At 47.8% G+C, this 72,089-nt stretch overlaps 1 long non-coding RNA gene across 1 annotated transcript; it reads right to left on the bottom strand.

Moving 5' to 3' along the window:
* Positions 1–30,914: 30,914 nt before the first annotated feature.
* Positions 30,915–44,109, bottom strand: LOC132657909 (uncharacterized). The gene is made up of 2 exons (XR_009596709.1): positions 35,280–44,109; positions 30,915–33,685 (listed from the first exon to the last, which is right to left on the bottom strand). It is a non-coding gene; the product is annotated as an uncharacterized LOC132657909 (long non-coding RNA).
* Between the last annotated feature and the right edge of the window lie 27,980 nt (positions 44,110–72,089).

Below are 72,089 nucleotides of genomic sequence, written 5' to 3'. Positions count from 1 at the left end.
AAGAGCTGACTGATTGGAAAAGACCCTGATGCTGGGAAAGATTGAGGGCAAAAGGAGAAGGGGACGACAGAGGATGAGATGGTTAGATAGCATCACCGACTCAATGGACATGATCTTGAGCAAACTCTGGGAGATAGTAGAGGACAGAGGAGCCTGGCATGCTTGCAGTCCATGGGGTCCCAAAGAGTTAGACATGACTTGGCAGCTGAACAGCAGCAAAAACAACGCTCTCCAGAGGAGAGGAGAGGAGAGGAGAGGGGGCCTAAAATTTCCCAAACTTTACGCCACACAGCATACTCTACCCATCATTGGTACTTATCTCACAACATCTTTGTGAGCTGGGGCTATCATCCCATTTCACAGATGAGGAAATGGAGGCTCAGACAGATTGCATCACCCTCCAGGGAACACAGCTAGGATCTGAACCCCGACCTGTCTGACCCCATAGCCTGTACTTTTTCTGTTGTTTTGCCACTGTCTCCCAGTCTAGAACTCTGAGTCTCAGTTCAGGCAGAGGATGGGACAAGTCAGATCATCCTGAGATCCCTGGACCAGGCTGCCCAAATCTCACTCAAATCTTCTAACTGCAGCCACCAAATGAAGGCTTCTCTACTGCAAGGTGACTGAAGCAGACGGCCCAGCTGGTCCTCTCTGTAACTCACTGCCATCCTGTTTACTGGCCATCTGGCCCTCATCTCTGTGATTCTCTGACTGTCCCTCCTCAAGGACCCTCTTAAAGGGACAGAAACTCTCCTTGGTTTCATAAAGAACCTCCATTCCTAAGTGAATATATTTCCAACCTTGACCAGAGCAAGCCTGCCAAAAAAAAAGGCCAAAACACAGGATTTTCTGGGAGCAACACAAGTCTATTTCTAACCTCAGATTACAGCATCCAAAAGGATTACCTGTTCCAAGCAAACACACTCACAACCCGTGACAGGAATGCAATTAGAGCCACCTGACTCCTCAGCAGGCTCCAAATATTCCCCAGCAAAACTTGCTTTATCCTGTTCAAAACTCCTCTGTCTGTCCCAGGAGAGACTGGAAATACACTCTTTCTAGGAGCTGCTGGAAAATTAGCCCTCATTAGGAGAAGCCTAGATGATGCTGAATTGGGGACAGAAAGGTCCATTTGAGAGAGGAAAAAAAAAAGTTCTTTGTAACCAGGACAAGGCTAAACCTCCCTTCTCTCCATTGGTCCAAATCTATGCCAGCCTCCCACTGGCATCCGTGGGTGTGCTGAGAACAAGCTATGGATTTCTATAGAGACTGTCGCCATGGTACTCGGGGCCTTATTCTGCTATTTCAAGAGGAAAATAATCAAAAGGTCAAAGGAAGAAAATCTACCATAGAGCTTTTCAAACTACAAATATTTGTTAATGCTTTAGTGAGTGCCAGCCATAGCAAGATGGGCTGGGAGAGATGACCTGTCTTGCAACCCCCAGGAGTCAAGCACAAGATTGGGCACTGTCCATCTGTGATCCGATGTCTTTTTCACAACAACCTCGAAAGGGCAAAACAGCACAATCCTCAATTTGTCAAGTAGGGGAAAAAGGAATCTAAGGAACTTGCCCATGGGCATCAGAAGTGTCATACTGGATAAGACCAAATCCCAGTAGAGGGTCCATTTAGGGGGTGGGGGAGATGCTGAATATAAAGTCCTGTTGGATTTGTTTACGGAGACATGGGGTGAATTAGGGAGCTGACAGGCAGGGGACGGAGAGGGAGGAATCAAGATGGCAGAGGAGTAGGACGTGGAGCTCAGCTCCTCCTACAAATAAACCAGTAAATATACATGCATTTGGGACCATTCACACAGAACATCTCCTGAACACTGCAGAAGACCGCAGACTTCCGAAAAGGCGAGGAAACCCCCACGTAACCAGGTAGGCCAAGATCATGGCATCTGGTCCCCTCACTTCATGTCAAATAGGGGGAAATTGGAAACAGTGACTAACTTTATTTTCTTGGGCTCCAAAATCACTATGGATGGTGGCTGCAGCCATGAAATTTAAGACACTTGTTCCTTGGAAGAAAAGTTATGACAAGCCTAGAATGTGTATTAAAAAGCAGAGACATTACTTTGCTAACAAAGATCTGTATGGTCGAAGCTATGGCTTTTCCAGTAGTCATGTATGGATGTGAGAGTTGGACCATAAAGAAGGCTAAGTGCTGAAGAATTGGAGCTTTTGAACTGTTGTGCAGGAGAAGACTCTTGAGAGTCCCTTTGACTGCAAGGAGATCAAACCAGTCAATCTTAAAGGAAATCAACCCTAAATATTCATTGGAAGGACTGATGCTGAGGCTTCAATACTTTGGCCACCTGATGCGAAGAGCCAACTCATTGGAAAAGGCCCTTATTCTGGGAAAGATTATAGGCAAAAGGAGAAGGGGGAGGCAGAGGAGAAGATGGTTGGATGGCATCACCAACTCGAGGGACATGAGTCTGAGCAAGCTCCCAGAGATGGTGAAGGACAGGGAAGCCTGGCATGCTGCAGTCCATGGGGTCACAAAGAGTCAGACACGACTGAGTGACTGAACAAAACAAAAACTGGGTAGGACAAAAAAATAAAAAGAGAGAGACAGAGAGTGGGAGGGAGAGATAGGGAGCTGATAGGGGTGTTGAGTCAGCTGGGAGGAGCACAGAGAAAATCTCACATTGTCTGTTGGCCTGAGGGGTGAGGAAAGAAAACCTCGTTATCAGCTGGTGGGGACTGCAGGGGAGAGAGCTCCCCTGGACCTGGAGCAGCAGGAGCTGGGCAGAGAGTGGATGGGAGGGGTGGCAAATGGAGCCTCTCCAGCTCAGGGGCATCTACTGGCCACACTGGGCCCATGCTGGCCCTGCTGGGTGGTGCCAAGCCCCACCCGAACAACTGAGGATGGAAGGGGAATGCTTCCCAGTAGGAGCTGGCAATCACTCTGCTAATTCTGGTTAACAGCCACCAAAGCTAGTGGCTTACATGAACAGGCTTTTTTTTTTTTTTTTCTTGCTCGTGCATCTGAGGACAAATTGTGCCCCTGCTGGGGTCGCCTGGGCTAGGCTCCAGGCTCCAGGTTGAGTTGGGTCTGTGCCACTTGCTCCTCATCCGATTGTGGATTTTCTCATCTCGGATGACAGGTACACAGACCAAACTGCACGAACATGGTGAGACCCTCTGCTCACTTCGTGTCCACCATATCCCATTGGTCAGTACGAGCCTCTTGACCAAGCCCAATAACAGTGCCATGAGGGGATAAAACTCAAGCTACTCGATTGAGAAGCACTGAAAACCCATGAGTTGAATAACATGATGTATAACCCTGTTCTATAGGAATGAAGAATTAGAAGCAACATTTTAATCTACCATCTTCCCCCCAAGGGAAAATAAAAACGTTAATACCAAAAAAAGAATAGAAATAGATTAAAACTACTCATGTCAACCACAGTGGTCTCATGAAATGTTCATTTGGACAACCTGGAGAAGTTTGGGGGGATGAGCATATGTTCGCTGGATTCTTGGGGTCAAGTCTCAAAAATTAGTATGAGGTTGTAGAGGTTGGAGTGGGGAAGGTCTCTAGTGGAGATTTCAGGACTCTGAACTCAGTGGCATCCTATTCGTGACATTTACAAATGACATGATTACATTCCAGAAATTACAAAGTTAGGGATCACAACCCAACTGAAATACTTGGAGCCCTAAAATATGTGAGCAGCAGGCCAGAGAGACTGAATCCAATCACATGATGTTCAAAGGGTAAGTCATTCCCATTGGGACTCAAACCTTGACCACAGGGACACCAGGTTAGGGGCTTTCACTTAGTTCTGGGCTTCTAAGTACAGCCCCTCTCTGCACCTCAGTGTCTCCTCTGGGGCTGATAAGACCTGCCTCGGACAGACAGGGGAGGGTTCTGCGCAGTGCTGTGCGTGAGCTGAGCCTGGAGTCTAGGCGGTGGTCCATGCACATGGGTGCCTGCACGCCTTTGCCTGAGCAGCAGCAGGTCTGCCTGTTACCTAGGGACTCCAGCTGACTCAAAGATGCTGCTGCGGGGTGTGCCCAGCAGACAGGTGGAGCGGGAGCCCGCTACAAGGGAGAAGCAGGCCCACTGCATGTTAGCTGTCATCTGCAGCGACTCGTTCAACCTCAGGTATCTGGCTTGAAAGTGGGACCTTGACAAGAAGGATCAAGGAGGAGTGCCAGGGAAGGGAGGGGAACTCAGCACCTTTTCCAGCCAGAAGACTTTAAGGAATTAGGCATCTTGAGTGAGGACAGCATCATGATGCCAAACAGTCACCAGAGTGAACTTGAAGGGAGTGACTTTGATTTGCAGAATGTGGCACGCAAGGCTGGATCCAGGGTTGGAGGCTGCTGGATGCCAATGACAGGCTGTGGATTTAGGCTCAAAGCAGGGAGGGACTTTGAACCCATCACTGTGGTCTGAGTCTGAAATGCACTGTCTTATCACGGGGCTTCCCTGGTGGCTCAGACGGTAAACTGTCTGCCTGCAATGTGGGAGACCAGGGTTCAATCCCTGGGTTGGGAAGGTCCTCTAGAGAAGGAAGTGGCAACCCACTCTTATCATGGGGCTTGGGTCAGATAGATCTTGTCCAAATCCTGGCTTAGCTTACTTCCTGTGCGACCTTGGGCAAACCCTCCACTGCGCTGGTCTCTGCCTAGGTCAGAGTTCTGCTCACATACAATGCTAAGGAAGTGGTTACAGATTCAAGAATCACCTCTCCCTCCAGAACTAGAGGGGAAGCAGAAGCTCTGGCAGCCCCCTTGGCACCAGGGCAGAGTGAGACAACGAGAAGGGTTTATCGCCCCTCTCTCGGCAGAATGGCAATCTCTCGGGAGACAGGAAGGATGAAGGCACTGTCGGCTTTTTGGGCTGTCTTTCCAGGATCTGGCGCTAGACCTGACATCATGGAGACCTGATCAACACTGAGAAGAAAGAAACAGTGAGGGAGAGAGGAAGAGAAGGCTGAAGAACATTCCATATGCTTAGCGCTCCTCCCTTACAGAATCTGATCTTCCCAAGAACCTGATAAACTAGGAATTATCATCCCTCACTTTTGGAATAAGTGCAAACTGGGCTCAGCAAATTGCCTTTTGTAATGTATGAGACCTGGGAAAGTGACTTCCCTGTGCCTCAGTTTCCTCATCTGAAAAATGGAGGTGGTGATAATATCATCTGGCTCATAGATTTGTTATGAGTATTGTGTCATATATGTATCACATGATAAATCTTGACTAAATCAAGCGTTTGATTGGAAGATTTTTCCTTCCATGCCATGCACCTCTACAAACAAATATTTAAGTGGTTCCATCACTGTAATCAATGCCACATACATAAATTAATTTTCTTTCCAAGGTTGAGGCCTGAGCACAATTTTGATAAACCAGAGCTGTCCACATGTTTCTAAGCTGGACTTGTTTTTGGAGGGCAGTGAAAATGCGGCACACAGCAAAGGAGGAAAAGTCACTCTCATAAAATAGTGCTAAAGCAATAGATGCAGCTCATGGGATTCATGAGGATGACAACCCACCCATATCTGATCAGGTTGGCTTTCGGGAGCATGGTCTGGAATCTGCAGGCAGGCTGTGGTTCAGGCTTGCAAGTGATCCACATGCAGGTATGAAACTAGTTCCTGCACCTGGGCAGCCCTGCCACCTGAAATTTCTGCCTTGCCAACTTGAAGCAGGCAATGTGTCAACCAAAGGGACCAAGGGCCACCCCTCCCCACCCCAGAGTGACCCACATGGCCAGAGGTTCCCCTGGCACTGATCTGAGATGACACTATTAACAAGGGCTGAAAGCCCCTCAGCCTGCTAGGGAAGATCTGGGTTCGCGTGAACCAATCTCCACGTCCCAAGCTGTCCTCCAGCCCCTTTCAGGGACAGGTCTGGGAGCAGCTCAGGTTTCTCACTGCCAGGGCCTGTCTAAACAGATCCCGTTACACCCCAGCAATGCCTCCCTGAGCCAGGGACACTCAGCTGGGGGAGGCCAGCTTTTGGCTTTCTGGACCTTGGGATGAGAGCATGTCGATGGGGCCTGGCAGTGTCCGCCCCTGCATCCAGGCCTATGGCCGCTACTTGAAGCTGCACGTAAGAGGGCATGCCAGGCGTGAATCCTAGATCTGCCACTTGGGGCTTGAGCAAATCCCTTGGCCTGTGAGCCTCAGTTTTCTCATCTCTGAGTGTGAAGATATAAAAGCATCCAGCTCTCACATTTATTAGGAGACACAAGTGATATAACCACACAAAATGTTTCTCATAGTGCTTAGCCCACACTAGTGCTTCATAAGTCTGAGCTACTTTTATCATTTTTTCCATTGTTACTGCGCGGGGTGTGTTCCTAGGAAACAGTTCCACACTGTATTGGCCAAATTCATCTCTGTTAGACCGAAGTGGAATGACAAGATAGTCTAGTGCCCAACCGTTTTTTAGAGATTGAGACTTTGGGGCCTACCTGATAGGCAGCTTCCTCCAGGTCACGCAGGTAGCTGGTGGCAGAACTGAGCCTGAATCCAGGCCTTCTGAGGCTCCTCCTCCTCCTCTTCCTTCTCCTCTCGTCCTCTCCCCATCCCCCACTGCATTGCACTCTCCAGCAGCCAAAGTGTACACGTAGCTGTCCCCACCGCACCAGGTTCCCGTGGCATCAGGGCCATGCAGCCTCGTCCCATTTGCATCTGTCCCTCTCTCCTGCAGTGCATTCTGGGACGCTCCCCTGAGCTCTGGGAATTAGCATCCTTCTGGCAGACTTCTTCAGGTCCAAAGGAAATCAACACCTCTCTAAGATTTCTATTTGCCCACAAATTTCAGCCCCAAGCCTCAGTAATATCTCTGTTCCTCACTCCCTCCATTTCAAAGGAGAGCTTCAGAAACACACCTGCCTCCGGCTTCTTTTTGTGAAAGCTAAGTAAATGTTCAGGGCACAGGGGCTTTTCTTCTCACAAGGAAGAGGGAAGGAAGAGCAGGGTTTGTAAAAATCATGCCCCAGGCACTGAGCCTGCTGCTAAAACATGAAGGTCACTTGTGTTATTATAAATGTTATTTTTTCCATAAACCTGAACTGAACTGTAGTCCAATGTTTGCCTCAAAACAAAACAACACAGGCTTTGAACCTAGACAGATGTGAGTCTGACTCCCAGCTCTGCCATGCACTGACCCCGGGACCTTCACCACTTCATCGCCCATCTCCAGACCTCTGTCTTCTCATCTGAAAAACAGTGACAACACTGTCCACCTCCGTGGCTCTTTGTCAGAGCCTTTGAGCAAAATGAGATGATATATGAAAAGTCCCAGACTTAGGAGACACACAGTCAATAAGAGCTTTCATTAAGTGACTGTCACCACGGGGTCCTCAATCCTCCAGCAGCATATAAAAGCAGAGTTTCAAGATGGTTCTGCTGCTAGGAGGAAGTTTGCTTGCTTGAAAAATCACTGAACCTCTAAACCTCATTTTCCAGATGCATCTGCGCTCCAGAGAGGTAAATTAGAAGGGAAGTAGGGGGAAAAAAAGCTGGAGATAACACAGAAAATCTGTTTCATGGCCAAGGAGCTGCAGAGCAACAGACAAGATGACCAGGAATTTTGAGACTTATTTACAAAGTCACACCCACAACCTCAACCCCAGGGACCTTAGTGCCACAGCCAAGCACCCCATTGAGCCCACCAGAGGATTTGCAGTGGGGTTCAAGGCTGTGGGCAGGCTGACTGGTCAGCAGAATGTGTCCTTAGGTCAGTTCTGTTGCCATGAACTGAGAATAACACCTCCATCCCAGGCTTGTTGTAAAGACAAATACTTAATGGAATAAAAGTGCTGCTAACTCATCTGAGTGGGGGATGGCAGGCATTGTGCCAGGCGCACCCCAAACATTTGGTCCTTTGAGCCAATAAAATTTATGTTAAGAGGAATCTTTCTCTCACAGTAGCAATTGGAAAATAGGTTTCACTCGCTGTAGATAGATGATCATCATAAAAATTTTGTTGTTGTTATTGTCGCTCAGCTGTGCCTGATTCTTTGCTACCCCATGGGCTGCAGCATGCCAGGCTCCCCTTTCCTTCACCATCTCCCAGAGCTTGCTCAAACCCATGTCCGTTGAGTCGGTGATGCCATCCAACCCTCTCATCCTCTGTCGTCTCCTTCTCCTCCTGCCTTCAATCTTTCCCAGCATCAGGGTCTTTTCCAATGAGTCAGCTCTTTGCATCAGGTAGCCAAAGTATTGGAGCTTCAGCTTCAGCATCAGTCTTTCCAATGAATAAAATAAAGTCTGCCAGTGTTTCCACTTTTTCCCCATCTATTTGCCATGGCAAGTTTGGTTGTTGCAAACTTCTTGGTGCCGGAATCCTTTGTGCTTACAACTGTCTGCCTAGGTCTGGCCACAATGTTACTAAACCTCCAACACGGCAAACATTATTCTCTGTTCTGCACATTTTATCACTACATGAATGGGAAAGTGTTATACTTATAAAGGTCAGACCCTTGAGAATGGGGTATCCTGTATTTTTCAGGTTATAGGCAACATTCTCAACTGGTAGCTAAAGCAATGAACACAAAGGTTAAAGGAAAAGAAACAGATCCAATATGGAGTCAGAACTGTTCTTCCCTAGGGCGGTGTGAGATCATCCTCTCTAACACCACTGAGTGGGTGGGCAGGTGGGACAACGGAAGGACAGTCTTCTTGCCTCCCGTCTTAGTCAGCTAGGGCTGCCACACAAAGCACTAATAGGGAGCTTAAACCACAGAAACTTATCTCATTACAATTCTGGAGGCTAGAAGTCCAAGATCAAGGTGTCAGCAGCACTGGTTTCTTCTTGTGGATGCCCAGTGTCTCCATGTGCCTTCGAATGGCCTTCCCTCCATGTCTCTGTCCTGATTTCTTCTCTTTTTAAGGACATCAGTCATATCAGGCTTCATTTTTACCTAGCTACCTCTGTAAAGACCTTATCTCCAAATACAGTCACAGTGTGGTACTAGGGGTTAGGACTTCAATAAATGAATTTCAGCCCTGACCCTTCTCCTGATTGTGAGAGGTCAGGGTGCCCGGCTGGCCTCTCAGCGGCAGGGGTCTCTGAGCCCAGGGCTCCCAATGGGATCCATAGCCATCACACATGGGCAGGGCCTACTCCAACATTTCCTCAGAGGCCTCTTCTACCCATTCTGTCTAAAAAGGAACCCCTTCACTCCCACACACTCTCTGCACAGAGGTTATCATTACTAGAGCTTGCTATGAGTTATTCATTTGTTGGTTTCTTGTTTAAGTCCTCCACTAAAATGTCAGATTCATGAAGACAGAAATTTTAATTGGTCCCAGCTGTATCCCCAGCACTAAAAATGGCACCTGGGTCAGGGGATGGGACGGGGAGGTGGGGGTGAGTAGGTAGAGCACAGGGGATTCTGATAGCAGTGAAACTACTCTGTGAGACTGTACAGTGGATTACTCATGTCGTGGTGCATTTGTTCAAAGCCAGAGAACACACAACACAAAAAGAGAATCCTAGTATAAACTACGGACTTCAGTTAATAATATTGTATAAATAATAATGTGCATGTGTGCTAAGCCGCTTCAGTCGTGTCTGACTCTTTGTGACCCCATGAACCGCAGCCCACCAGGCTCCTCTGTCCATGGAATTCTCCAGGCAAGAATACTGGAGTGGATTGCCATGCCTTCCTGCAGGGGATCTTCCCAACCCAGGGATTGAACCCGCATATCTTATGCCTTGGAGAAGGGAATGGCAACCCACTCCAGTGTTCTTGCCTGGAGAATCCCCTGGTCAGAGGGGCCTGGTGGGCTACAGTCTATGGAGTTGCAAAGAGTCAGACACGACTAGGCAACTAACACACACACACACACACACACACACACACACACATCCAATGTATCAGTTATCATAATGTATCAATTATCAATAATAATGTGTCAGGGGAACGAGTAACAGCTGTAAAACAAGAATCATGATGAGGAATCACTAAGACCCCAAAAGGGAAGGTCTCTTGCCCAAGTTTACGTGCAGCGGGTAGAGGGCCAAGGGGGACCCTGACCTAGGTCTGTATAACACCAATGCCTGTAAGGTCCCACGCGCCCACAAACCCACGCTCTGGTCAGTGAGTGTGGAATCTGCACTCTGCTGCAGGTTCCAGGGCCCCCGGGGAGTTGATACTAGAGGTCAGGTGAGAAGGCCACTGAAGTAATCCCTGACAGTTCCCTGGAGGAGGCGCCCCTAGAGCCTTCACAGGAAAGCACAGATTCTGGAGACAAGCTTGAGTCTGTGGTTGGATTCTGTGGCCCTGGGCAAGCCATTTGACTCTGGGTCTCAGCGGTCTCACTAGAAAATGGGAAGATGGGGCCTGCCTCCCAGGACGGTTATGAAATTAAGAGAGGTCCCAGTACTGTCATGTGCAAGCTTAGAAAAGAGTTTTAATCTCTCCAAACCACAGTTCTTTCATTTGTAAAGTAGAAATAATAACAGTGCTTACCAAAAAGAATTGTCGTGAGAAGTAAATAATGTAGCACACGTGAATCATTTTGCATGGCTCCTGAAATATAGTGAATGCTCATTAAATACTGTGATAACTTTAATCAAGGTATTTGTGGCAGAGGAGTAAATTGGTACCAACCATTTTAGCTAACAGTGTGGCAGATCAAGTGTAAAATGCCCCCACCTCTGATCCAGCAATCCTACTTTCAGGTGTTCATGCCATGGATGTGTCAAGATACACATGTGAGGATGCTGACACGGTAGCAGCAAAATGCTGGGAGCAACTCAAACGCTCATTGTTAGGGGAATTATCAATCTAGTCACACCAATCGCAGCTAGACCCACAAAGAACTAGCATGCAGGTGTTCCAAGGCAAAAACGCAGATTGAATGCACACACCGAACGAGGTCCATGACATATTGTTAAGTGAAAAAGCAAGCTGTGGAAGAGTTGTACATACTAATTCATCTTTGTTAAAAATAAAGGCATACACATGTGCTTAGAAATATTCTAAAAAGATTTACAGGAAGCTATTAACGGTGATTCTTCTAGAGTAGCAGTTCTCAGCAGGGCTAATTTAGCCTCCCAGGGACATCTGACAAAGTCTGGAGACATTTTTGGTTGTCACACGGTGGCAGGGCGGGGGGCAGGGGGAGTGTGCCACTGATGGTAGAAGACAAAGACGCTGCTCAACATCTTGCATGGAACAGGCACAGAACAGCCCCCACAATGAGGTATCTGGCCCTAAATGAGAAACTCCACTTGAGAGAGAGAGATGAAGGCTATTGAATTTGGGGATGAAGACTTATTTTTAATACATTGCTTTTGTAATGCTTGAATGTATTCCATTCAAGGGAACAACAGAATCTGCCCGCTCTAAACTGTGAGATCAGGCATGTAAAATGCCAGCACAGGTGTTTGCTCACATGGTGTTCTTCCCATGAGTTTTAGTTTCCGCATCTGCAGAGTGGGTGTGTGGAAGCCTGCTCTCAAGACTCACAGAAGGCAAAATGTACCGGGTTGAGTGCAACCCACATCTCAGGGCTCCGCGGTCACGCTTCAGGGACAGGCGGAGGCCGCCACAGAGATGCTCCTGGAGTGCTTCAGGGCAGGGCCGACAGCCTAGGCCTGAGCAGGGGCCCGGCAGAACCGGAAGACGGCTGTGCTGGGGGCCTGCAGCTGTCAGAGGCAAAGCGAGCAGGGGCTCCAGGGCAGATTCCCGGAAAAGCAGTCCAGTGCGCAGCCCGTCAGAAGCCACTGTAGGAATGAAGGGCTCATTCAGGATAAAGAGAGTCCCACACAGGGAGGGGGATCCCGCGGACCGCAGAGCCCCCACTGCCAGCTTCAGCAAAGCAAAGCAGGTCCAACAGTTTGGGAAGATGTTTTTATCTTTCCTAAATACCTATAAAAAAATTTAAAAATCTAACAGAGGGGTACTTCCCATTGACTCCTACATATTACATTTTACACATATTTCCCTACTTTATGCTCACACCACCCAAGAACCAAGGAGCCATCATTTTACAGGTGGAGAAACAGGTTCAGAGGGAAGTGAGACCTTCACAATTTCAGGCCAAGCACTCAAGCCCAGGGGGTCTGGCTCTGAGTCACCGACCTGCGGGGGTGTGGCCGCCCCACATCCTTTCTGCTGCTCCTTACTCCAATCAAGTGTCTCCACCCACTTTCCAGACCAGGGGCGCTTCTGAGAGACACACCCTGAGTCTGACTACCCACGTCTTTGTCTGGCAAAGAACTGTCAGGAGCCCCACTGCTAAAATCAGTTTCCCATGGCACTAACCTGACTCTGCTGGGTCCCTGAGAGATAGGGCTGCCAGGTAACATACAGGACACCCTGCTAAATGTCCCCTGTAAACTGTCCTCTTGTTGAAATTGTTTAGTTGCTAAGTCATTTCCGGCTCTTTTGCAACCCCATGGGCTGCAGCCCACCAGGCTCCCCTGTCATGGAATTTCCCAGACAAGAATACTGGAGTGGGTAGCCATTCCCTTCTCCAGGGCATCTTCCCAGCCCAGGGATTGAACCCATGTCTCCTGTACTGGCAGGCAGATTCTTTTCCACTGAGCCACTAGGGGAGCCCAAACTGTCCTATATTATACTAAAAAAAAAAAAATTATTTGTTATCTGAAACTCAAATGGAAGTGGGTAGCCAATCTTTTGATTTGCCAAAGTCAACTACCTGTCAGAGCAAGGAGGAGATTAGCGCTTCCTCGGTCCCAAGAAGCTGGTCACATCCTGGAGAGTTTGCATCTGTTTCATCAGAGGTCTTGCTCACTTACCAAGGGAGCTTAGAGACTGCTGGGAGGCCAAGTGGTCCCTGCCTGTGCCAGTTACTCAAGCTGTTTGGAGGGACTTTTCTGGAGGCTGTTCGGCACAGGAAGAGTACGGATTTAGAGCAGAAAAAAGAAACTAATGGACTTTAAAGTCCATTAGTTCAGAGGCCTTCTCTGGCACAGGTCCTATCTCAGACCTTATTTTATATTCGTAAAGTCTGCTCTCTCTTTCTCTTTTTAAAAGGCCTTTTTTCTTTCTAGAGCAGTTTTAGGTCTACAATAACACTGAGAAAGAGGTGTAGAATTTACCACACACCCCCTGCCTACACACATAAGTAGTCTCCACCTTTGTCAACATCATTCACATGGGTGGTACATTTGTTGTCAAGGATAAAGCTACACGGACACATCATAATCCCCCCAAAGTCCATAGCTTACATTACAGTACAGTCTTGCTTTTGTACGTTGTATGGGTCTGGACAGATGTAGAACAACGTGTATCTGGCATTATAATATCCTACACACTGTTTTCACTGCCCTGAAAATTCTCTGTGCTCCACTTACTCATTACTCCCTTCCTTGCACCCCTGGCAACCACTTTCTACTGTCTTCATAGCTTTGCCTTTTCCAAATGTCATGTACTTGGAATCCTACGGCATGTAGCTTTTTTTGGATTGGCTTCTTTTACTCACTAATATACATTTACGTCTCCTCTGTGTCTTTTCAGTGCTTGATGCCTCCTTCTTTGTAAGGTATGAACAACATTCCATTGTCTGCGTGTTACACAAGTTTATTAGTCCATTCACTTACTGAAGGACACCTTGGTTGCTCTGAAGTTTTGGCAATTACAAACAAGTCTGCTATAAACATCTGTATGCAGATGTTTTGCGGACAAACATTTTTAACTCTTTAGGAGAAATACTAAGGAGTATAATTGCTGGATTTTATGGTAAGAGTATGTTTAGTTTTGTAGGAAATAACCAAACTGACTTCCAAAGTGACTGTCCCATTTTGCGTCCCCACCAGCATCATCTGAGCATTGCTGTTGCTCCACATCCTCTCCAGCATTTGGTGTCTGTGCTTGAATTTTGGCCATTCTGATTGGTCTGTGGTGGTATCTCACTGCTGTTTTCATTTGCATCTTCCTGATGACTTAGGATGTAGGGCATCTTTCCATATGCTTATCTGTCTTCTGGACATCTTTGCTGAGGTATCTGTCAAGGTCTTTGGCCTGTTTTTAAATGGATTATGTGTGTTCTTACCATGGACTTTTAAGAGTTCTTTGTATATTTGAGATACCAGTCTTTTATCACACGTGCATTTTGCAAATATTTTCTCCCAGTCTATGGCTTGTCCTCTAATCATCTTGACACTGTCTTTTGCAGAGCAAAGTTTCTCATCTTAGTGAAGTCCAGGTTATCAGTTCTGCCTTTGATGGCCCTGTCTTTGGTGTTGTACCTAAAGAAGCATCACTATATGAAAGGTCATCGAGGTTTCCCCCTCTAGTATGGTTCAGACATTTTGTTTATTAATTTTTATTTGTTTATGTTTGGTTGAGCTGGGTCTTCACTAATACACACAGGCTTTCTCTAGTTGTGGCAAGCCGGGGCTACTCTTCATTGTGGTGAGTGGGCTCCTCAGTGTAGAAGCGTCTCCTTCTTAGAGCACAGCCTCAGAGTTGTGGCTCATGGGCTCAGAAGTTGTGGCACGTGAGCTTAGTTGCTGCATGGCATGTGGGATCTTCCCAGACCAAAGACCAAACCTGTGTTCCCTGCATTAGCAGGCAGATTCTTAACCACAGGGAAGTCCTTTCAGGAGTTTTATAGCTTTATGTTTTATATTTAGGTCTATGACCCATTTTGAGTTAATTTTTGTGAAGGGTGTAAGGTCTCTGTCTAGATTCATTTTTTTGATATGTGGATGTCCAGCTTCCAGCACCGTTTGTTAAGAACACTATATTTGCTCCATTGTTTGCCTTTGTTCCTTTTTCAAAGATCAGTTGACTGTATTTGTGTGGGTCTATTTCCGGGCTCTCTATTCTGTCCCATTTATCTGTCTATTCTGCTGCTGTTACCACACTGTCTTGATTACTTTGTAGCTTCCCAGTGAGTCTTGAGGTTGGGTAGTGTCAACCTTCTAACCTCACTTTTTGTCCTTCAATATTGTGTTGGTTATTCTGGGTCTTCTTCTCTCTGTATTAATTTCAGAATGAGTTTACCAATATTCACAAACTTACTTGCTGGAATTTTGATAGGAATTGCATTAAATCTATAGATCAAGTTGGGAAGAACTGACATTTTGACAATATTGAGTGTTCCTTTCTACACACAAACATTTATTTAGTATTTTTATTTCATTCCTCAGAGTTTTGTGGCTTTCCACATATAGCTCAGTCAGCTCAGTTGTGTCTGACTTCTTTGTGACCCCATGGACTGCAGCATGCCAGGCTTCCCTGTCCAACACCAACTCCCAGAGCTTGCTCAAACTCATGTCCATTGAGTTGGTGATGCCATCCAACCATCTCATCCTCTGTCATCCCCTTCTCCTCCTGCCCTCAATCATCTTTCCTAGCATCAGGGTCTTTTCTAATGAGTTAGTTCTTCACATCAGGTGGCCAAAGTATTGGAGTTTCAGCCTCAGCATCAGTCCTTCCTGAATGAATATTCAGGACTGATTTCCTTTAGGATTGACTGGTTTGATCTCCTTGAAGTCCAAAAAAGATATCCTTTTTATTTGGACTCCTTGCAGTCCAAAAAAGATGTCCTTTTTATTATAGGGTCCTGGAATGCAAAAGTAGGAAGTCAAGAGATACCTGGAGTAACAGGCAAATTTGGCCTTGGAGTACAAAATGAAGCTGGCAAACAGTTTTGCCAACAGAACACACTGGTCATAGCAAACAGCCTCTTTCAGTGAAACAAGAGAAGACTTTACACGGTGGTCAATACCAAAACCAAATTGATTATATTCTTTGCAGCCAAAGATGGAGAAGCTCTATACAGTCAGCAAAAACAAGACCAGGAGCTGACTGTGGCTCAGATCATGAATTTCTTATTGCAAAAGCCAGACTTAAATTGAAGAAAGTAGCGAAAATCACTAGACCATTCAGGTATGACCTAAATCAAATCCCTTACAATTATACATTGGAAAGGACAAATAGATTTAAGGGACTAGATCTGATAGACAGAGTCCCTGAAGAACTGTGGATGGAGGTTCATGACATTGTACAGAAGGCAGTGATCAAAACCATCCCCAAGAAAAAGAAAATGCAAAAAGGCAAAATGGTTGACTCAGGAGGCCTTACAAATAGCTGAGAAAAGAAGACAAGCTAAAGGCAAAGGAGAAAAGGAAAGATACACCCATCTGAATACAGAGTTCCAAAGAATAGCAAGGAGAGATAAGAAAGCCTTCTTCAGCGATCAGTACAAAGAAATAGAAGAAAACAACAGAATGGGAAAGACTAGAGATCTCTTCAAGAAAATTAGAGATACCGAGGGAACATTTCATGCAAAGATGGGCTCAATAAAGGACAGAAATGTTATGGACCTAACAGAAGCAGAAGATATTAAGAAGAGGTGGCAAGGATACACAGAAGAGCTATACGAAAAAGATGTTCATGACCCAGATAACCACGATGGTGTGATCGCTCACCAAGAGCCAGACATCCTGGAATGAGAAGTCAAGTGGGGCTTAGGAAGCACCACTACAAACAAAGCTAGGGAAGGTGATGGAATTCCAGTTGAGCTATTTCAAATCCTAAAAGATGATGCTGTGAAAGTGCTGCACTCAATATGCCAGCAAATTTGGAAAACTCAGCAGTGGCCACAGGCCTGGAAAAGGTCAGTTTTCATTCCATTCCCAAAGAAAGGCAATGCCAAAGAATGCTCAAACTACCGCACAACTGAACCCATCTCACACACCAGCAAAGTAATGCTCAAAATTCTCCAAACCAGGCTTCAACAGTATGTGAACTGTGAACTTCCAGATATTCAAGCTGGATTTAGAGAACGCAGAGGAGCCAGAGATCAAACTGTCAACATCCACTGGATCATGGAAAAAGCAAGAGAGTTCCAGAAAAACATCTACTTCTGCTTTATTGACTATGCCAAAGCCTTTGACTGTGTGGATCACAACAAAATGTGGAAAATTATTCAAGAGATGGGAATACCAGACCACCTTACCTGCCTCCTGAGAAATCTGTATGCAGGTCAAGAAGCAACAGTTAGTACTAACTGTTGGAACATGAAACAACAGACTGGTTCCAAATAGGGAAATAATTACTTCAAGACTGTATATTGTCACCCTGCTCATTTAACTTCTATGCAGAGTACATCATGTGAAATGCTGGGCTGGATGAACCACAAGCTGGAATCAAGATTGCCAGGAGAAATATCAATAACCTCCGATGACACCACCTTTATGGCAGAAAACAAAGAAGAACTAAAGAGCCTTTTATGAAAGTGAAAGAGGAGAGTGAAAAAGTTGGCTTAAAGCTCAACATTCAGAAAACTAAGATCATGGCATCCGGTCCCATCACTTCATGGCAAATAGATGGTCCATGGAGTCACAAAGAGCTGGACATGGCTGAGTGACTTTCATTTCACTCAACAACAAATAAGTAAAATTCAAAGTTAAAAACACAGTACTATAGTCCATGGACTTCTCCAGGCCAGAATACTGGAGTGGGTAGCTTTTCCCTTCTCCAGGGGATCGTCCCAATCCAGGAATCGAACCCAGGTTTCCCACATTGCAGGCGGATTCTTTACCAACTGAGCTAAATACAGAGGAAAGCAATTAACTTTTATACATTAACATTGTGTTGTGAAACCTGCTGTATTTGCTTATTAATCCCAGAATGGATGCTCTTTCTTAAAGAGGGATCACAAACTGTTCAAATCCTTGCTATGGGGGCAGTGTTCAGGATGCTGCTGCCCCCCAGGACTTGTGGGAAGAACAGTGTCTCCTGCAGGTCCACACACTACAGGAAGGGGTTGACCCCTTAGGGAGGGCTAGGACCCCAGTCAGGGCCAGAGCAGAAGACAGTTCTAGAAGTAGAAATGAAAGTTACAGAATTATGCTCAACAACTGAAAATGTCATCAAGCACCACTCTGGTGCCAGGCCCTGTTGCTAAGAGACTTCATGAGCATAATTTTATTTAACCCTCATAGCAAGCCTGTGGGGCCAGTTTGATTGTGAGCTGTGTTTTGCCCAAAGAGATGCTATGGGTACCCAAGAGCACCACATAGGTAAATAGAACTGGGATTTGAGGTCAGGTCTCCTGAGAGAAAGGAGGAGCCTAGGGAGTCAGGAGAGAGGCAGTGCCGGGTGGCTGTATGGGTAGGTCAGGGCCTGCTGCGTTGGTTTCTGATGAGGCTGTAGCAAATTGCAGCAAACACAGTGGTGGAAACCACGCAAGCGCATATCTTCCAGTGCTAGAGGTCAGCATCCGAACAGTCTCTCTGGGCTGAAGTCAAAGTGGCGGCTCAGTTATATTCTTTCTGGTAGCTTTAAGGGGAGACTATATTCCCTTGTTTGTTTCCCAGTTTATAAAGGTTACCTACATCTCTTGGCTTATGTTCTCTTCCTCCACCTCCAAAGCCAGCAGCACAATATCTTCTCATCTCTCTCACTTTCCACCTCCTTCTTCCATATTTTAAGGACCCTTGTAATTATCTGAATCCACTCCAGGATCACCTCCTCACTTCAAGAGCCTTAATTAACTTCATCATATCTGTGAAGTCCCATTTGCCATATAAGGCAACCTATTCACAAGTTTGGGGGATTAGGGCATGGATATCTTTTCAGTTCAGTTCAGTCACTCAGTCGTTTCCGGCTCTTTGTGACCCTATGAATTGCAGCACACCAGGCCTCCTTGTCCATCGCCAACTCCCAGAGTTCACTCAGACTCATGTCCATCGAGTCGGTAATGCCATCCAGCCATCTCATCCTCTGTCATCCCCTTCTCCTCCTGCCCCTAATCCCTCCCAGCATCAGAGTCTTTTCCAATGAGTCAACTCTTTGCATGAGGTGGCCAAAGTACTGGAGTTTCAGCTTTTGCACAACTCCTTCCAAAGAACACCCAGGGCTGATCTCCTTCAGAATGGACTGGTTGGATTTCCTTGCAGTCCAAGGGACTCTCAAGAGTCTTCTCCAACACCACAGTTCAAAAGCATCAATTCTTTGGCGCTCAGCTTTCTTCACAGTCTAACTCTCACATCCATACATAGCTACTGGAAAAACCATAGCTTTGACTAGACAGACCCTTCTTGGCAAAGTAATGTCTCTGCTTTTGAATATACTATCTAGGTTGGTCATAACTTTTCTTCCAAGGAGTAAGCGTCTTTTAATTTCATGGCTGCAGTCACCATCTGCAGTGATTTTGGAGCCCAAAAAAATAAAGTCTGACACTGTTTCCCCATCTATTTCCCATGAAGTGATGGGACCAGATGCCATGATGCTTTTTAGTTCCTCTTCACTTTCTGCCGGTCTGACTACCACAACTTCCTTGGCCTTCTGTGATCTGTGCCTTTGTTCTGGGACTTGGGGTGAAGTCACTGGGCTGGAGTTGAAGGTAGGGATGTGGCTGGGCTGGCGAATGAAGGGAGGCCATGGAGACAGGTGATCCTGAGGTTGGGCCATCCTCCCTGAGAGGTCTCTGACCAAGACTCTGAAGACAGTTATGCCATCTTTCAAGGAAGGGGTAACTCCTACCCACTGAACCATGCCCGGGGCCACGTGGTAGGGCACAGTTCTTCTCAGGGTTGTCTTCTAGGTCTGTGGTACTGCAGGGAAATGGGGAAGAGCTCAGACAGAGCAGGTGGAGCATCCTGGTGGTTTACATCTGAATAGTGTATCCTTTTGACCTAGAAGTTCCATTCATCTGAGTTTTTCCTACAAACAGATTCACCCATTCATGAAGAGATGTGTACAAACTTAATTATTCCAACTGCGTGCTCAGTTACTCAGTTGTGTTCAACTTTTTGCAGCCCCATGGACTGTAGCCCACTAGGCTCCTTGTCCAAGGAATTTTCCAGGCAAGAATACTGGAGCAGGTTGCCATCTATCTTCAGGAAGTGGGACAGAAAGGTGGCTGCACCCAACTCTGGGGTATGGGGCTTGGCCTGGATTAAGGTCAGAGGAGGCGAACAGTCATTCACACTGAGTATTACACTTGGCTATAGTATCTTGCGGCCTACAGTCAAATTCCCTGAAAAGTTTAACTGGTATTTGTGGTAAGAGGGATTGAATGTCCCTCCAGAAAAGACCACGAGTTCAGTGACTGTAGCTGAATCATTCTACAAAACTCCTTTCCTAAAAGGAACATCCTTTCTGTTGTGGTTATGAGGGCCACATTGATTCTACAAGAATGGTTGCTTTTTTATTTTGTGTTGATGGATCCCCAAATGGCTCCGTGGTAAGGAATCTGCCTGCTAATGCAGGAGATGCAGAAGACATGGGTTCGCTATCGGTCAGGAAGATCCCCTGGAGGAGGAGATGGCAACCCACTCCAGTATTCTTGCCAGGAAAATTCCATGGGCAGAGGACCCTGGCGCACTGCAGTCCATGGGGTCACAAAGGGTCGAACACAACTGGACATGCACGTGGTTTATGTTGATGGCCATAATTAATCAATCATTAATTATTTGTTCACCTAACTTTTACTGAGCTTGTTTTCTGCAACAGGCCCTGGGCTGGGCACTGAGACTATGGAGGATAACGCACAGCTGCTGCTTTCATGGGGCTTATAGTCTAAAGGGAGGACCAGGTCCAGTTATAATGCCATGAGCTAAGGGCTAAGATGGGAGAGGGGGAATCTTTCTACATGGGGCTGTGGAGCCTGGAAGAGGGGTCCTGAAATTTAGCTGAGGGTTCTGATCTCCAACCTTCAGGAAGAATAGAAGTAAGCCTGGAGAGGAGAAGGGAGAAGGAAACAGCATTTGGAATGATGAAACAGTGAAGGAATATAGAATGCTTCGTGGACTAACTTTACTTAAGGTTAAGCCTGAAAACACTAACAACAAAGCCTGCAAACGCTAACCCTGCCTAATAATATCCCACATTCCTTGACTTCCTGCTGTGTGCCAGGCATTGAGCCAGCAATTAGTTAATCTTCCAAAGAACTCTAGGAAGTAAGCACTAATGTTTTATTTTATGGATGTGTTAATGCTATGGATGTGTTAAAACCCTAACTCCCAATTTGACTGTATTGGGAGATAGGGCTTTTAGGAGATAATTAAGTTTAAATGAGCTCATAAGGTGGGATTTTAATCCAATGGGACTGGGGGCCTTATAAGAAGAGGGAGAGATCTCTCTAGCTTTACGCGCACCCACCAAGGAAAGGTTATGTGAGGACACAGTGAGAAAGCAGCCACCTGCCAGCCAGGAAGAGAGCTCTGCCAGAAGCTGAACCCTTGTACACCTTGATGTCGAAATTTCTGGCCTCCAGAACTGCAAGAAAAGATATCAATATTTGCATTGTTTTTATACCGTCTAGTCTGTGGTATTTGTTATGGCAGCCCAAATTAACTAATATAATTAGTATTATTTTTATTTTCATGATAATCATCATTATTGGTTTAATAGACACTTTTCCTTCCACATTTATTGATATATAATTGACATATAGCACTGAATAAGATAAAAATGCACAGAATAATGATTTGACTTATATACATCAGGAAATTATTATTACCGTAAGTTTAGTAAACATCCATCATCTCATAAAGATACAAAATTTAACAAATAGAAAACATTTTTTTCTTTGTGATGAGAACCCTTAGGATTTATAACTTTCATGTATAACGTACAGAAGCGTTAATTCCATTTATCATGTATATTACATCTCTAGTATTTATTTGTCTTACAACTGGAAGTTGGTACCTTTTGGCGGCTTTCATCCAATTCCCCTTCCCCCCACTCCCCACCTCCTGGTGGCCACAAATCTGATCTCTTTTTGTATAAGATTGCTTTTTCTTTTGTTTTGAAGTTTAACTGACATAGAACACTATGTTAGTTCCCCTTATACGACATAGCTATTTGATATTTCTATACATTTCAAAATGATCACCATGTTAAGTCTAGTCGCCGTCTGTCACCGTACAAAGATATTACATGATTTTTGACTACATTCTCCACACTGTACATTTTATATCCATGGCTCATTTACTTTGCGACTAGAAGTTCCTATACGTCTTAATCCCCTCCGGCTATATCACTCCTTTCCCCACACCCCTCCCTTCTGACAATTTGGTTTCTTCCGATAATTATGACTCTTTTTCTGTTTTGATGTTTGTTCATTGTTTTATTAGATGCCATATATAAGTGAAAATCATATTGTATTTGTCTTTGACTTATTTCACTTAGCCATATACCTTCTAGGATATTCATGTTGTCTCAGATGGCAAGATTTCATTATTTCTTTAGGTTAACATTCCATTGAATGTGTGTGTGTGTGTGGTGGCTCAGACGGTAAAGAATTTGCCCTCAATGCAGGAGACCCGCGTTCAATCTCTGGGTCAGGAAGATCCCCTGGAGGAGAGCATGGCAGCCCACTCCAGTATTCTTGCCTGGAGAATTCCAAGAACAAAGGAGCCTGGTGAGTTACAGTTCATGGGGTTGCAAAGAGTCTACACAACTGAGTGCCTAACATTTTCACTTTCACTTCAAATATATATACATATTCATACTTTATCCATTTCTCTTTTGGTTGGCACTTAGGTTGCTTCCATATCTTGGCGATTGAAAATAATGCTGTGATAAACATTGGGTACATATATCTTTTCTCAGTATTTTCATTTTTCTCAAATAACTATGCAGAAGTGAAACCACTGGCTGGCATGACAGTTCTTCTATTTTTAACTTTTTGTGGAGTCTCCATAGTGTTTTCCATAGTGGCTGCACCAATTTACCTTCCCACCTGCACAAGTGTTCCCTTTTCTCCACATCATCCCCAACACTTGTTACTTGTCTTTTCTATGATAGCCATTCTGACAGGTATGAGGTGGTATCTCATGGTGGTTTTGAGTTGAATTTCCATGATAGTTAGTGATGTTGAGCATCTTTTCATGTGCCCCTTGACAACCTGTATGTCTTCCTCGGAAAAAAGTCTATTCAGAGCCTCTGCCCATTTCTTACTTGGCTTAGTTTATTGTTATTATTATTATTACTTTGGATGTTAAGTTTCATGAGTTCTTTGTATATTTTAGATATTAACCTCTTATCAGACACAGCATTTCCAAGTATGTTCTCCCTTTCCGGAAGCAGACTTTTCACTTTGTTGAGTTTCCTTCACTGTGCAAAAGGTTTTTAGTTTGATGTGGTCTCTTTTGATTATTTTTGCTTTTATTTCCCTTGCCAAAATAGACAGCTCCAAAAAAATATTGCTAAGGTCAATGTCAAAGAGTTTAAGTATGGCCTATGTTTTCTTCTAGAAGTTTTATGGTTTCAGGTCTTACACTTAAGTCTTTAATCCATTTTGAATTTATTTTTGTATATGGTGTGAGAAAGCAGATGACATGATACTATACATTGTTGTTGTTCAATCGTTAAGTTATGTCCGACTCTTTGCAACCCCATGGACTGCAGCTTGCCAGGCTTCCCTGTACTTCACTAGCTCCCAGAGTTTGCTCAAATTTATGTCCATTGAGTCAGTGATGCTATCTAACCATCTCATCCTCTACTGCCCCTTTATCCTTTTGCCTTCAATCTTCCCCAGCATCAGGGTCTTTTCCAGTGAGTTGGCTCACCAGGTGGCCAAAGTATTGGAGCTTCAGCTTCAGTATCAGTCCTTCCAGTGAATATTCAGTGCTGATTTCCTTTAGGATTGACTTGTTTGATCTCCTTGCAGTCCAAAGGACTCTCAAGAGTCTTCTCCAGCACCACAGTTTGAAGGTATCAATTCTCAGCCTTCCTTATGATCCAGCTCTCACATCAGTACATAACTACTGGAAAAATCATAGCTTTGACTATATGCACCTTTGTAGGCAAAGTGATGTCTTTGCTTTTTAATACAATGTCTAGGTTTGTCATAGCCTTCCTTCCAAGGAGCAGGCATCTTTTATTTTCATGGCTATACTATCTATAGAAAGTCTTAAAGATATTATTCCAAAATTATCAGAACTCTTAATGACTTTGTTAAAGTCATAGAATTCACAATTAATGTACAGAAATCTTTTTCATTTCTATACACTAACAACAAACTAACAGAAAAGGAAATTAAGGTAATCCCATTTATAATTGCATCAAAAAGAATATAATATTTGGGCAAAAATCTAACTAAGGAGGTAAAAGGTCTGTATTTGGAAAACTGTAAAACATTGATGAAAAAAATTGATAACACAAATGGGAAGATATATCATGTTCATGGATTGGAAGAATTAATATTGTTAAACTGACCAGAAGTCCCAAGGCAGTCTGCAGATTCAATGCAATTTCTTTCAAAATACCAAAACATTTATCACAGAATTAGAACAAATAATTCTAAAATTTGCACAGAAACAAAAAAGACCCCAAATAACCAAAACAATCCTGAGAAAGAACAACAAAGCAGGAAGGACCACACTCCTTGATTCCAAACTATTATTACAATGCCACAGGAATCAGAACAGTGCGGAGGTGGTGTGCAGTCCCTAAGTCGTGTTTGACACTTTGTGACCCTGTGGATTGCAGCACACCAGGCTTCCCCGTCCTTCACTATCTCTTGGAGTCTCCTCAGATTCATGTCCATAGAGTTGGTGATGCTATCTAACCATCTCATCCTCTGCCATCCCCTTTTCCTTTTGCCTCCAACCTTTCTCAGCATCAGGGTCTTTTCCAGTGAGTCAGCTCTTTGCCTCGGGTGGCACAAAAAAAGATACAGATCAGTGAAACAGATTAGACAGCCAGAAATAAATCCATACTTATATGAGTAATTGATCTATGACAAAGAAGACAAAATACACAATGGGGAAAGATAACCTCAGTAATAAATGGTGTTGGGGAAACTGGGCAGCTCTATGCAAAAGAAACAAACTGGACAGGTAGACATTTCTTGACCAACATTCATCTTGCTCCTTCCCTGCTCCACAAGTAGCTGATTCAGGTATCCATTCAATTGGTTGCCTGTACTGCTCTGGCCAGGGTAATTCACCTGTAATTCAAGGGGTGTGTCTGATTTGGTCAGTGACCTTCTAACTCCTGCCACAGTGATTTGATCAGTCTTTTTTTTTTTTTTAATCTTTTCCTGGTTCCTCCCCATTTCCCAGTCTCTGCATATAAGATAACCCAAGACTCAGTCTTTGCATCTCTTTGATTCTCTGCTACACTCCCTGCCCAGGTAATCACAGCCAAATTCATGGATTTAAATCCCATTTCAGTGGTTCTCAACCCCGGTTGCACAATGGAATTACTTGGGTGCTTTTAAAATTCTCAATGCCTGGATATGCCCCACAAGTTCCAGCAGATGCCGAGGACTCAGCATTATAGTTTTTAAAGCTACTCACGTGAATCCACTGAAGTTAGGTTGAAAACCGCTGCTGGAGGCAGGAGATAAAGCAGAGGAACCAGTTAGAAGGCCCTGCAAGACCTGGAGATTATCTGGGACTTTGATGAGGGCAGCAGTAGACATGAGAAGTGGTGGATTCTAGATGTATTTTGAAGCTGGAGTGAACAGGATCTTGTAAACAATTGAAGGTTTGATGAGAAACCAAGAGACAAGTCAAGGACAATGCCAAGGTTTTTTCCTGAGGACTGGAAAGACGGGGAACCCACTCATTAAGATAGAGGACACTACAGCAACAGCAGCTTTGGTGGGGGGGTGGTCAAGAAATTCTAAGTTGGGAGATGAATATTATGATGATCAGGCATCCAAACTGAGACCTGCAGTCAGAAGTTGACTGAAACACGCATATCCAGGGACAGTTTTAAGTCAGAGATGAGGATTTGGCCTATAGACACATGTTTCTTAACTTCAGGTATACACTGAAATCCTGTGGATTCCCAGGGGAACTTTTAAAGATCCTAATTCCCAGAGCCCATTTCCATTTAACTACATCAGAGCCTCTGGGGGTGGGACCCAGGCATCTATATTTTTAAAGCTCTTCTAGTGATTCCAACATGGAAGCAAGACTGAAAACTTCTGCTTTAAAATTAGATCTTATCATTTTTCTCCTCAGAACCTCTATGGACTTCCTATTTTACTCCAAGGAGAAGCCAATATTCTCACCACAGTTCTCAAGGGCTGTTCCACCTGCTGTTCTCCTTACCTCCATGACCTCACTCCTGCACCCTCCTCCTTGGTTTAGACACTTGGCTTCCTTCTTACTCAAAAATATCAGGACATTTCTAAGGGCCTCTGCACAGGCTGTTTGTACATTCCTGACTCAGGGCCTCTGCACAGGCTGTTGGCACTGCCTGGAATACTCTTCCCCCAGATGCCCTCACGGCTCACTCACTCACCTTCTTTGATCCCTGCTTAGACTCCCATATTTCATCAGGCACTCTATCAGATCTAGGCCCTTAAATCTATTTCTCACTTCCACTGTATAATCATAAGGGATTTGATTCAGGTCATACCTGAATGGTCTAGCGGTTTTCCCTACTGATGAACTATGTGCCTGATGAACTATGGACTGAGGTTCATGACATTGTACAGGAGACAGGGATGAAGATCATCCCCATGGAAAACAAATGCAAAAAAGCAAAATGGCTGTCTGGGGAGGCCTTACAAATAGCTGTGAAAAGAAGAGAGGCGAAAAGCAAAGGAGAAAGGAAAGATATAAGCATCTGAATGCAGAGTTCCAAAGAATAGCAAGAAGAGATAAGAAAGCCTTCTTCACTGGTCAATGCAAAGAAATAGAGGAAAACAACAGAATGGGAAAGACTAGAGATCTCTTCAAGAAAATTAGAGATACCAAGGGAACATTTCATGCAAAGATGGGCTCCATAAAGGACAGAAATGGTATGGACCTAACAGAAGCAGAAGATATTAAGAAGAGGTGGCAAGAATACACAGAAGAACTGTACAAAAAGATCTTCACGACCCAGATAATCATGATGATGTGATCACTAATCTAGAGCCAGACATCTTGGAAAGTGAAGTCAAGTGGGCCTTGGAAAGCATCGCTACGAACAAAGCTAGTGGAGGTGATTGAATTCCAGTTGAGCTGTTTCAAATCCTGAAAGATGATGCTGTGAAAGTGCTGCATTCAATATGCCAGCAAATTTGGAAGACTCAGCAGTGGCCACAGGACTGGAAAAGGTCAGCTTTCATTCCAATTCCAAAGAAAGGCAATGCCAAAGAATGTTCAAACTACCGCACAATTGCATTCATCTCACACACTAGTAAAGTAATGCTCAAAATTCTCCAAGCCAGGCTTCAGCAATACATGAACCATGAACTCCCTGATCTTCAAGCTGGTTTTAGAAAAGGTAGAGGAACCAGAGATCAAATTGCCAACATCCACTGGATCATCGAAAAAGCAAGAGAGTTCCAGAAAAACATCTATTTCTGCTTTATTGACTATGCCAAAGCCTTTGACTATGTGGATCACAATAAACTGTGGAAAATTCTGAAAGAGATGGGAATACCAGACCACCTGACCTCCGTCTTGAGAAATCTGTATGCAGGTCAGGAAGCAACAGTTAGAACTGGACATGGAACAACAGACTGGTTCCAAATAGGAAAAGGAGTGCGTCAAGGCTGTATGTTGTCACCCTGCTTATTTAACTTCTATGCAGAGTACATCATGAAAAACGCTGGGCTGGAAGAAACACAAGCTGGAATCAAGATTGCCAGGAGAAATATCAATAACCTCAGATATGCAGATGACACCACCCTTATGGCAGAAAGTGAAGAGGAGCTAAAAAGCCTCTTGATGAAAATGAAAGAGGAGAGTGAAAAAGTTGGCTTAAAGCTCTATATTCAGAAAACGAAGATTGTGGCATCTGGTCCCATCACTTCATGGGAAATAGATGGAGAAACAGTGTCAGACTTTATTTTGGGGGGCTCCAAAATCACTGCAGATGGTGACTGCAGCCATGAAATTAAAAGACACTTACTCCTTGGAAGAAAAGTTATGACCAACCTAGATAGTATATTCAAAAGCAGAGACCTTACTTTGCAGACTAAGGTCCGGCTAGTCAAGGCTGTGGTTTTTCCTGTGGTCATGTATGGATGTGAGAGTTCGACTATGAAGAAGGCTGAGTGCTGAAGAATTGATGCTTTTGAACTGTGGTGTTGGAGAAGACTCTTGAGAGTCCCTTGGACTGCAAGGAGATCCAACCAATCCATTCTGAAGGAGATCAGCCCTGGGATTTCTTTGGAAGGAATGATGCTAAAGCTGAAGCTCCAGTACTTTGGCCACCTCATGCACAGAGTTGACTCATTGGAAAAGACCCTGATGCTGGGAGGGATTGGGGGCAGGAGGAGAAGGGGATGATAGAGGATGAGATGGCTGGATGGAATCACGGACTCGATGGACATGAGTCTGAGTGAACTCCAGGAGATGGTGATGGACAGGGAGGCATGACATGCTGCGATTCATAGGGTCCCAGAGAGTTGGACACGACTGAGCGACTGAACTGAACTGAACTAGACTCCCATAGTTAATGCTGCAACTTGTGCTCTCCATCTCTGCTCTACTTTAGTTTTCTCCAAATTTCTCTCTACTTGGCATGTGCTTGCATACTTAGTCATGTCCAAGTCTTTCCGACTCTTGGGACTGTAGCCCACCAAGCTTCTCCGTCCATGGGGTTTTCCAGGCAAGAATACTGGCGTGGGTTGCCATTTCCTTCTCGAGGGGATCTTCCCGACCCAGGGATCGAACCTGCATCTCCTGTGTCTGCTGTATTCCAGACAGATTCAAAACACCATGTGTTTTACTTGTTTCCTTGCTTTTGTCTATATCCTCCTGCTAGAATATAAGTTCATTCTTGGAACTTTTGCTTGTTTTGTTCATCACCATGCTGGGGTTCTAAAATATTTGTTGAAAGGAAGAATAGCTTAATCCAGTATTCAGCCAAAAAGAGCTACAGGAACTGATTTGGAAATGAATATGTGTTGAAAAAGAATGAAATAATGCCTTTTGCAGCAACTTGGATGGTCCTAGAGATTATAATACTAAGCAAAGTAAGTCGGGAAGAGAAAGACAAATATCATATGATATCACTTACAGGTGTAATCTAAAATATGACATAAATCAACGCATCTCTGAAACAAAAGCAGACAGTGTTTTGTGGTTGCCAGGAGGTGGGGGCAGGGAAGGAAAGAATTGGGAGCTTGGAATTAGAAGAGGCAAACTCTTACATGTAGAATGGATAGACAAGAAGTTCCTACTGCATAGCACAAGAACTATATTCAATACCCTGCGATAAACCATAATGGAAAAGAATATGAAAAAGCATATATATACATATATACGTGTATGTGTGTATAAGTGAGTCACTCTGCTGTAAGTAGAAATTAACACAATAATGAAAATCAACTATACTTAAAAAAAAAATTTTTTTTTCAAGAATTGAGCATGTGACTCCATTTGGGCCAATGAGACGTGAGGGAGGTGGACTGCGGTCTTCTGGAATAGCTGCAAGAAGAGACAGTGTGCGGATATGAAGGCTACCGTTGTCTGGCCATTGTCACCTTGTGCGTGAAGGGAATCTAGATGGAGATCAATGCCATCGCACCAGTAGGTTGGAATTGAAGGTGGGGAGGTTCTAGGTTTGGAAAATCCCTACATTTACCATTTCCTTGTTTCAGCCAGTCTAAATTTTTGGGTTTCTTGTCTTTTTTGTTTGCTTTTATTTTTAAGATTACTAACTGAATGAGAAGTAGTTACAGTGTTTTTAAAACAAATTAAAAGAAATTACTAGAGCCGTGTAACTGAAAGCCAGAATGAGGAGGGCTTCCCTGGTGGTCCAGTGGTAAAGAATTGCCCTGCCATGCGAGGGACTGGGTTTGAGTCCCTGGTCGGGGAACTAAGATCCCACATTCCCCTGAGCAACCAAACCAGTGCTCCGCGACGACTGAGCCTGAGAACCACAGGAAGAGTGTGTGCGCTGCAATGGAAGGCCCCACAGGGCGTGATGAAGGCCCTGAATGCTGCAACTGAAGCCTGATGTGGTCGGATAAATAGATTAAAAAAATAGATTAAAAAAAAATTTTTTTTAAAGACAGGATGAGGTGCCACTTCACACGTGTCAGAATATCTGTCATCAAAAAGTCTACAAATAGCAAATACTGGAAGGATGTGAAAAAGAGGGAAAACTCAAACGCTGCTGGTGGGTAGGCAAGCTGGTGCCGCCACAATGTAAACCAATATGGAGGCTCCTCAAAAGGTTAAAAATAAAACGACCTTATGATCCAGCAATTCTGGGTACACATCAAAAAAAATGCTAATCTGAAAAGATACACGCACCCCAGTGTTCATAGCAGCACTGTTCACAACAGCCAAGACGTGGAAACAGCCAAAATGTCCACTGACAGATGAGCGGATAAAGAGGGCGTGGGACGGGACTTCCCTGCTGGCGCAGCGGTCAAGAATCCACTTTCAGCGCACAGGACATGGTCCGACCCCTGGCTGGGGAACTAAGATCCCACACGCTGAGGGGCAACTAAGCCCGTATGCCCCCATTAGAGAGCCTGCACGCTGCATACTACAGAGCCCACCTGCTCTGGAGCCCGTGCACCACTGCTAGAGACGCCCACCCACGGCACTGAAGAGCCGTAACTAGGACCTGACGCAGTCACAAATACACAGAAAAGAAGATGCGGTGCACAGACGCAATGGACTATTAGTCATACGAAAGAATGAAATGATTCCATTTGCAGCCAATGGATGGACCTGCAGAATATTAAGCTTAGTGAAATAAGTCAGAGGAAGACAAATGGTATATGATGTCACTTTTATGTGGAATCTAGAACACAATACAAGTGAATGCATATACAAAACAGAAACAAACTCACAGACAAGTAAAACAAACTTATGGCTACCAACGGGGAGAGGAAGCAGAGAGGGACAAACTTGGGCTGCGGGATTAACAGACACGAAATGAAAAAAGTAAGTTAGCGCAGACTATGTGTATCGCGGCAGCAGAGGCTGCAGCCCAACGTGTGGTTTTAATGACCAGCACACAGGGCAAAAGCATTTTGCACAGCGTTTGTTTTCCTGTCTTGCACTTACAAATAAGGTCTATGGGAGTAGCATGGAAAACGTTTGCTGTTTTTTCCCTTTTTTTTTTTTAAATTGCTTTTGTTTAAAATTTGATCGCCTTAACTACTGTAAACATAGCCTATTTTTGTGCTTAAGATACTGAATGGAAAACTCCATTGTGTGTTGCTGGACTGTTTTGGAAATATTTGGTCAAATGTGTGTTAATTTGGCTGTAATGGCATTTAAAGCAAACAAACAAACAAAAAAAGCTGTGAAAATGGCCTTGGAGCATTATCTTTAGTTACTTGAAGAGTTTCTAGTTTTTTTAAAGTACAGTTTATGTTAAGATAATTTTTATTAATTTAGAGAAGACAATCAGTGTCTGTGAGAAAACGGACTTTCTTTTGGATTTTCTTTTTGTGGTCATTGTGAGTGATTGCTTTTTCCTTTTATTAGTTTCACATTCTTCCTTTGTTCTAAAACTTAGACTGACATCTAGCTTTGACAATCATAGTATGTTTTATTTTCCTGAGGGGGGAATAACTTATAATGCTGTTTAGTTTTGTACTATTGGTGTGTTGGTGAATTTTTAAACTGTGTGCTAACTGCAATAAATTATATGAACTGAGAAAAAAAATAAAGTAAGTTAGCAAGAAATTTCAAAAAATTTAAAAAATACAAATTAGTTTCTAAATGCAACCCAAAGTTGTCTCAAATTTTTCTAAGGGTTTCATTCCTGGGCCCAAGACTGACTTTAGAACAGCAGGGCTTGGAAGCCAAGAGGCCCAGCAGCGAGTGCCGGCTCTGTCGTGAACTAGCAAGTCTGTTTCCCATTCTGAGCCTCAGTCTCCCCATTGTCTAAGGCGAGAAGTGCAAGTGATCCTCATGGGCCCTCCCAGCTGGCCGAGTCTATAGTTATCTGGGGTGATTTGATTTTGCTCCTTAGCCTCATCTTCCCAGCACTCACATGGTAGGCAACTAGGCTGTGATCGTCAATTTGCGCCCCCACCCCAACCAAGGAAAAGAGGAGAAAGTGTTCCCTGTGCTTCTCTGTGACACGTTGCTCTGCTAATTTCATCCACGACGTAACTATAACCCAATGATAGTGATGTGCAGACACAGAGAAGAGAGCATGTCAGAGAGGCTCTCAACTCCCTCCAAAGTCTCAACTGGAGGGTCTGGGAGTGAGAGTGCATGTACGTCCATTCCTGCATTTGACAAGCACCTTGAGAGTACACTGCGAGAGGGTACAGGCTGCAGCTATGAGTGCCATTAGAATCCACCCCGTGTCAGCACTTACACAAGCATAAGCTCACTCTGTCTTCACCATATTCCGCTAGGGTCCCTACTGTTTTTGTCTGCTTTGTACTGAAGAAAACAAGGGCTCAGACAGGGTGAGAAATGTGCTCTGAGTCTCAAAGGACAAGAAAGTATCTCACTCAAGATTTGAACCTAAGTTATCAGCTCCTGACTCCTAAGCTATGCTTTTAAGTTCTTCATAATTGCATTTGCCATGGGAGTCAGATCCCATCCACCCATTCATTGGACACAGGCATGTATATTTTGGGGGCATCTACTCTGTGCCTAGTCTTGTCCTTGAAGCTGGGGGATTAGCCAAGGATCAGACCCTCCAGAGCCCATGGAGGGGCTCTGAGGCCTCATAGAGTCTAGCTAGTGAGATGGACTTGAGGAAAACCACAGCCTAATGGTGTGGTGCCAGGCATGGAGGCCTGTTCCTACTCGGGCCCGAGAATTTGGCCCATTCATTCATTCTCACTCACTGACTCATTCGCTCACTCATTCATTCATTACCTCACCCATTCATTCACCCAGCTCCAGTGGGCCACCCGCTCAGCATCTAGCTGGCTCCAGACCCCACACGCACTGGCCCTGGAGAGGATGAAGGAAAGGGGGAAAGAATTGTGCTGAACACTGGCCGTGGGCCAGGTGCTAAGCTGGGGTTTTACCTCCTCTTTCTCCACCTAGAGAGGCAGGTGTAATTTACTCCATGTGAGACAAGAAAATGCAGGTTTCCAGAAGTGAAGCAAATTGCTCAGATGCCTAAGAATGGTGGAATGAGGATTCAAACTTAGGGTGAACCCAAAAGCTTGTTTACTTCCAAGGAGGAAATAAAGGAAGAGCTGGGTCCGTTCTGGAGCTGAGAAACCATGAAGAACAGGGGCGAACAGCAGAGAAGCAAAACGTGGAGCTGAGCCTGACCGAGGGGGGTGCCGGCTGGGGAGCCACTCGATGGGCACGGACAGGAGCCCCAGGCAGCCTTCTGGCTGTTAGAGCACAGGGTGACATCAGAAGGCTGAGTGGTTTGGTTACAATCTGGGGCTCCTGTACTTTGCTTCTCTTTCTTCGGGATATAAAACCCTAGGAAAGCAAATCTCTCACCAGCCCCTGAACTAGGCTGTGTCTAAGATCGCCGCCCAGCTGACAGATCTCAGAAAAACTCCTGCGTGCATCTTCCTCCTTGGAAGGTCTTGGTGTTGTTCAGCCACCCAGTTGTGTCCGACTTTGTGTGACCCCATGAACTGCAGCACACCAGGCTCCTCTGTCCTTCATTATCTCCTGGAGCTTGCTCAAAGGCATGTCCATGGAGTCAGTGATGCCATCCAATCATCTCATTCTCTGTCGTCCCCTTCTCCTCCTGACCTCAGTCTTTCCTAGCATCAGGGTTTGTTCCAACGAGTTGGCTCTTTGCATCAGCTGGTCAAAGTATTGGAGCTTCAGCTTCAGCCTCAGTCCTTCCAGTCCATTCAGGGTTGGTGGTTCTTTAGGAAGACAGCCATGCTTTTCCCTGGGACCTTGGGAGCATGTTTAGAAGAGATTTCAGTCGTCAGTGGCTTGGCTACATCTGTGTGGGCTGAGTAGCTATGACGAGACTCCCCAAGCAAATGCCATGCCTTTAGGGCTCAAAAGCAGTCCCCACAGCACGCTAAGCATTCTCAGCCCCCCTCGGCCACTTCACCTGCTCCTGATTCACCATAGGGCCTGCCGAGGGGGCCGAGGGCTCAGCTGCTCCCTGGGCTCAGATCACCACATGAGCCCCAAGCTCCGGCGGGAGTCTGGCTCTCCCAACCCAGCAGGACTCTTTGCAATACATTCTAGACATGTTTGGGGGCTCATGAGAGAGCTTTCCACTTGTGAAATGCCCACTCACAGCCGAGAGGCACCAGCCTGTGTCCCAGATGCCTTTCTGCTTATTCCAGTGGCCTGGCAGGCTGAGCAAAAGCTGGAACACAAATCCTGGCTTTGCAATTTAGCTGAATGACCTTGGACATCTGATCTTACCTCTGGGAGCCTCAGGGTCCTCAGATGTAAACTGGGATGACAATTGTTAAACCTCACATTTGTTCCTATGTGCTCCAAAATCGTGTAAGACCTCAGGCTCTGGGAAAAGAGATCTCAATTGGCTCTGCTGCCTGTCGATCTTGGGCACCTTGTTTGGCCTTGCTAAGCCTCAGTTTCCTCATCTATAAAATGGGGATAATGAAAGTCTCTAATCCACAGGGTTGTGGAAAAGATCAAACACCATCTAAAGTGGTCCACCAGCCATTTAACATCTCTTCACTGAGCACTTACTCAGGACTCACCCAGGGATGCAAAAGCCCTAAAGATTCCTGGGCTTCTTGCCTTTTCCTCTTTTTATAGGAACACCATCTATTCAGACACAAATGATTTTCTTTCATCATCCAGGAATCAGAAAAGATGATGTCACATTCCCTGAGAAACAGCTCTCTTTCCAAAAAGGGAAATTTCCCGCGACAGAAGCTAAGGAGACAGGCCAACAGGGCAGGGCTCTCTGTCAGCATCCTGAAAGCTGGAGTAGGAGCTGACATCACCAACATCGACACGTAGAGATGCACACAGTAGGTCGGCACCCCTCGGGGTGGCTAGCAAGGGCAATGCAGGCCTCCCCTTCCACCCAGAGGGGCGTGTTTCATTTACTGCACCAGCACATCAGCTGTAGGATGGCACCAACCCCCCTCCCCATCCCCAGAAAAACAGGTGGTGGTGCTGAGGGTCTGGAAGAAGGTTGGTATTAAAAGAGACTGGAAGGGCCTCGTGTGTTTTGTTCTCGGAGGCTCAAATCACATCTTGTCAGCCCTGTGGCTGCTTCTGCCTTGTGCGAAGGCAGAAGCAGCTGGCATTGCCATGGTAACCAGGCAGCATCAACTTCCAATTTGCCCCTGAATTTTCTATAACAATGGCAGAGCCACGGAAAACATGTTTGGGAAGTGAGAGCCACGAACAGAAAAATCACACCAGGGAACTGCTGGGAGCTGGAAAAGAGGGGCAGTCACGTTTCCTACATTTTCAGTGAACACGGAATGCAGTGAAAAGACCCAGGAACAAACCAAATTCAGGCTGAGACAAAGAAATGTGTCTAAGACTTACCTGTGCTGAGATCCCCAAAACAGGGATTACTCTTTGCTGAGATCACAGCCACTAACAGTTGTCTGCCAGGCTGCAGCTTAGATGCTGGAGTGAGAAGGAGACGGGATGCTCCCATCAGTGAGATGCAAGCACCTGGAACCCAGATTGGAGGGGACTTCACAGAAGAGAGCTCGCCAGTAGATTTTTGAGGTACAGTTTTCCAGGTTTGTCAGCACGAGGTACCTGGCATCACAAAAATGGCTCCGTACCTATCATCTCATCCACCTCAAGAAGGTCCTGGTCTCTTCTTAAACATTTTATGGTCAGCCACATTATTAACTTTAATGTCTCTAGGAGCCACATTAATCAGAGTAAGAAGAAACAGGTGAAATTCATTTTAATCCTATATTCTATTGAATCCAATAAATACATCCAAAATACCATTTCAATACATAGTCAGTAGACAAATCGCTAATGAGATGTTTTATATTCCTTTTTTTTTAACCAGGTCTTAGAAATCTGGCGTGTTTTTTACCCTTACACTGCATCTGCCTTTGGGCTAGTACATTTCAAGCCCACAGCAAGCACATGTAGCCAGCTTACTGGACGCTGCAACTCTGATATCGGACGTGGAGCCTTGGCTATGTGACAGGCTTTGTCTCCGGTCACCCAGATTATATACTTCCGAGCCGGGAATTCGGTCCAGTAATGCGACCACGAGAAGTGCTTGAGTAGCAGGGATCATCTGGACAAGGGGCTACAACAGGGTTCCTCGTGCCAACATCGTGCTCAGGATTGTGTTTTGTCGTAGTGAATAACCTGTGCATTATAAGATATTTACAACCTCCTTGGTCTCTCTCCACTAGAGGCCATTCAGTTCAGTTCAGTTCAGTCGCTCAGTCATGCCCGATTCTTTGTGACCCCATGAATTGCAGCACGCCAGGTCTCCTTGTCCATCACCAACTCCCAGAGTTCACTCAGACTCATGTGCATCGAGTCGGTGATGCCATCCAGCCATCTCATCCTCTGTCGTCCCCTTCTCCTCCTGCCCCTAATCCATCTCAGCATCAGAGTCTTTTCCAATGACTCAACTCTTCGCATGAGGTGGCCAAAGTATTGGAGTTTCAGCTTTAGCATCAGTCCTTCCAATGAACACCCAGGGCTGATCTCCTTTAGGATGGACTGGCTGGACCTCCTTGCAGTCCAAGGGACTCTCAAGAGTCTTCTCCAACACCACAGTTCAAAGGCATCAATTCTTCAGTGCTCAGCTTTCTTCACGGTCCAACTCTCACATACGAACATGAGCACTGGAAAAACCATAGCCTTGACTAGACACTCCGAGATGTTCATCCGCATTTGAGAACCACTGTGCTAGAATAAGATGGAGCTGGGGGGACTGGGAAGTATGGCATTGGCTTGTATGGCACCAACTGCTGGAACGTCACCAGGACATTCTCTAGCGAGGCTGAAACCAGGGGTGCTAATGGGCTCCAAGCTTGCACATCTCATTTTAGGGCAGGCCTCTGATTGGCCCACCCTAGGTCACAGGTCACTGCTGCACAGGGGTTAGGCAGGACTCCCAGATCATGAGGTAGGAGCAAGGGGAGTAGCTCACCCAAAGAGGGTGAAGTGCTGGAAAGATAAAACAACAGTGTCCCTTTCAGGACCAGCATGAAGGCTGACTTTCCTCCTCAGAAACCACCAAGCATGGTAGATGGGATGGAGCAGGCAAAGAGCTTCACTAAACTTGGAGCTTTAGAATGTCAGAAATCCCATTTTTCCCTTTGGAATTCTCCTTAGCATGAAGCAGAGCTTAGGGCAGATAATATCAGTTCAGTTTAGTCACTCAGTCATGTCCAACTCTTTGTGACCCCATGAACCGCAGCATGCCAGGCCTCCCTGTCTATCACCAACTGCTGGAGTCCACCCAAACCCATGTCCACTGAGTCGGTGATGCCATCCAACCATCTCATCCTCTGTCATTCCCTTCTCCTCTTGCTCTCAATCTTTCCCAGCATCAGGGTCTTTTTAAATGAGTCAGCTCTTTGCATCAGGTGGCCAAAGTATTGAAGTTTCAGCTTCAACATCAGTCCTTCCAATGAACACCCAGGACTGATCTCCTTTAGGATGGACTGGTTGGACCTCCTTGCAGTCCAAGGGACTCTCAAGAGTCTTCTCAAACACCATAGTTCAAAAGTATCAATTCTTCGGTGCTCAGCTTTCTTTATAGTCCAACTCTCACATCCATACATGACCACTGGAAAAACCATAGCCTTGATTAGACGGACCTTTCTTGGCAAAGTAATGTCTCTGCTTTTTAATATGCTGTCTAGGTTGGTCATAACTTTCCTTCCAAGGAGTAAGCGTCTTTTAATTTCATGGCAGCAGTCACCATCTGCAGTGATTTTGGAGCCCCCAAAAATAAAGTCAGCCACTGTTTCCCATCTATTTCCCATGAAGTGATGGGACCGGATGCCATGATCTTCATTTTCTGACTGTTGAGCTTTAAGCCAGCTTTTTCACTCTCCTCTTTCACTTTCATCAAGAGGCTCTTTAGTTCTTCTTTGCTTTCTGCCATAAGGGTGGTTTTATCAGCATACCTGAGGTTATTGATATTTCTCCCAGCAATCTTGATTCCAGCTTGTGCTTCTTCCAGCCCAGAGTTTCTCATGATATACTCTGCATATAAGTTAAATAAGCAGGGTGACAATATACAGGCTTGACGTACTCATTTTTCTATTTGGAACCAGTCTGTTCTTCCATGTCCAGTTCTAACTGTTGCTTCCTGACCTGCATACAGGTTTCTCAAGAGACAGATAATATATGCAACGGTTAACTTTATGTGTCAACCTGGAGGGTGTTTTTAAATGAGATTAATATTTAAATCAGTGAACTTTGGGTAAAAAGAAATTGCCCTCCATATTGTGGGTGGGCCTCATCCAATCAAAGGCCTGACCATAACAAGACAGGCCTCCAAGTAAGAGGGAATTCTCCAGAAAACCGCCATCAGATCTCATCTGCACCACTGGCTCTCCTGGGTCTGCAACCTGCCAGCCCACACTGCAGATTTTGGACCTGTCAGCCTCCATAAGTTCATGAGCCAATTCTTTATGATATCTACCTACATTTATCAGTTCAGTTCAGTCGCTCAGTATGTCCGACTTTTTGCAGCCCCACAGACTGCAGCACACCAGGCCTCCTTGTCCATCACCAACTCCTAAAGTTTACTCAAACTCATGTCCATCGAGTCAGTGATGCCATCCAACCGTCTCATCCTCTATTGTCCCCTTCTCCTCCTGCCTTCAATTTTCCCCTGCATTAGGGTCTTTTCCAATCTACATATATAGATACATATCTATCTATCCAACCTACTTCTCTGTGGAACCCTAACTAATACAATAAGTTTTCATCAGATGAGGCTCTTTCTTTTTTTTTAATTTGTCATATAGTTTGATTTTATTCAAGGATAATTGATAACGGTCCTTGTCTATGATAATTCTCTGACTTCTCTGTTATTCCTTATTTTGTTCTATTCTCTTTTTTTTTGATGTTTTAAATATAGTATTATTTTTTATTTTTTTACTTTACAACACTGTATTGGTTTTGAGGCTCTTTCTTCTTATCAGATATTGGAGACTGAAATTTTGAGAAGGGGAGATGGCTTTAAATAAGAGCCAAGCTGAGTATGGGATGAGGCATGGATAGGGCGGGCCGGGTTGGGCTGGCAGGGGCAGGGAGAATTAGAGCTGACTCTCAGAGCAATGTTAGATGGGACCAGTTGGAATTGGCCATGGAATTTGGGAAGGGTGGGAGACGGAAGCCAAGTTGGTGAGCCCTGGGCTGGGGCCCTGGGAAGCTTCTCAAGGAGAAGACAGAGGCCTGCAAGGATCCCTGGGAGCACCAGCCCTGGGAAGCAGGGACATGAAGCCAGCCAGAGGAAGGAAGAGGCCTGGCCAACCACACCAGGCAAGCCCTGCCAGGAGCACGGCCCCTGCTCAGGAGACACAGGGGCAGCTCACTCACACCACTGTGTGCCCTTGGCTGTGACCTCTCTAAGCCAAGCCTCCTTGTCTGCCAGTGGTGAGTAGTGGTTACCACCCCACTGAGTTACCATGAAGATCAAGTGGGATTATAATTGCAAAGCACAGAGCACAAAATAGGTGTTTAATAAACCTCTTGGACGGCCTGTAGGCAGCTGCCTGATCCGAGCGCCCACGCCCCAGCTGGCCCTGCATGCAGGGAAGAGCACGCTGGCCTTTTCCTCCTCTAAGAGCAACTATTGTTGGGCATTCCCATGAGCCAAGTGCTTCTCTACAGGCTTTACCGGTAGACACTCACTCCTCAAACAACCTTTGGGTGGTGGTGTTCAGTCGCTAAGTTGTGTCCGACTTCGGGAATAGTACTAGGATTATTATCCCTATTTTGCAGCTGAGGAAACTGAGGCAGAGACCTGCCCAGAGGCACACAGCTCTTAAGTGCTGGAGCTGAGCTTCAGATCCAGGGTGCTGGACTCAGGGCCTGTTCAGCTCTGCTCAGCCAACCTATGATTTCTGCCACCAGACTCTGAGGTCTATGAGGGCAGGGGGCCCCTCGCTGACCATCTAGCCTGTGGGATTAATGGTCGCCCCACAGAGAATTCAAACGGTGCACCAGGAGAAGGAAGCACTCAGCCCCTCCTTGGGGCCCTCATGCACCTTCTCAGAGACCGAGACTCTGGGCTGAGCAGCCTACACCTGGAACACCCATCAGTATGATTCAGCAGCTGAGAGGCAAGAGAGGACCACAGCGGCTAGACCACCAGATCCACCCAGAGCCAGATGCTAGGCTGTGAATGTTGAACCAGCAGTTACAACTTCGGGGGGTTTAGGCAAGTTACTTAACCTCTCTTGGTTCAGTGACTTCAAACAGAAAGCAGATAATGAAAATACCAACCACACAGTGTTGACTAAGAGAGGCAATTGGGTGACTTTTTACTCACAGAGTGAGTGCTGAGTAAATGTCACTCATTTTCAGAGGAACTGTTGAGGCCTAGGAATGAAAGACAGCAGCTGCCGCTTATCAGACGTGAGATGTTCCAGGTCCTTTCTCTGCATTGTATTCACAGACCCTCACCACCTGCCTGGGAGGCGAGGCCTGGGGGGTGGTCATTATTCCTAATGGCAGATGAGGAAGATAAGGGATGAGAGGGCAAGGGAGTGCCCCAGGTCACACAGCTGAAAGGCCAAGGCAAGACTTCACTTTGTTCCTGACTCGAAACCACAACACCTCCTGCCCTTGCTGCATCAAGGAATGTTGAAGGGGAGCACAGACCTGTTCCCCAGACAGAAGAGAATTCAGGACGAAGGCAAAGAGGAGACGGGATGGAGGAGGAGGGCAGGACAGTGGCGTCTCGTTGGCTGAACCCTGGGAGAGGCGCTTTCGAAATGTTGCATCCCTCTGCGCCATTATCATCCCCATTTCCCAGATGAGGAAGGTGAAGCTCAGCCAAGTGAAGGGCTCATCCAAGGTCACAGAGCCAGTAGGCACTGAGCCAAGATTAGAACCAGATCTGACTCTAAACTCATTGAACATTGAGGCCCCCCTGCTCAGGGGCACCTGGAGAAGGAGGGATGGGAGGCGGACAGGGAGTGGGCGGAGAGGTCGCAACCTTAGTCGAATGGGCATCCAAAGAAGTGTCCTGGAGCATTCAGAGGACCAGGATGCTGCTAAGTGGATTTCTGAATCCCACGTGGATTATGAGGAGGGTTAGTTCCTTCCCAGGAGAGAAGGGGTACAGGGGACAGAGACAGGCTTTACCAAGCATGTAGGTCTGCAGTGAACTATGTAACCAGAGAATGGCATGTATGTAACCATTCTCTTGGCAAAGCAAGCACCATGCTTTGCTGATTTCCCCATTAGATTAGGGAGAGAAGGGAGAAGGGGAAGAGGGATAGCTTTCGAATCAGGTAGAACCAGGCCTGAGCCTCCATCTGCCTCTGCATGCTTCCATTCCAGTTTCAACCACGCCGTCTGCTTTCTCTCTCTCTGTCTCCCCACTGAAATGACAGCTCCTAGAAGCGAGGAACTGGGTCTCTCCATCTCTGTGCCCCTGGAAATCCACACAACTGACAGTATGTGAACTCACACTGCATCCTCTGCTCCACACACCCACCCCGTCACTCACCATCCCCATTCCCTTTGTCCTCAAAGAACGTATCTGTAGTCAACACATCACCCATGCTAGGCTGTGAAGAGGAGAGACAGTCTGTCTGTGAGTACCTAGTAGAATTCCTGGCACATGGGAGGCACTCCACAGATACTTGTCGGATAATTGAATGCACGGTAGGTATGCAAGACGATCTTTTAAAATCAGTGACAGGGCAGTGGCTTTGTATCCTGGGCAGTTGTGTGTGTTACTGCATCGAATCCTCACATGCAGCTTTTGATAATTATCTATTGCTTAAAGATCAGATGAGAGAGGAAAAGTGACTTTCCCAGGGTCACACAACTGGTTGGTGGCATTTGTGGGATTCAAGCCTGGTTCTACCTGATTCGAAAGCTATCCCTGTTCCCCTTCTCCCTTCTCTCCCTAATCTAATGGGGAAATCAGCAAAGTACGGTGCTTGCTTTACCAAGAGAATGGTTACATACATGCCATTCTCTGGTTACATAGCTCACATTTCTGATCTGGTCATCAGAGGACAAGGACCAACCAGGCTGAATTAAAGAAAGCATCCAGCCGCACCTGTTTGGTGAAGATTGATAAGCGGTGAATGACGTAACTGAACTCGTGACAGCCTCAGTTTTCACTTCCTGGTTTTACGGGGGTTCAGAGAGGTGAAGTAATTCGCCCAAAGCCACGCAGCCAGCTCCTGGGAATGCTGAGTGCAGATCTGATCCCAGCTTCACTTGACTCCCATGTTTTCCCCAAGCTGTTTCTGTTTTATGCATGCATTGGCAGGTCCTGGAGCCAAATTGCAAAGCCATCCCGTAGGCATCTGTTCTTACCCTATTCCCACAGGGTTTCAAATCCTTGGCAGCCAATTTCAACTTCAGTATGAGTTTAACAGGGGTTCCAATAGGAGCCTTCAGAGACTGAAACACCATTGGGGTTTAGTCAAATAAACCTCGGAAGGAAATTCAGGCATTTGGGCAGAGGCTTGAGCGTAATCAATAACTATGATCCTGCCTGTATGGTGCCACCCCCTTTCCTGGGAATAACTCTGTCCCCACTTCAGCCACTGAAGCTCTCTCTGGAGAGGCCATGTCTTACAGGACCCTGCTCCCCAACCTCTGTTGATTGGTCCACGCTGAGCCAATCACGGCACTCTCCTACCTCAAGCGGTTTTGATTGCTCCAGCCCAGCCCAGAGACCTTTCCTGGGACTTTTGGAATGGGAACTGAAGGAATAGGCAACACCTTCTCCAGCAACAGAGCGTGCACAATGTTCAACTCAAGAACCGAGAGGTAGCACATTCACAGAGAGAGATCCATCTGAGAGTTGAGACAGCCTGCCTTGTGTCCCTGAGGACATGCGATGCTGGTGGGGTATGTGTGGGAGGGGCAGTCTTTTGTGCATGCTCTGTTCAGTGCCTCTGGGGATTTCTCCATGGAAACACTGCCCACACAGGCGCCAGCCTCACTCTGACCCCACAATCCCCTTCAAAGCTTTTACTCCTCATCCTTTCTCTGGCCTGAGCCTCGCCCAGCTGGGCCTGGAATGGCAAACCGGAGAATTCCTGGCTGAGCCCTTCTGCTGTCATCTGAAATTCACCCCTGGAGATGTCCCACCCTCTTCTGCTCCCTTCCCTCCAGAAGGCCGGGCGTGCACGTGCCTGGGGCGCACAGCCACACTACACACACGTGCACGTGCCCACACGCCGCCACACGCCCACTCACCCTCTCAAAGCACGCTCCCATTTATAGACACAAAATCGCACTTCACAGGGTACCTTGTGCCCTTGAATGTCACGCTCTCACTTCCACGCACGCACACACACAAATACTCTCCCGCATGTGCACAGGGTCAGAGTCACAGGAGCATTCTCAAATGCCACGATATCGAACACTCATACGCTCATATTCACACTACGCGCCCACAATCCTTTACTTTGTGACAATGCAGACTTTCCCCAGGAAGACCTTGAACCCTAGCGTAGGGCACAAGATGCCTAGCACCTTATTCCATCCTCCAACCAACACCGTGAGGAAGGTACCCTTTGCACCCTCGACTTACAGATGAGACAGCAAGGCTCAAAGAGGGTAAGTGCCTGCAGGCACACAGCCACCAAGTCACAAGCTGGGCTCTGGCCCCTGGCAGTCTGGCTCCAGAACTGGACTATCGGTGCCAGTACTGTGCTCACTGAACCCGTGTCTGAGCCAGGACAAGTTCACTGCCTTAGCTGGCACTGAGGTCGCCCGTCTGCAAAATGAAGTTAAAGGAGGTATTCTCTCATCCACTCCCCCAACAGATGGAGACTGTGTAATTTCACAGCTAACACTTGGTAAGTGGGAGAAACCCCACGCCTCTCAAAGCATTTACAAACAGCCTACTGGACTGGATTCACACAACCTAGAGGGGACCCTTCCTGGAGGTTCAGGAAGGTTATGAACAGGAGGCTAGGGTCTGTCCCCGGCTAGTGGTGGGGCCCGCACAAGCACCGGGGCGCCCTCAGGGTCCCGAGTGCCCAGAGTGGCCCAGACTTCTTTCCCGCCTCCTCCGTATGGGGATGGGAGGGGTCTGCTCCCCTGGAGAGCTGCAACCCCTGCTACCTCTAACTTCCCCCTCCTTTCTTTCCCTCAGCTAACACCGAATGAATATTTAACACCTACCGCATGCCGGGAACTGCCATCCCTGCCTCCGTGCCTGCGTGCGTGCGTGCGTGCGTGCGTGCGTCCGAGAGTGCGCGTGCGTGCGTGCGTGTGTGTGTGCGTGTGGGTGTGTGGCGGTGGGGGGCACTAAAGGTGGAAGTTCAGGGACCTTTCGGGGCATATGGACGGAGCCCCTGGAGGTCCAGGAGGCTTCCCTGAAGAGGAATGATGCCCTCCTGGTACCGGTGCATTTCCCACCCACCCACAGTCGGTGCCTCGGAGCCCACCGACTCCTGTCAGAAGGGCACTCCTTCCGGTGTCACCCAAAGGTTGGCTGCAGCAGGGTCCCGGGCACCGCCCCCCAAGCTGTCCTCGTACCTGGGTGGCCTCCCTCCATCTCCGGGGAAGCTAGATCCATCCTGGGCCCGATTTATCAGCCTCTCCCTGGAATCATCCCAGACGCTGTCACTGGTCTTTTTCTGACCTGCCTGAGGGCCGGGGAAGGAAATTCATTAGGCCGGAAGAGCTGGTGCCCGGGCCGTCTGTCTGGGCGTCTGTCCCCACTCCCCCTGCTGCCCTCCCCTGCTATGCTCTTCACCTGCAAAGGGAGGAGTTCTGTGATCCACCAGGGTCACCAAGGCAGTGACACCGGGAGCTGATGGTTCCCCAGGGGAGGTTCCTGACCAAGGAAAGACAACGGCAGAGAGCGCCTCAGAAGCTCCTTGAAGCCGCCCTCCGGCACTGCCTTCCCACACTCCCCAGGCGGCCCGCCCTAACCAAGCCTTTTCCACTGGGGACAGCCGAAATCTCGCTCCCGGTAACCGAAGGCAGGTACACCAGCTCTGCCTGTGTTTATGCAAAAGGTGTCTTTCTGAGCAAGGTGTATGGAGATCAGATCTTCTAACAGACTGTTCCTTTTAAAGCTGACAAGAGGGAACTTCCAGAGCATTCTCACCCCTACCTGGGGCAAACAGAATAGTTCGAAGGAGTATAGGGATGTGTGCCTTTTATTTCAATATATATCAACACAAAATTTTTAAATGTATAAATATATAAGTAGCATGTCTAATCTTTGATTACAGAAGATAATTGATTTGAATAAAGCTTAAATAAGTATTTACATTTTAAAAAGCAGATCAGTTTCTTAAAATGCAAAATATAGTTATAGGAAGTGTACAGATTTGGCAAAAACACTAGAGTTAAACACACACAGTGAACGCATTGCCAAGGTAAAATTTCTTGAGGTGAAGCAAACCTTGATTAAGCCAGCCTATTCCATGGAGGGAAACTGCAACCCTAGTTTATCTCCTTCCCCAGCACCTGCCCTCCTCAGTCCACAGAAGGGAAAGCATTCAAACCAGAGGCTGCCTGTGTGCACTGACCCCAGAGCTTTGAGGCCTCGGGAAATGTTCAACCCCGTGACTGGCTGGCAGGGGCGAGGCGGAGGCCGTCACCCCTGACGTCTGACTCCGTGGGGGCCAGCGGGGAAGCAGGGAGGGAGAGCCAGGGCCCCGGACGGTCCTCCCGTGGTCACCTGTCCCAACTTAAGGAGAGGTAAGGTGCTGAGACCCCAGAGGCTGCAAGGAGCAGATGAAGAGCAGTGTTTGCAGCTTCCCCTGTGTTGGTAATATCAGTCTCTTCTCTCTCTCTCACACACACACGCAGCAATCACAGAGCACAGTCATCGCCATCGACATGCACCCACAAACACACAACCTATACAGTCACTGGGACACGTTTATAGGCAAGACACACTGTTTACTCAAACACAGAGATACAGGTACAGACACACACACCCCCCACAAATATCTGTGCACATAATACACATCAACATAACTTCATGTGTGCACATATACACAGATTCATTTCATACACACATAGACATAATCACGCCCAGTCACCTACATATACACATAGACATGGATACCGTGTCAGAGGCAAGCAAATCCACAGACATATCTGCCCAGATATTCAAACATAGGCAGACAGAGAAAGAAAGACACCATGTACACAAAGAAAAACACCTATATACAAGGACACACAGCACAATCTCACACCTATTTGCACATTCACAGACCTGCTATGACACACACAAATCAATACACATACAGGGAAAACACACGCGCGCGCATACACACAAGCAGAGGATGCAAATACCCACTCCCAGCTGTAGCACAGAATAGCCCACCTTTGGTCTGGGAATGTCACATCAGACATAACAGGATTTGCTGCCCACGCGTCCCCTCGGCTGCCCGCTCCCCAGGGCACAGGGCATGCCCTGGAGCGGGGCTTGAGCCAGGTGTCTAGGGACAGGGAGGCAGGTACCCCACATCCCCACAGGGAGCTCAGGGCTGAGGGACTCGGAGGGAGACCTCCCCACTGTCCCAGAAGTACATGGGAGGGACCGAGATCACACCGGGCCGTCACCCCACCCAAGTCTTTAGCACATGGTTTGTATTAGACACTCCATCTGCTGCAATAGCATGAAGCCATCTAACCCACTGGCACTCAGTCACAGGACAGGGGGAAAGAGGGTGAACCAGAGACCATCTAGAGGGGTGCAGTCAAGCAAACCAGAGGTCAAATGCTTCTTCTGTCACCCCAAAGCTGTGGGCCTTGAGTAGGTCACTTTAGCTCTCTGAGCCTTAGTTTCCTCATCTGTGAAATGAGCTCAATGATAATCCTAGCTCAAAGAACACTGTGAGAACTAAATTAGAGGGTGCATATAGGCTGGTGGCTCAGCTGGTAAAGAATCTGCTTGCAATGCAGGAGACCTGAGTTTGATCCCTGGGTCTGGAAGATTCTCTGGAGAAGGGAATGACAACCCACTCCAGTATTCTCACCTGGAGAATCCCATGGACAGAGGAGCCTGGCAGGCTATAGTCCATGGGGTCACAAATAGTCGGACACGACTGAGAGACTCACACTGATTGAACACCCAGTACAGCTCTCATCACACAGTGAGTGCACTGTAAACCAGGTGTTCTCGGCCTTGGTACTACTGATATTTGGGGCAGATAATTCTTTGCTGTGTATGTGTGGCTGGGGGCTGTTCAGCACAGTGTAGGATATACAGTGGCATCCCTGGCCTTACTCACTAGATGCCAATAGCACCCTCTCTTCCAAGTTGTGACAACAAAAAAAAGTCTCTATACACTGCCAAATGTCCCCTGCGGGGTACAAAATCTCCCCCATTGCAAATCACTGCTATACATGTTGACTGTTATTATTAACGTTGTTGCTATGATTATCATCATCATCATTAGGATGATGTTAGCCATAGGATAGTCAGTATGGAAAGGGGACCCAGGACTTACCTGGTAGTGCAGTGGATAAGAATCCACCTGCCAGTGCAGGGACACAGGTTCAATCCCTGCTCCGGGAAGATTCCGCAGGCCACAGAGCACCTAAACCCTTGGGCCACAACTGTTGAGCCCGGGGGCTGCAACTGCTGAAGCCCGTGGACCTAGAGCACATGCTCCACAACAGGAGACGCCACTGCAGCACGAAGCCCACACACCGCAACAAGAAGCCCACGCACCGCAGCCAAGAGTTGCTCACCGCAACTAGAGGAAGCCTGTGCACAGCAACAGAGACCCAGAGCAACCAAGAATAAGTGGATAAAATAAAAGGAAGGGGACCCAGAGCAGAGTGAGAACACGCCTCTGTTCCAACAGCCACTTCCCTCCTCTCTCTCCTCCTCACCCTCCAGCCCCACCCTTTCTCTGCGGTTGGCTCCTGAAGCCGCTGTACCTGACCAGACCCGGCCCAGCTGAGCAGCTGAAGGGGAAGTGGTCGAGGCACCTGCAGGGGAGTGAGGAGTGGGGTTAGGATCGCTTTCCCCAAATAAGCTGGCTGGCCAGGAGCAACTACACACCTGGAAACCAGTTTTCCAGGGAAGATGTTCAGGATGCACCCAACTTCTGGGTGACCTTCGGCAGGGTGGGGCGTGGGGGGCCAGGACCAGGGAAGCCAGAAGCCAAGAAAGTCACCTGGGAAAGCAAAGGAGCAGAGCAAATGACCCCTTGGAAAGTAACCTTATCATATCTATTAATATACGAAGTATTCATATCTTTTGACCACATAATCCTTTACATGGGAATCTATCCAACATCACAAACACCAGTTTAAAAGACTTATAAGTAGCACGTGTTTATTGTAGTACTGTTTGTAGTGGCAAAGACTGGAAACATTTTCATGACTATCAACTGGTTGAGTAAATTACAGGTCACTCAAACAATGGAATACTAATGCGATTTTAAAAAGAAATTAGCTGTACAGCCAACAATCGGGGTTGACATCTAGGATATAGTTAAATGAGAAAAATAAGATACAGAATAATATCAATCACAAGATCCCACTGTTTGGCAAGAAGCAACTTATTTTTATAAGCCTCATTTTGTACATGTTTGAGCATGAAGACTACTAACATTGGCTGCTGGGCAAGAAGCGTGGAATAAAATGAATATACAGAGACTACTTTTTGTATACGTGTGTATGTGTAGCTCATTCAATCATTGAGTGTTTTCATGCCCAGTAATGAAAGAAGTCTACTCTGTTCATTTCTTCATAATAATTTAGTAAGGAATGTTGATAAATGAAAAGAACTCATTATTGAACCAGTCTCCAAAGCTGAGGGCTCTTTTTTTTTTTTTGAAAAGTGAATTTTATTTTTATTTATTTAAAGTACGTTGAGCAACTCACTCATTCACTGATTCATTCAGCAAATACTTCCTAAGCGAGCATTGCCCTAGGCATGTGCACACAACAGGAAATTAGATGCATCCCTGTCTCCTGGAGCTCATACCCTGGGGGAGAAGCAGACAGCAAACAGACGAACACCTGCGTGTAAAGCATTGTGCAGTCATGTTTGCAAGAAAAATAGAGCAGGGCAGGGAACAGAGTGATGGACAGAAGGTCCCTGGGCACAGGCCCAGAAAGGGACTGAGGGGGCACAGAGCAAAGTGGAGACCTTGGCAAGAGTGTTCCTACAGAGGATCCATGAGGGCAAAGCCCTGATCAACACGCTCGGTGAGTCAAACACAGAAGGAGGTCAGTGCAGATGGTGCTACATGGGCACAGGAAGGACTTGGAATTTTAATGCACATGAGCTGGGCACCTCTGGAAAGTTTAGGGCAGAGGAATACAATGGTTTTATTTCCCCCTGACCAGACTGGATGAGGAGTTCTCCTCCTCTAGAAAAGCAGGCTCCAGCGTTTCTGACCTTCTTCAAGACTGCCATCAGCCCAGGCCCTACATTGGAGGGTCTGAGGAGAGGTGCAGCTGCAGTCCTGGTGGGCTCAGGCAGGAACTGCAGGGCTGCACGACGCCCTGGTCATTCTGACAAACTAAGCCGCAACGAGATACCAATGGATGAGAAGCAATGGGCACTCCCATCCACCGCTGGTGGGAGAATTCTCGCAAAATGATCCCTTTGGAAGCAGTTTGGCATTACCCAGTTCAGCTGGACTCACACATACCCAAAGATCCACAGTTGTACTCCTCACTATGGACCTTCCAGGGAAGCCTGCAAGTGCATTGTAGGATACACGCACACTCATTCGCTCAGCAATGCTATTCACGGTCCTGAAGACGGGACCAGCCCAAGTGCCCACAGAAAGTAGAACATGCGAGGAAACTAGGTGGCATTCCTCCAAAGGAGCACAGCACAACAGTGAAGACGGAGCACCCACCGCGCTTGGGCTCGCGTCCACGGAGCCCTCCAGACGGGGGAGCTGGAGTGTGGAACCGTTCCCTCCTTCAGCGGATCTTCCCAGCCCAGGGATCGAACCCAGGTCTCCCGCATTGAAAATGGATCCTTAACCAGCTGAGCCACCAGGGAAGCCCCAGCATCCTGGAGTGGGTAGCCCATCCCTTCTCCAGAGGATCTTCCCAACCCGGGAACTGATGCTTGGGCTTGGGGCTTGGGCTCAGGGGCTTAGGTCTGGGCTCCCAAACCCTCATGTGAGTGAAAAAAGCAAGTCACAGACACATACAGTATGATTCCATTTACCCAAAATCCCCACACAGCCAAAACGAGCTATCCATTGTTTAAAAGTGAAAATGAAAGTGAAGTCGCTCAGTCGTGTCTGACTCTGCAGCCCCATGAACTGTAGCCTACCAGGCTCCTCCATCCATGGGATTTTCCAGGCAAGAATACTGGAGTGGGTAGCCTTTCCTTCTCCAGAGGATCTTCCCAACCCAGGGATCGAACCCAGGTCTCCCGCATTGTAGGCAGACGCTTTACCTTCTGAACCACCATAACTAAATCATAAAAATATAAAGAAAAGCAAGGGAGGAATTAATACCACATTCAAAACAAGGAGATGGAGACGTTGTAGTTTTCTTTAAAAAGTGAAAACAGTTGTACAACTCAGTTAAAAAGAAGCCAAGATTTATGAATGTCTCTTGACTTACTTTGTTGTTAAAGTAGAAGAGGCAGGTGAAATTATCACTAGACTAAATCTCTCTCTCCTCCCTTTCCAGTGGGACTGTAAGTTTCCAGCCAAAGAGTGCTCCACACCTGTTGGTTGTATTGTTTAAACCTTGAAAGAAGCTACACAATTATACCCATTTCAGAAGCCAGCAGAGTGGGGCGCAGAGAGGCACCGTCACTGACCCGTGGTTTCCCGGGATTCAAATCCAGGTCATTGTGACTCCAAAGTCAGAAAGAACTCACAGCGTGGGAAGAACTGACACCAGGCCACCGTGGCTGGAGTGTGGTTTGTCAGGGCCGGATGATGAAGGGATCTGCAGGTCGTGGAGAGAAGCCTGGGTTTTATGAATGGTGCCCTGGGGGCTTTAGGGCAGAAGAGGGACAAGGCCAGATTTGCATTTTATAAAAGCTTCTCCAGCCACTGGATCAAGAGTAGATTGGAAAGGGGTGACCATGAATACTGGCAGGGAGGCTGCGGAGGCACAGGCCGATAGAGAGGAGCTTAACAGATTCTTGAGACCTTTCAGGGAGGGTCACAGAATCTGGCAAAGGATTGAATATGGGGCTTGAGGGGAACGAAGGGGTCAAGGATCATCCAGGCTTTGATTTCAACAATGGAGTGGAAAGTGGTGACATTTGAAATAACGGAAGAAAGCAATATGGGGGCAATCTCTTTAATTAAACAGAACTTCCGGTTTGTGTCTTGGTCTCTACACTGGAGCCCTGGGACAAGCAGGAGCTGCCTGAAGAGTCTCCCCCGACCCCAACAGAGGCCATGCTCTTGACCTGCCCACACACTCCAACTGTCTTTCTCTGCAGGTCAATGCTTTCCTCCCAGCTCCCTCTGCCCTATGTACAAACTGATGCCCTGACTCCAGTGAGCCCAGGCCTGGCCTGAAACCTTACGGGAGCCCAGGTTGAGCCGCCAAACTGAGACACCCCTACCCGCGCCCCCATTTGGTGTTGGTCGTTCCCCTGGCTTTCCGTGACATTCTCTAGTCTCCTGCTGCTGCTGCTAAGTGGCGTCAGTCGTGTCCGACTCTGTGCGACCCCACAGATGGCAGCCCAATAGGCTCCCCCGTCCCTGGGATTCTCCCGGCAAGAACACTGGAGTGGGTTGCCATTTCCTTCTCCAATGCAGGAAAGTGAAAAGTGAAAGTGAAGTCGCTCAGTTGTGTCTGACTCTTCGTGACCCCAAGGACTGCAGCCTGCCAGGCTCCTCTGTCCATGGGATTCTCCAGGCAAGAGTACTGGAGTGGGGTGCCAGTGCCTTCTCCCTTTTAGTCGCTAAAAACCTATTAAATGAAAAAGAAAGTCTAAATCTTTAGTTTCTGTGTATTTTTGAAATGGCCATTTAAAAACTACAATCTATAGCTCTCCTCGCTTCTGTTTCTGACTCATTGTACTTATATTTTCTTTTCTCTGACCACAAAAAAATCTAGATGTCCCAAAGAAATAAATATGGAAGAAATAAATTAATACCGTAATGGAATTTTAAAGTTGTAGGAGACTTTGGAAGTGGTCTAAACCAGAGAATTTCTTTAAAAATGGTTTTACTATAATCCATGGTGTGTATGCCGTGTCAGAAGTCACTTCAGTCGCATCCAACTCTTTGCGACCCTATGGACTGTAGCCCACCAGGCTCACTGCCCATGGCACTCTCCAGGCAAGAATCCTGGGAGTGGGTCGCCATTTCCTCCTCCGGGGAACCATCCTGACCCAGGGACTGAACCCGTGTCTCCTGAGTCTCCTTCACTGCAGGCTGATTCTCTCCCACTGAGCCATCCGGGAAGCCCATGACCTGGGGAGGAAGGGCAAAGGTCCTGAAGCCCACCAGTTTCCGCTTTCTAATGAAAAGAGGTCAGTGCTGGTAAATGCATCCATAGAAACTGAAGTAGAACCAGAATTCTAGTCATCCTCAAACCAGCTAGCAAGAAGGATAATAATCTACAGAACAACTCGCTCACCTATGAGAACTGAAGACAGGTGTTGCTTTCTGGGGACCCACGGGAGCCAATGGTGCAGCTCCAGTCAAAGGCCAAAGCACCAAAAGAGCTGATGATGCAAGCTCAGTCTGAAAGCCAGCAGAGCAGAGACTCAAGAAGAGCCAGTGTCTCAGTTTGACTCTGAAGGCAAAGTCTCCAGCCTTTTCCAAAGTCGGACAGAATCCTCAAAAATCTGTACTGGCCCATGAGCTACAAAAACCATCCTTGGGGTCACCTAGAAGTTGGGTAGCAGAATGAAAAGCAACTGAGCGTCTTTCCTTTTCCCCCGAGTATCACCTGAATTATAATTTGCTTTTCCTGAAGATGGTAGAGTGTTTAAGCCAATGGCATTTGGAGTCACACAGTTTGGGGCTGGAAACCAGCTCTAGCAGCGTTAACAGCTGTGTGATCTTGGGTAGCACCATGCCTGGCACATAGTAGGGCCTTACATAATGGAAAGTGGTGGTGATTTAAGGAAGATGAGAACAAAGAGAAGAGAATTTGGGCAGGCGGATCCCTTAGAGCCCTTCCTGCCACTATATAGATTGGTAAACTAAGGTCTGGAGAGGTTGAAGGGCCTGCTCTAGCAATCTCATCAGATGGAGAATTGGGGAGTAAACGCCACACCCTGACCCCCAGGCCACTCCTCTCTCCAGATCTCCTCTGGGAGAGCCAGGGACACTAGAGGAGGCGGCAGAACCTATAAAGTGTGTTTTCAGTTGACTGCAAGCTTGGCCTAGAGCACAAGTGTCCCAAGGGTGCGGTGGGTTTGCCGGCCTCTACAATTTAGGCAGCACAATGATTAGAAAAACATCTGACCTACTTGCTACAATTTGTAAATCAGGAAGTTTCATATGAGAGGAACACGGAAACTCACATTACCTTATGTAAAATAGATAGCCAATGGGGATTTGCTGTATGACTCAGGGAACTCAAACCTGTAACAATCTGTAACCTAGAGGGGTGGAATGGGGAGGGAGGTTCCAGAGGGAGGGGACATACGTATACCTATGGCTGATTCATGTCGATGTTTGGCAGAAACCAACACAATTCTATAAAGCAATTATCCTTCAATTAAAAATAAATAAATTTTAAAATTTTTTTAAAGGGGAAAAAATGCAAGTTTCTGAATTAAAAAGAAAAAAAAAAAAAAAGTGAGAAGCCCTGGCCTCCCTGGACCTGTATTTATTCAGACAATAGGTCTTCGGGGCTGACCTGTGCTGCTCCCTCTGGCTGGCTCCATTGCCGCAGTCTCCACCCTTCTCTATCGTCTCCTGGTAACTATAGCCTGCTGTTGCCTGCACTGCACCTTCATGCCTGACCTCCTGTGTTTTGCACACGTAGCCTGCTTCGCTCATGTATGTGACCTGCCCTGTCCTGTGGTCAGGCATTTAGTGTTCTGGCCCTAGAGTGTTTCCTTTAAAAACAAATGTTTTAGGAGACAGAGCTATAAAACATGTTCTTATCCACCTGTACCATATTACCTTCTGTTTTCTTGAGTCATTTCTCCCAAACTCGTGGGAAATGAAACCTTCCTCCTCACATGCATTTGGAAACAGAAAATTCTGCCTGAGGTCATAGTTCAGCCCTTTCTCTAGATTTCCCACTCTGCCTTTCAGTTTGGATCTTACTAGGGGTTACAGTCCTCACTTTTCCAGTCTTCCCTTCCCCCAACCCTCTTCCCTTTGCCTGCCCACTAGGTGCCTCTCCTCACCTCCTCCCTGTAGAAGCCCAGCCCTGCGTTCTGTCCCCTGTAGCTCAGAGGGGGCCTGCCCTTCCTTTCTGCATCTGGCAGGCAACAGAATCCAAAGATAGACAGCACTGCCAAGTAAGTGCACTCTGCACCCGGGAGGTGGGGCAGGGGTGGGGTCAGATGTCTTGAATTTCTTAGAGCAGGAAAAACAATCATCAACTTCCCACCCTCATGTGTTGCCCTGGACGGTGGGATAAGCAGTCTTTACCTGCCTTCCCTCCACTTTTAGAGAATAAATGAATAAATGAAATGTCTCGTCTATCTGGAGCTTCTATTTAGACCTACACCACTTTCAAATTTGCTGTGGCCTCTGAACCAGCTTCCCTGCCTCCACCTCTTCCCCTCCTACCATGCCTCAAATGCAACCAGGTCTCCCTCCTGCTTAAATGCCAACAAGAGCTCTCCATCACCTCCAGAATAAAGTCTAAGGCCTTGGCCAACTGGGTGCGGCCACCAAGCTTCCCAGCTTCATCTCTCGCCTTCCCGTGAGTAGTGGTCACTCAGGCTGGGAAGCCACCAGCTCGCACCTGTTCTGCTTTGCCTTGGTTCTTCTTCTACCAGGACAGCCTCCTGTCAGTCCTTTAGGGATCAGCCTAACCTCCACCTCCGCCCTGACTCTGTCTCAGTGGTTAGATTGTCTTCCTTCTTCTCTGCGCTGACACCTCTCTGCTGTGACCTGCACAGTTGTGTGACGTTTGCAGATCTGAGGCTCTCAGACAAGGACTTTCAGATTTGTCTGTGTCCTCAGACCCTGGCACAGAGCCTAGCAGGAGGAATGGCTAATAACGACCTGAAGAACTGAAACGGTGCAGTACTGAATTTCAGCCAAGACACAGAAGGGTGTTTGACACTGGAAGAGGTTGTCCTTGGGTCTTTTGAGAATGTCTCCTGTTTCATACAAACAAAATTTCTGTCCTTCAAGGAGATGATCATGGGCTTCCTTTCCATTTGCCAATCACAAGGCCCTTCCTCTTCTTCCTCCCACAGAAATACATCCTTCCATCAAAGACACTGGACCACAAAGTGCCTTGAGTTATGACTGACCATTTTATGGCTCTAAATCTTATTACTCCAAATGGACTATAAGCTCCTCAAGGGTAGATCTGTGATATTCATCCATTCATCATCCATCCTCCTGTTCATCCAACCATCCATTTATCCATCCATCTATCCATCTGACCATCCATCCAAGTAGCATGAATCCATCCATCCATCCATCCATCCATCCATCCATCCATCCGGCCTTTCATCCATCTGATCACTCATCAACCCATCTATTCATCCAACTATCCATCCATTCATTCATCCAACCACAAGTTCTGTAACAGGGTGATTGCCCCAGGTGTGGGTGACAGGAAAAGCCTGGTGTGGCAGGAGCAGCAGCAAGAACGTGGGGAGGTGCAGGTTAGCAGGTGCTTCAGAGCTGGGAGGCTACATCCAGGAGCCCTCCGTCTGGGTATCAGCAACACCAAGACATCGGCCTGTGTTTAGGCAGCATTGTGGCACTGAGCTGGCATTCCAAGTGCTTCATTGCTCACTCATGCATACAAACATGCTCAATAATAGAGATGTATTTTTCCTGTGATGTCACTTTCTCTTACATAATGTGAAGTGTCTATTTATATACACCATATATGCCTATATATAAATATACAGACACACAGCACATATGCACAAGCACACGTGCACGTTGCTTCTTTCTCCCTGACGCTCAGTCTACATAAAATAATTCACTGAAATGCAGACACTGACTGAAATGTCATCATCATCTCCGTAATTATATAAGTACCACATCTTACAATCTGTCACTAAACCGTGTCTGACTCTTTTGTGACCCCATGGACTGTAGCCCGCCAGATTCCTCTGTCCATGGGATTTCCCAAGCAAGAATACCCAAATGGGTTGCCATTTCCTACTCCAGGGGATCTTTTAGACTCAGGGATTGAACCTATGTCTCCTGCTTGACAGGCAGATTCTTGACCACTGAGCCATCAGGGAAGCTATCACATCTTATACTTCATCATAATATTATATATGTATATATATATATGATATTTATATAACTCTTGTGAATACTACTTTACCAGGAAAATCGAATGCATCCTCACAACAGTCCCACTGGATAGGATAGGTTTGGTTTCCCCATCTCACAGATGTGGAGCCTGAGGCTCAGAGTGATAAAGTTACTTGCTCAGCGTCACACAGACAGAATGGGGTGCTGCGGTGGGGGAAGCAGTCCTGGAGCCCAGGCCTGCATGATTCCACCTCCCTGCTGCCTGTCCTAGAATTTCCAGACCCAAAGTGACCTGAGAGAGTGGTCAGACGGTTGGCTGAGTCAGGAGCTGCCTGTGGCTGCCGAAGAGTTCGCCTCTATTTAAAGAAAGCGCCATTCAGGAAACGGGGACCACGGCCATGGCTGCACAGACCAGCTGGGCTTAGGGGACTCGTTGGAGCTGCCCAGCCATTAAGAGCCCCTGCACAACAGATGCACTGACCCAGCAGTCAGAGGTGACCCCCAGAGGTCACTAGCCCCTGGTCGAGGAGAAGGAGCACAGACCCGTGATGACTTTTCCCGTGGACCACACAGGGAGGGGACTGGGCCGCCTGGGAATTTGTCCAGGCCTTCGGGGTCAGACTGAGAATCATACGCACTAGCTTGGGTTATGTGTCTGACATCCATTAGGTACTTTCACATGCATTCTCCTAGTTACCCTTCAAGAAAGGTACTATTCATATCCCCATTTACAGAGAAAGAAAGTGCGGCACAGAGAAGTCAAGTGTCTGACCCAGACTCTCACAGCTACCAAGCCGTAGAGTTCTATTCAGTACAGTGTAACATCCACCCATCCATCCATCCATCCATTCACTCATTCGATAAATGTTTATGACATGTCTCATAAACATGTCCCAGACACTGTTCTAGGTACTTGGAATTCATGGGTCAACAAAACTGACAAAATCCCCACCTTCATGGAGCTGGCATTTGAGTGCCACAGTGCCAGAGCCTGTTCAGTAACTATAGAAACAAAGAAAAGGGTGCTATTGTCCAATGGAGGAGATACATCGATGGAAAATTTAACAGCACTGTGGAAATTTAACAGCACTGTGAAAATTTAACAGCACTGTTTGATAGGGGTTCGCAAAGGGGCTGAGAGAACAAAGGGTGGACATCAGGGAAGGCTTCCTGGAGGAGGTGTCACCTAAATTGAGCTCTGCAGAGAATGAAGCTCGAACCTGGTCTCTTTCGGCTGCCGCACCCTTAAAGACCTTGACAAAGCTTGAGACCTGACTTGTTCAAGTACAGGTACAAGTACAGGTACAGGTACAGCTGTTCAAGCACAGCTTGAGCAAGAGCCCAGAGGCAGCAGGCAGGTCTTGGGTTCAGGGAACTCTAGTTCTGGTTACAAAGGTCAGGGATCAACCTAGCTAAGGAGGACAGTGGACTCGGATGGCCTCGGGCTTTCAGGAAGCACTGGTGAGCTTTAAGCAGGAAAGTGGCCCAATGCCACTGAGGGTTTCAAAGATCCCTCTGAGGCTGAGTAGAGGCAAAGGTGGAGGTGGTGAGGATGGCGGCTGGATGAACTGCGGGCTCATCCAGGCAATGGCAGTGGAACTGAAAATTCTTTTGTAATTTATCTTTTTAGAGGCAAAACTATCCTTGCTCATTAAAATACAAGGAAGGAAGGAAGGAAGGGAGAGACTAGGGAGGGAAGGAAGGAGGAAAGAAAGAGGGGAGGAGGAAGGCAAGAAAGAAGGAAAGAAGATGGAAGGAGGGGAGAAACACAACTAACAGCAAAGTCAAGCCAGCATTCTCTTTTGAAGCATTTTAACATTTTATTATGAACTATTTCACAGGGATAACTGAATGCAGTTTATACTAAATCATAAAGCATGATGATGAAACAAATACCCACAACCCCTCCATTCCATGTAGGCACTAGAACTTGCCGAGGCCACCCTCGCTGAGGCGGATCCACCTTGATGCCCTCCCCGCCCCCATCCCCACACGTCTAAACCCGCTGTGAGCTGACCACACCCTGCGTTTCATTTGGTCTCTTCCCCTTGCTTCACGTTTTGTGTGTACCAAATACACTGTGTGTCCAGTGTGCTTACGCGCTTATTTTCTTGTTCTCAAGCTTTATCAGAAATGCATCTTGGACCCTTCTGTAACTCGCATTTTAAGTTCAGTAGCCTGTATCTCCAGTTTAGCCATGTTGACCCCCATGGCTGCAGAGTTTCTTTCTTTTTTTTTTTCTAAATTGGGCTTCCCAGGTGGGCTCAGTGGTAAAGAATCTGCCTGCCAATGCAGGAGACACAGGTTTGATCCCTGGTCAAGAAGATCCCCTGGAGAAGGAAATGGTAACCCACTCCAGGATACTTGTCTGGGAAATCCCATGGACAGAGAGTGTGGGGTCGCAAAAAAGTCAGACAAGACTTAGCGACTAAACAACAATAGCTGACGTACAGAAATGTTATATGTTACAAATGTACAATATAGTGATTCCCAATTTTTAAAGGTTATATTCTATAAAGTTATTAATAAAATACTGGTTACATGTCCTGTGTTGTACAGTATATCCTTGTAGCGTATTTATACCTAAGTTTGTGCCTCTTATTTCCCTTATTTTATACCTAGGAGTTTGTACCTCTTGCTTCCCTACCCCTCTGCACCCCTCCCTTCTCCCCACTGATAACCACGAGATTGTTCTCTATGTCTGATTCTTTTTTGTTTTATTCACTAGTGTGTTGTATATTTTAGATTCCACATGGAAGTGGTATCAAACAGTATTGGTCTTTCTCTGACTGGCATGTTTCACTTAGTATAATGTCCTTCAAGTCCATCCATGTTGCTGCAAATGGCGACATCTTACTCTTATAACTGCGTGGCATTCCTTGTGCATATATATACATCTGTATCTCATGTTCTCTTCTGCCCACTCACCTGCTGATGGGCGCTCAGGTTGCCTCCACAGCTTGGCTGCTGTAAATAACGCTGCTGTGAGTACTGGAGTGCGTGCGTGTTCTGAATCCATGTGTTTGGGTGTTTTGGATCTACACCGAGGAGTGGGACTGCTGTGAGTACTGGAGCGCGTGCGTGTTCTGAGTCCATGTGTTTGGATGTTTTGGATCCACACCGAGGAGTGGGACCGCTGGATCATATCGTAATTCGACTCAGTTTTCTGAGAAAGCTTCACACTGTTTCCACGGTGGCCGCCCCGGTTCACACCCTCACCAGTGCAGGAGGTTTCTCTCCACACCTTCGCCAACACTTGTAACTTGTGCTCTAACGGTAGCCTCGCTGACAGGTGTGAGGTGGTTCTGATCGGCATTTCTCTGCTGGTTAGTGATGTCGAACATCTTCTCACGCGCTTTTGCCCATCTGCATTTCCTCTTTAGAAAAGTCTCCAGTTCGTCTACCCATTCTTTAATGGGGCCGTGTGTTTGTTTCACATATGAGCTGTTTAGATATGTTGGACCTGTGTGTGCTCAGTTGCTCAGTTGAGTCCAACTCTGTGAACCCCTTAGACTGTAGCCCGCCAGGCTCCTCTGTCCATGGGATTTTCTAGGCAAGAATACTGGAGTGGGTTGCCATTTCCTACTCCAGGCAATCTTCCCAACCCAGGGATCGAACCCACATCTCTTGCGTTTCCTGCATGGGTAGGCGAATTCTTTACCACTAGCACCACCTGGGAAGCCCATATATGTTGGATATTAACCCCTTATCATTCACATCATCTGCAAATATTTTCTCCCAGTATGTGGTTGTACTTTATTGGCTCTCACAGGTACATGGTGTATTCGACTGTGTGTCTGTGACTCAACTCACTTACCCATCCTGCCGTCAGTGGGCCTATGGATGGTACCTAGCTATTGGCCATCCAAACAGCGCTCTTTTAGGCATTTGCGGGCACAGCTTGTGAGCACCTGTGTGTGTTTCTCTGAAGTTTCTCTAGGCAACCTTGGGGTAGAACTGATGGCTTATGGGCCCCCTCCATGCCGCTGACCTAAGCAGGTCCAGTAGCCCCCACTTGGGTCTGGGTGCTGGCATGTGAGGAGGCTGGCCCAGGCCAGCCCAGCCCAGGTTATCTGCAAGGACTCAGTAGGCACTCCGTCTGTCCCTCACTTGCCAGCAAGACCAGCAGCCCTCCAGCTAGACACTAACTAGGTCACAAGAGAGCATCTCTCACACTCTGAGCTTGTTCCCTTTCCTCCAGCACTTGGGTGTAGTGAGGCTCTGTTCACAAGCCACTGGAACCAAGGGAGAGGGTAATGATAGCAGCCCTTGAAGTGGCTGCACCCCAGGCCCTGTTCAAACCACCTCCGGTATGTATCAACTCACCTCATCTTCATAACCGACCGCACGAGGTAGACACTGGATTACTCCCATTTTACAGATCAGAAGCTCGAAGTTCTGGCTCAGAGTAACCTGTGCTAAGTGGAGAGATCAGCTTCAAACCCAGGCAGCCTGGTCCCTGCCCTCCCGGCCGCCCTGCCAGCCCAGCTGCCACAAGGTGGAGAGAGCTCCTCACCACTCCTGGATCCATCAGCACTCTTTTACTTGCAAAAAAGAAAGGGAAAGAAAAGAAAAAAGAAACAGAATTCGAATGAATGAACAGAAGTAACATGGAGGACTTAGTGGATGACAAAAATAAATCCAGAAAAGACAGGTAGGAAGCAGACACAGGGGCCTCCTGGGTACAGGCAGGCAAACACTCTCAGACGCCCCTCCATCTCCCCTCCCCCGCTACGTCTCTGAATGTGCTGTTCATTCTCTTTACCACGCGAGGGGCTGCCTGCAGCCCTCACCTCCCCTTCTAGCACACCCACCAGTTATGAGGGAAGGATACTGATCAGCTCTGCCGGGGCCCATGTCCTCTCTTGGATCCTACCTCGTGGTCCGATGAGGTTGGGTGGTGGCCGTGCTGCAGAGAGGCTCCTGGGCCCCCGCTGTTCCCAGGAGGGGCAGGGCACAGCCACAAGCCCTGGGGCCTGAGCGAGGGGTGAGGGACCATGAGCAGGGCCACCGCCGCAGTGGTGGGCTCACCGGGACCCTGCCGAGGAATGGAGGAAGCCTGGGCGGGGGACCGCAGGCGGGGGGTCCCCGCCTCCTGTGGGCACTCCTCATAGTGCAGGCAGCTCTTCCTTCTCTAGCAAGGCCTGGGTCTTTACCCAGGATTCAACTAGACTGAGAGGAAGCCCTCTTTTAACAGCTTTCTATTTGGCATTCCAGGAAAAGAGATTTCCTCCTGGGATTTTTAATCAGCAAAACCCTCCTTCCACATACCTCACCCACGGAGGGCCCCGGGACCAGCAGGAGCATGGACATCCAGGGCTAGGGGAGCTGCAGAGCCTTGGGAAGGGACCGGAGGTCCTCTCCTGACCTGCTGATCACAAGCCCTGCAGCCCAGGGTGCCACTGGCCCTGGTCAGGGGGGCACAGGTCCTCACACTCAGCGGAGTCAGCTCAGGTCAGAGGGAAAGGAAGCAGAAAGTTGGGCAGGAGGCACGTGAGTGGTCATGAGAAAATCCCGCACGGGCTGGCCTGGCTCCTCACTGCCCATCTCCCCTCTGAGGTCACCCAACCCTCACCTAGCCCGGTGCTCTGGCCATCCCAGTGGAACCCACAGAGTCTAATGTGTCCTCAGTGAAATCAGGTCAGGGAACATTCGAGAAGCAACCTGGGGAGTCCAGCAGACACAAATCTGGGCAGGAGAACAAAGCCGACCTGTCCACCAAGGAAACTCAATCTGCTTAAGGCTGGCGCTCCTGTGTGACAGAGAAGAAAGGGCGCCTTCACGGGCTCAGCCCTGCTGCCTGCGGCACGGGTCCTGCGGGTGCCCAGTCCGCTCTCATTTGTATCCTGGGACCTGCTGCCCCTCACAGCCTGGGGGTGGGTGCGGAGAAGTCCCCCCTCCCGCCCCGCCCCAGGCCACCGAGGAGAAGGGAGGTGGGAGAATAGAATCAGGAAAAGCCCTGAGTGATGAATGACCTCAAGGTTAAGGCTCTGAAGATTGAAAAAAAAAAAAAGACAGTGTGTTTTTGTCCTGGAAATTGGCTCATGGACAGATTAAATTTAGGAGTAACTGGGGCAGATACGCAGGGAAGCGTGTTTCCTTAATGAGCCTGTCTTTATTTAACTGCTTAATCATTTACTGGGCCAAAACATCTAGAGGTGACTCCAAAAGTCACCATGATGAAGACACTGATGGATTGTATCCTGCTGGTCAGTTTCAGGGCCGGGCTCCTGCAACCTGGCCTTGCCATGCCAAGGGGGTGAGGGTGGGCGGCACCGACCACCAGGATGGTGCAGCTATGTTGATGGCCTCCACGACACAGCCGCTCTGCTCAGGAATAACTGTCTTGCGTGTCATTTTCCTAACAGAGAGGTGACTGCAAAAGGCAAAATCAATTTGGATGGTGCTTCCTCCTCCTGCCCTGACACCACCTCGCTCCAGCCGGCTATGTTCCCTCCACTGCACTTCCCGTTCATCCAACAAAGTGGTTTCAGGCAATCAGTATATGTCCTGCATGGGGCAAAAGGGCATTGAAGAAAAAGTGAACAAAGCTGGGTTCAGAGGGAAGAGCGGGGGGAATGAATGGGAGGAGCTTGGTCACTTTTAGGGAAACTATTCTGTCTGAAGGGTCTTCCCAGGTGGCTCAGCGGTAAGGACTCTGCCTGCCAACGCAGGAGATGTGGGTTCAATCCCTGAGTCAGGAAGATCCCCTGGAGAAGGGCATGGCAACCCACTCCGGTATTCTTGCCTGGAGAAGCCCATGGACAAAGGAGCCTGGAGGGCTGCAGTCCATAGCATCACAAAGAGTCAGACATGACAGAAGGGGCTTAGCACACACGTATTCTGTCTGATACAGTTTTGGTGGATGTAGGCATGACGCTTTTGTCAAAACCCATAGACCTGTAGAACCCAGAGTGAACCTTAATGGAAACTATGGACTTTAGTTATTAATGATAATAATATCCCAGGACTGGTTCAGCGGTTGTAACAAGGGTGCTGCCCTAATGCAAGATGGTAGAAATAGGGAAATGTGGCGGGGGTGGGGTGCGGTGGGGTATGGGAACTGTCTGTATTTTTTAGGCAATTTTTCTGTACCTGAAACTACTCTGAAAAGTCAAATCTGTTTTTTAAAAACTATAAAAGACCATAGTTCAGTTCAGTTCAGTCGCTCAGTCGTGTCCGACTCTTTGCGACCCCATGAATCGCAGCACGCCAGGCCTCCCTGTCCATCACCATAAAAGACCATAAGAGGGGGCTTTATCTACACTTGAGCACCTGCAGAGACATGTTTAAAACCATGATCTGGGTGATGGTCCTTTGGCCGTGGTCGTATGACTGCCCGCGGGAATGGGAGGGAACCATGGTTAATGAGTGAGCACCAGCAGGCCCTGCCTACTTGCTACATTTCTGTGGGAATGGGGGAAAGAAGCTCATTATTCCGGGAAATATACCAGAACCAAGATGACGAGAGGCAGAGAGAGGGGTATGTCTACAGCTCAAAACAATAGAGTCAGCAGAATAATAAGATTTTATATTGGGGGGGGGGATCTTTTCTTTCATAATACAAATTGTGGGGAAGCTGGACAAAATTTTCTCGGTTGGTGGATGTGCATGAAATGCTTATCAGGCCGTGGAGAGGTGGAGCCTTTAAGGAGGAAGGTCGAGATTTTTGTATTGAACAAAAGAGGACACAGACTATAACAGGTTGAGAAACACTGTACAGGTGAACTCACCACCACCCTGCAAGCAAGACGGCACGACTCCCACTTTCCAGAAGAGGCAACTTGGGCTCAGAAAGTTGACGTCCCCCGCCCATGTCACACAGCTCAGAAGCTGCAGGGATAGAGAAGTTGAGCCCCAACAAGAGGTGCCAGAGCAGTAGACAACATTACGAACAGCATGGTGTGGGGGCTCCAGAGATCACCAGTGGCGTTCCTGGGGAGAATGGAAAGTCACGGCCCAAAGTCAGCAGGCCAGCAAGTCACCCTCTGCCTGCGAGGGACTGCAGTGGCGGGGTGGGGGTGGGGGGGCGGCCCACAGGGCTGTGTTCCAGGGCAGAAAGACCTCAAGGGGAGAAAGATCTTGATGCCATCCAGAAACCAGAGGCATCAGCCCAGGAAATACAGTAAAAGCCTCATTCATCTGGATGTCACTCATGTGGGACACTGTCAGCCCAACCTGGGCTGAGCTGAGTGAGGTCCAGGCTGTCCTGGGTGTTACAAAGTTTATAGAGCTAAGATGGGAAGGAGGGCACTTAATCAATCTCGATCAACTCTTCAGGAATTTCAGATTATCTGTTTTGTTCTTTGGTTGTTTTTGTTTTAAAGAAGGCACTAAGGTTCCTTGATGGCTCTGCAGGTAAAGAAGGAGCTAATTAGATCATGCAGTGCGTGCGAGCTAAGTCGCTTCAGTCGTGTCTGACTCTTTTCGACCCCATGGACTGTAGCCCACCAGGTTCTTCTGTCCATGGGATTCTCTAGGCAAGAATACTGGAGTGGGTTGCCATGCCCTCCTCCAGGGGGTCTTCCGACCCAGGAATCAAACCCGTGTCTCTTACATCTACACTGGCAGCTGGGTTTGTTACCACCGGCACCACCTAGGAAGACCCAAATCACGCAGTGGGTGATTTCAAATGTGTGTTTCCCTCTTCCTCCTAAAAGCAGGTGAAAGCGGACTTCCAAAGGGCTAAGTGTCATGTGAGGACGTGAAAACAACAAATGCCTAGGGACGTCATGGTGCAGCACAAACTCCTCAGCGCCGTCTAGCTGGACTTTGCCATGGTGGACACGTCCTATACCTGCCCTGTCCAATGCAGTAGCCACTGGCCACTCCTGAAATGTGGCTGCCACTCCATAGAAACTGCATGCATCATTCTATTTAATCAGTTTAGTTAGTCATATGTATCCAGCGGCTCCCACTTTGAACAGGGCAGATTTAGACGGTTCCCCTCTCAGTGCTGTGACTTCTCTCCCTTTTAGTCCAAGTTGTTACTCTCACCAAAGCAGCCATGATAACAACTCATCTTCCCGGCATGGTCCCTTGTCACAGAAGCCCTTCAATTCAGTTCAGTCCAGTTGCTCAGTCAGGTCCGACCCTGTGACTCCATGGACTGCAGCACACCAGGCTTCCTGTCCATCACCAGCTCCCAGAGCTCACTCAAACTCACGTCCATTGAGTCGGTGATGCCATCCAACCATCTCATCCTCTGTCGTCCCCTTCTCCTCCTGCCTTCAATCTTTCCCAGCATCAGGGTCTTTTCCAATGAGTCAGTTCTTTGCACTAGGTGGTCAAAGTATTGGAGCTTCAGCTTCAGGGTCAGTCCTCCCAATGAATATTCACACCTGCCAATTGGCACAAACCCTGGGAGAGAAGGGAGCTTCCCAGGTAGCTCAGCGGTAAAGAATCTGCCAGCCAATGCAGGAGACACAAGAGATGCGGGTTTGATCTGGGTTGGGAAGAACTCCTGGAGGAGAAAATGGCAACCCACTCCAGTATTCTTGCCTGGGAAATCTCACGGACAGAAGAACCTGGTGGGCTACAGTCCAAGGGATCACAAGGAGTCGGACATGACTAAGCACACACTGGGAGGAGGGAGTTCTCAGAGCAGGAGAGAAGAAAACTGGCCCAGAGGGAAAAAGTGACTTTGCCAAGGTCTCCTAGCCTCCAAGGGGCCGAACGGAACAGGATCTGAGGCCTCTGCTCTCAAGAGGGTAGCCCTACCAGGTACTCTGAGCTATAAGACACAAACATTTTCCACCAACAAACAAACATGTATATCAAGCATCAGTCATGTGCAACAGCCTGTGCCTGCTTTAGGGACACAGCACTGGAGTCAACAGATGGGACCCTTTCTGCTCCCTCTGCAGTTTCTTACCCAGCAAACAGGTCACAGGCACCCAGGTGCCTGGGTTGGAGGGCTACTGCCTTGGAGTCAAGGACACAGGTCAAAAGACCTTGATTCTTCAGCATCTTATTCTCATGAGGTACTCTGCACTAGGGAAAAAAATAAGAAAGAAAAGTTTCCACTAATGAGTATGTTTTGGACTCACTGCAAACAATATTTCTCCTCCAGAAGACTGACAAATGTTCATCAGCATTTTCAGGAAGTGGACAGGAAGGAGGGTGGCAGTCGGGGAGTGGACTGGGTTTGGGATTGGCTTGCCTCACTTGTAAATCCTTGCTCCGCCCGCTTACCAGCTGGGGAACCTGGCAGGAGCCTTCCTGAGCCTCAGTCTGTGCCTCAGTAAGATGGGGATAGTGGGGACACTGCATCTTATTTTGGACAGCGCATGGGTCTGGTCCGGCCTAGGGTGATCCTCCATGATTGATGGTTTCCTTTTTCTTCACCTGGCAGGAATATGGAGGACGGGGGCGGAGGCTGACCAGGGATCATCTGGCTGGCCAGCCTGGGCAGAACTTGGTCACCAGATAAAGAAGTACTTAACTGTCACCAGGATCCCAGCAGAGCATGCAACATGCTGGACGGTGGAACGAAAGGCGGGACATACACTCTGCCCTGAGTCTCCCAGCTCCTCGTTGCCCCTCAGGCTGCCTATCCCAGCTTAGGGCCCTCCGTGCAAGCATGTCAGCTTCAAGTGGGGACTGGAGCCAGCCCTCAGAAAGGACCGACGGGCCTGCGCACAGTCCACAGGCCAGAACCCACCACGGCCCAAGTCAAGGCCCGTAAGACAACCTGAGCGACCTCCTGGAGCCACCCAGGGAGAGCCTGCTCAGTCAGCATTGACACAGTTTCCTATGTTCTTTCCGGTAGAAGCAAAATCAAAATGTAACATCTGCTTCCCCGAGGCCACATCTTTGGATGGCAAATCAAAGACCCAGGCTGAGTCCTGGCTCTGTGACCTTCCTGCCATGGACAAGTCGCCTCCTTTCAAGTCCTGCATACTGGCTCAGAGCCTCTAGGAAAGCGAATTCAGCTGTCTAAGCCTCAGTTTCCTCTTCAGAAAAATGGTGGTGAAAAACCTCTTATACTTGGGTAGTACTGGGCTTACAGCAGGTATTTCCTAGACCAGTGGTTCTCAAAGTGGGGTCCTTGGGTCAGCAGCGGCACCTGGGGATTTGCTAGAAATGCAAATTCTCAGATCCTGCCCCAGATCTACTGAATCATACTTCTGGGAATGGGGCCCAGCAATTTGTGAATTTTAATGAGACCTCCAGGGCCTTCTGACATTCATGATTTCAAGGCACCGCATTAAGTGGTAGCAGTCTGGGGGTTATCAACAGTCTCAAAACCCCTTCTAGCTCCCACTCTGACTGTAGCCCTAGCCAGCCAGACCTGGGGAAAGTCCTAGTGCCTCTACTCCAAGCTGCTGACCTGGGCAAGCTGCTTGCTCTGAGCCTCAGTTTTCTCATCTTTGAAATGGGTGTAACACATGTCTGGCAGTTTGTCATAAGGCAGTAGCTGTAATTATCTCAGTGCCTGGAACATCACAGGAGTTCAGTAATTGGTAGATCTATTACTGTTGCTGGTTTTCCTCTTAAGCAGGTACAAGGGATTTTTGTTCTCAAAAAGGGTAAAGTTCCTGTGGTGTGAATTCCAAGCTACCCTGCCATCATCCCCCCAGTGATGTTCCCCTAAGGAGTAGTGAGTAAATTACCCAAGGGCCCTCTGCTACCCACCGAGGAAGGCTTTCCACGTCCGAATGAGGAAGAGGATTTCAATTACCCAGGATTACAAAGGAGGACCCTGGATGCACCATATGGCCTGGGCCTGGCCGCCCTGACGTTCTGCCTGATCGGAGGCTCTTGTGTGAGATATTAACATAATATCCCCTCCAAAAGCGATTACAGAGTTGCAGGCAGCAGAATGTCATTTGGTGGCCGCAGCCCGCGCTCGTCAGCAGCGATGACTAAACAAGCTAATCAAATCAGTACAAATTTGCACATGGACCTGGCAGCTGGGCCTGAAATCGCCGAGGCGAAGGCATAATCCTGCCAGAGGATGACATGACTAACGGGCTCCCGGGGGGCAGCCAGGCCTTGGTGGGCTGCCTGGCCAGTCTGCCTGGTGAGGGCGGCTGCACCCACAGGCAGCCAGAGTCAGGGTTCGGGAAGGGACGGAGACCGGGTTAGCAAGCAGCAAAGAGATGGGGAGGAGCAGAAGGGCGGGGGGGCCTTGCACCAGCCCCTCAGCTTCGCCACGTCCTGTGGGGCGTGTGTGGAGAGAGGGACAGACAGAATGGCTGCCACATGCCAGAGGAATGTGGGCTCCGGAGGCTGCTGCGGTTCAGCTTTCAGTTCTGTCATTTGCTGCGTGTCCTTCAGCAAGACGCTTAACATCTCTGAGCTCCAAGTCCTCATTCATAAAACGGGGATACCCAGCGAGTGTTCAATAAACAGTGACTGTTTTTGTTGTTAAACTGCTCACAAACTTCACATGGGCCTTCGATGTGCCAGGCCCCCGGCTCTGAGAACGCCAAGGTAAGGAGGGCACTGTCCTTTCGAGAAACACATCATGTAATGGGGGCTCCGGATGAGTACGCAGAGCGCTGACAGCGGAGAGAATAGACGGAGAGCACCGACCAGGGACAGCCCCGCTTGGGGACTCGGGAATCACCTGAGAAGAGATCTACTGCAGGGGAGCTGGGGTTGAGATTACGTAGCAGAGCGACGGCAGAGGCAGAGCCCGGAAGTCAGGAACACAAGCGCCTGGCCAGGCAGCGGGAGTCCCCAGAGGGGCAGGCAGACACCTGCAGCCCAGGCCGGCAGGCCATCTGCCTGGGGCGGGGGTGGGGTTCACAAGTCAGAGACCGAAATCAGAAGGTACAGCCATGTCTCAGGAGGCTGGGACGCCGGCACACATGCTACTGGAGAACTTTATCCGCCAGATCGTGGCTCCCAGGAGGCTCCTCGGTCCATGGGATTCTCCAGGCAAGAATACTGGAGTGGGTTGCCATTTCCTTCTCCAGGGGATCTTCCTGGCCGAGGGAGCAAACCCACACATCTCTGACGTCTCCTGCATTAGCAGGCAGGTTCTTTACCACTAGCGCCACCTGGAAGCAGCACATGGGGTCACAAAGCGCTGGACACGCCTGAGCGACTAACGCAACAGAGGAAGCAGCAGGAGAGGAAAGTGGCTGGAAGGTGCCTGCTCATCGGCCTGCCGTGAGCCTCTGGCAAGACCCCTCCCCTCCACCTCCCACATGGGAGGGTCCCGGCCCTGTGCCTCCCAGCCCCAGTCACCTCCTTTCTACTTCACAAGTCACCACAGCCACGGAAGCCTGCATGACGACCGACTTGATATTTGTCTCAAAACAGAGGCACCCCTATTTAAAAATCACTCATTTCTAAACGAAAATACTTTTAAATTGCTCATTTAAACAAAAACTTTGTAACAATGTCCTAACCGAAGAGCCAGTATCATTTGCCATCAATAGAAGATAGCTGTGAACAAAACAAGGCGATACACCACTACTCAGATGCTGGCACTTCCTGAAGACTCTGGGCCTTGGGAGTGAAGGGGTGGAGGAGATGAGCAGGTGTTCTGGGAGGTGTTTAAGACACCCCAACACCTAGGTAAGACTTTACCAAGGTGAGACTCTCCCTGCAGAACTGTAAGGGGTGGAAGAGACCTGGAGAGGGAACGCCAGCCTCTCTGGGTAATTCAGTGTCATTCAGTACCAGGTGTGTGGGCCCCCTCCGTGTTCTCGCAGACCACAGGTAAGAGCACACCCACTTGCTCTGCTCTTGGGGAAACGCTGGCCCCGATCGCCTTGAGCACCATTTCCAGCCGTAAACTCTTCACTGCTGTGAATGTACCAACTCCACAGAACAAGCAGAAGTGCCCGGGAATGACGCATCCATCCTCTCTACTCCTGCCCCAGTGACACAGACCTCAGGAAATTCCCGGGAGGCAAAAGCCCCCTGCCTTTGAAAGATGGCCCTGCTCAGCGCGCTCTGCTCAGGTTCCTTTCAGAAGGCTCTCGGGGAAGACCATCTACGCTCCCTCCCATGGGCCTGCCTCTCAGACACCCATGTCCACAGCCTCCCTTCGCCCACAGGTGCAGCCCACCCCAACCCTCAACTCCACTCCACCTCCGGAACAGAGGCAAAGCCCACGGGGCCCAGGCAGCTCTGAGCCGCCCTGCAGGGGCCCCCATGCTGCCTCCCTCCTGACTCCTCACTGCGCCCCTCTCAGAACGCCTGGCTTCAAATGCTCGCTCTGCCGCTGGCCGTCTGGACAGCACACCTCACCCCTCTGCACTCAGGGTCCGCATCTGCAGTTCTGTGACTGACCTCAGGGCGTTGTGTCAAGAGTGCTGACAACACAACAAATTACTATTCAACAGACGGAACAGATGAGTGAATGAGACCAGCGGGCCTGTGATTGAGAACCGAACCAGATGTCACATCCAGACCCCAGGTTCTAGTCCGAGTCCAGAGCTAGCTGACTGTATAACGCTGGGCAAGTCATTTTGCCCCACTGGGCCTCAGTTTCCCCATCTGTCAGCAAAAAGACTGGACTTGAGTTTCTGCAGAGGTTGCTTTCAACATTAACTGGTAAGCTATATGATTCGGTGTATGAGACCAGGAAGAAGGTCCATGCAAGCCCTTGGTTTACATAAAGCACAGTCTACACGTGCAGTTTCTCCAGCACTAGGCAGTGTAGCCAGGAAGCTGGTTAGCTGAGTGGGTAGGAAAAATCCCTCTTTTGCCATAAGTTGGCATAGAGTGTAACAATGCAGCTAAAAATAACAACCTTGCCATGTCCTAGCTGTGGGATGATCTTAAGAAAGTCACGTGAGCTGTGAGCCTCAGTTTTCCTCATTAGTAAAATGGGGATAATTTTTCCACTCTCTGTGGCATTTTAGGAGACTCGAATGAGAGTACTGATTCTTACTACTTGCTGGTTCCTGCTACGTACATGTAACAATCTCTTAAGGAATGGCAGAATCCTTATTTTTCACATTTTTAATTATTGTTACCCTGGTACAAACAGCCACCACATTGAATACAAGGGTCTAAAAGTAAGGACAGGAAGTGAAGTCGCAGGAGTTTGGGGGTGCTTGGTTCTCTGGCCCCTCACAACACACCTGGGACAGCCAAACCTGCAGGGGCACAGAAGAGCGGCAGAGGGGCCTCAGCTGAAAGGGGAGGTGAAGACTCAAGGATGGATGGCGGTCCTATCTGCCTCTGACCCCTCCTCAGCCCAGCGGAGCACACACTTCCCTGGGCCCCTGGAGGCTGGTATAGAAGCCAGATACCCAGCCCCATCCATGCATCCATGACTTCTCCAAGGCCCATGCCACAACCTTAACTAACAGAAATGAAGAATGCCGGGCACACGTGTGTGTTTGTGAGCACACAGCAGAGTGGCTACCGGGGCTGGACACGAAATTGCACTCAGGGTCCTCATCTGCAGTTATATGACTGACCTCAGGGGGTTGTGTCAAGACGCAAATGAAACAGTGCTGCTGCTGCTGCTGCTGCTGCTAAGTCGCTTCAGTCGTGTCCGACTCTGTGCGACCCCATAGACGGCAGCCCACCAGGCTCCTCCATCCCTGGGATTCTCCAGGCAAGAACACTGGAGTGGGTTGCCATTTCCTTCTCCAATGCATGAAAGTGAAAAGTGAAAAGGAAGTTACTCAGTCGTGTCCGACTCTTCGCAACCCCATGGACTGCAGCCCACCACGCTCCTCCATCCATGGGAGTTTCCAGGCAAGAGTGCTGGAGTGGGGTGCCAGTGCCTTCTCTGGAAACAGTGCTGACAACACAACAAATTACTAACAAAGGCAGTGAGTCTAAGTTCTGGTCCCACCGCCCACGAGCTTCGTGACTGGTGCAAAGCCCTCCGCCCTCCGGGTCTCGGTCTCTCCCTCTGACTACTGAGGGCAGC

The sequence above is a fragment of the Ovis aries genome, chromosome 16 (assembly GCF_016772045.2).
Source record: "Ovis aries strain OAR_USU_Benz2616 breed Rambouillet chromosome 16, ARS-UI_Ramb_v3.0, whole genome shotgun sequence".
NCBI classification, from domain to species: domain Eukaryota; kingdom Metazoa; phylum Chordata; class Mammalia; order Artiodactyla; family Bovidae; genus Ovis; species Ovis aries.
This window is presented reverse-complemented; position numbering and strand designations above follow the sequence as displayed.